Here is a 72,089-nt window from a genome sequence, read left to right as displayed (position 1 = left end):
CTTCCTCCCTCCATGTATATTTAAGCACCCAGTCCTGTGAAAAACTTGGATTTTTTTTTTCTTCCTGCACAGCTCCTACTGAAGTCCTTGAAATGATTTTCGTTGACTTTCATGATCTAACTTGGTTCATGGAGCCATCTGGAATCCAGTTACTGTGGAGAAAGAAACAGAATAAAAATACTCCTTGACTTAGAATGGGGTTATGTCCTGATAAACCCACCATAAGTTGAAAATATTATAAGTCAGAAATGAATTGAATACACCTAAACTACCAAACATCATAGCTTAGCCTAACCTACCTTAAGCATGGTCAAAACACAATAGCCCAGAATGGAGAAAATTATCTAACATAAACCCCATTTTATAATGAAGTGTTGAATATCTTTAATTTATTGAAATTATTTATTTCTCAAATACTGTAATTTATTGAATACTGTACTAAAAGTGAAAAACAAAATGGTCATATGGGTAATCAAATTATTTCTATTGAATGAGAATCACTTTCAGGCCATCATAAAGAGGAAAAATTGTAAGTCAAACCATTGTTAAGTCAGGGACCATCTATATACCAGATTACCTCAGTCTAGGTGACACCCCTGTCCCCAACCCAGTTTTCAGCTGTATAATACACTTTATTTCAAATAAAAGGATAAGTATTGGTTTCCAAATTTGGGTGCTGGTGCTATGGGGTAACCCAAGATGTGAAGTAAAAAGTAACAAAGGTCTGCTGCAGTTTCCCTCCTTGAAGAGGCTCTGTCAGAGGCCATGCGAAGGTGGTTTTCACATGAAATCAACTTCAGGTTGCAGAAGGCTTCCTTGACTGTGGGAATGACATTGAAAAGACTGACTTTCTTTCTGAAGCTCTATAGGGAGGGTGCTTAACTCCAAGAAGTGAGAGATAAAGCAATAGAAATGCCTAACACATTAAGGATATTATTAGAAATTACTATGCAGAAATTGTGGATATTATCAACATGCCTGACACTCCAACAAAGGACTTGACAAAAGCTCCTGGATTTGCTATAAGGAAAAGTTCTGTGTCAGAGCCCATCCTGACACCAGGAAGCCCAACATAGCAAAAACATGCAGAAGCAAGCCCACTGGTCCTGAAGGCCTGGGTGGTGTGAATAGAGGGGGATTCTGCCTGGCTAGGCACCAAGCTCTGATCTCTGTTCATGGGAGACCTGGCGATATGGTCTGCATTTGTATTCCTGCCCAAATCTCATGTTGAATTGTAATCCCCAACATTGGAGGAGGGGCCTGGTGGGAGGTGATTGGATCATGAGGGCAGATTTACCCCTTGCTGTTCTCATGATAGTAAGTGATTTCTCATGAGATCTGGTTGTTAAAAAGTTTGTAGCACCTCCCTCTTCTCCTTCCTCCTGCTCCAGACATGAGGATCTGCCTGCTTCCTCTTTACCTTCCGCCATGATTATAAGCTTCCTGAGGCCTCCCCAGCCATGCTTCCTGTACAGCGTGTGGAACTATGAGCCAATTAAACCTCTTTTCTTTATCAATTGCCCTTCTCAAATAGTTCTTTATAGCGATATGAGAACAGACTAATAAGTGGTTTATAGGACACGAAGATCTAAGAGTTTGTGGACATTTTAGGGTCAAAACAGCAGCCTACAGAGCTACATACCCTTTACAAGTTTGCAACACCCTTGCATTGCTCAGAAAGCTGCATACTTTCTGCAGATGTAAAAGTGTGAGAACTCAGAGGCCCAGGATCAGGGACAGCAAGATCGCCCCATAACTGCGTGCACACTGAGATCTCTATCATCACTACAGAGGTGCAGCTTCTGCTGTAGATTTCTCCAGGTACAGGCAGAGGCCCCAGCAGGCAGAGCAGAAGGGCCCATGAGTTGAGTTTTAGTTTTTATACTAGAATTCTCCATCTGTACTTTAGGTTCAGATTGGGAGTAGACATTTGGGGAGTTGGTAGGTGAGAGTAATGGCCCATGTTTTATCATCATTATCTTTGCCTACTTTTGTGACCAGTTACTATGTGGCAGATACTGTGCTCGTCCCCTGTATCTGTTACCAAAAATAATTGTGAAACCCACCTAGAACATAATACTATTATTCTCTCTGTTTCACAGATGAAATGTCTCTGAGGCTTAGAGACAAGAGTAACTGCTCATTGCTGTGGGGACAGAGGCAAAGCCTCTGGCCCCGGAACCTTATCCTGAGCTCTACTCTGCTTCTTTTCTGTTTCCTCTCAGAAGGCAGGGAGGTGTTTAACCTCCCACTTGCTAACTATCAGGTAAAACTGTCACTTTGGAAGAAAGTAAGAGGCAGCCCCAAGCGCCCATGGGTGGTAAGTGGCCTCGGTTGAAGTGGTGGCATCAGCATTGAGAAGAAATAGAGGAGGAGAGATGCAGAGTGTCTCAGATTGCTTTCCACGTGCTGGGTCTTACACTGAGCTCTTTCCTCTCCATCACTGCAGAACCATATCATCATCTCCAACTTAATGGATAAGGAAATCAAGGCTCAAAGAGGCAAAGTACTAGTCCTGGGGTTTGGATCCAATCCCAATCTAACTTTCCTAAAACCCATCATGGTTTTTGTTTGTTTGTCTTTTGCTATATTCACAGTCCACACCCTTTGGACCGGTGGGCTGTTCGTCTTGAGCCACCGAGTTCCTTATATCTCCCTGTGGTCACGAATGTGATTTTGCAAGACAGAGATCCAGGAATAGGCTGCCCAGCAGGAACAGCCCTTTCTAGGTCAGACACTCCCTAAAGACCTGCCCAAGGAAGGGACTCCTATCCCATGGCCACAAAGAGCTTCAGGTGCAGCCAACTTCACCACAAGGTTTGCACCTAGAGGTGAGCCTTGCTGAACCAGCAGGGCGAGATTTCATCAAACAGCTGCTCAGGTTTCAACAACAGCATGGCTGGGTGTTGCACTAGTGGGCTGCCTTAGCTATGGAGGGCAGCTGGCTCTGTCTTCTAACTGCATGGCCACACCCCTGGGGACTGTTTCCCAGACTAGTGCTAGAGGTGCTGCCACGGTGGGTCAGGACTCTCAGGTACACGAGAGGTGGGCCTCTGATTAGCTTTCCCTCTAACCAGACTGTTGTATGATTACATCTGGGAGCTTGTCCACACTGCTATGCAGGCCAGCTCATTCCAAACAGAGCCAGTTAATCCTTCCAGGAACTGGTTGCAGGAGGCAAGTTCATTTTAGCCAAAGTGTTTGGCCAGGAAGAAAATCTGGGAGTGGAGGACAGGACAGGAAACTGAGTCATGCCCGACACGCAGTAGGTGGGCACTATGACTAACCATTGCTCATTATTCAGGGTGGCCAAACCCTTGTCCAGATCCACTAAGAAGTTTTCGTAATGCTGCCAGCAAGTATGACATGGCCTTGTTAATACAGAGACAAATACCTTTCAGCCTTGTTTGTCAGAGGGTGATCAGGATAGAACCAGAGGCCCACAGAGAGTTTGAGGAAGGACAATCTTGAAATTTTCAAGGATGAAACCTAATGTTTATTGAGCATTTGTTATGTGCCAAGCATTCTTCTGAGGGTTTCATGTGTATTCATGTATTTTGTCCTAGTAGAACTGTGGAGTCAGCACTGTTATTTTTAATCCATTTACAGCTGTGGGTATGGAAGCACAGACGATAAGGTAACTCATGCAAACAAAATGTTTATAAACAGCATAGCCCATAATGGAACCCAGGCATTTTCCTAACTCTATTGAAAAAACCAGAAACAGAAAGTTGCATAAACTGACCATTGTTATGTGGGGAAGGGTAGGGATGGCTGTGTGGTGTTGATAATTGATAAGTGAGAAATTGAGAGTGTGTTCTATCCTTGTGCAATCGGTATCTCTCTAGTCTGACATGGCTCAATTCTCTGATTAAGGTACTTAATAGCCAGTGGGGGAGACTGAGGGGAGGGGGTCACAGAACTGGGTGGTTTGGGGTGGAATCAGGGAGTTGCTGTTGTTACTCACCCCTAGTGCATTGGGGAAGGGCTTGGCACACACTAAACTCTGCGGTTGGCACTGGGCACAAGATGCCACACCAAAGAGCAGACAATGGCTGCTGGAAACAAGGAAAATCACCAGCCCCATTCATTGCTTTCCTAGGCCTGCCATACAAATTACCACATTTGTACAATTCTGGAAGCCAGAAGTCCAAAGTCATTGTATCAGCAAGGCCTTGCTCCCTCCAAAGACTCTAGCGGAGAAAACTTCCTTGCCTCTTTCAGCTTCTGGTGGCCCCAGGAGCTTGGCTTGTGGCCACATTACTCCAGTCCCTGTCTCCATCTTCGCATAGCCATCTTCTGTCTGTCTTTGTGTCTGCTTTTCTTAAAAGGACACGAGTCACTGGAGTAAGGACCCACCCTAACCCAGGATGTCCCCACCTCTGCAAAGACTGTTTTCAAATCAGATCCCATTCTGAAGTTCTAGGTGGACAGGAATTTGCGGCGAGACATGATTCAACCCAGGACACCCACGCATGTGGCAATCTCTGCCCTTTGTGAGATCAGCGCCAGAGAACTCAGGAGAGAAAGGTGGTGATTTGAAGGGCAAATGTGTCCCTAGGAGGCTTCACTCCTCCCTTCAAGGGTTGTCCCAAAGCTGTAATCCTGGAAGACTGTGAGCCAGGAGAACCGTTACTTAAGAAGGGACGGAACTGGGATTTGGAGACTGAGGAACTCGGCTGCCAAGCGTCCTATTTTTCAGCCCCAGGAAGTTTATTCCCGAGCTCCCCAGTCACAGCTGTGGCCTCATAGGCTCTCAGCTAAGGATGTGCACAGATTTCCAGGGCCACTGCTCTGACCTCCGGCACAGAGGCTGTCTCCACCTGGGGGGTGGGAGAGGCAGGGTTGAGTGAGAAACATGCCTAAGGGGGCAAATGTACCAAATATAAAATGTCCCACAAGAATCGAGGACATAGCAACATAAATGTAATTAATGATCCTTTCTAAGGATCATATTCCATGCCTAAATATACAACATTTTAACAACAATTTGTCCGTCGCACCCAAATGCCTCCATGATGGGAATTTTGACAGCGTGTTAGTTTAATTTCCACTACCCAAAGATAAAAGACCCAAGGAAAGGAAATGAAAAAAGCTAAATGGCTAGAAAAAGCATGGAAAACCATAACCACTAAGTTGTAAATCAGTAAAACAACTTGTTAGTCATGGAAACATAGAACTATGTGACTTCTATAATGTGCTCACTTCTTTCATTTAATAAATATTTTCTGGCACAAGTAACAATATTGTAATCTTTCATTAGAGAAATATGTCAATGTTCTACTGAAACTCCAAGTCCTGTAAGAAAAAATCTGTTTTAAATTCCAGTTTTGTGGAAATTATGATTTTTTTTCTATAAGTGAAAAACAATGAGTGAATTCATTTGATTTAATTTTCTTTCCATTCTAAAATGTACCTAAATGTCACAAAAATAAAGTTGGGGCCACTGTTGTCAATGAAAAGAAATGAAAACACTATGGAAATTGGCCATCATTAGAACTTTAAACTCTGTGAATCCTGTGTCCTCGTGCCTGGACCCTGGGGTCCTCTTTCTGGGATCTTCACCTTCCTTTCCCATCCTCATTCCTGGGTGCCTGTCTACTCTGCCATGCTTGGAAATTCCTCTTTCCAAGCACTCCTGCCTTCATTCTCATCCTTCCTTCTCTCTGGACTCCTATTTCCCCACCACTCCCCATCCATCCCTGTCCATTCCTGGAGCCCTCCAGCAACCATCTTTTCTGGTCACCTGTCCCATCTTCGAGGTGGAATCTTCCACGCCCTTCTCTGAAGATCCACAGCCGCTGCTCCTACCACTCTGAATTCCCACCCCCTCCCATGCCTGCCTTTCCTGAGAGTGTAAACTTAGCAAAGATCATCTTTTTCGTGTCTGCTCCCGCTGCAAAGCACAGGGCAGGTGCCCGATCAATGCTTGCTGGGTGGCTACTGAGTGCCCCGCTACAGCTCAGACTACACCCAAAACATTCTTGCACATCTCCAGTCAAACCAATGTCCGCACAGCCTTTCCCCTGCCTGCCTTCACACTCTCTGCCTCCTCCCGTGAACATTCTCACCTTAGCAAAGCCCTGCCTTGTCTTCAAAGCCCAGTTCAGATGTCATGCTGCTTCCGAAGAGACATCTCCCTCCTCACTCTATGATTTTTGCTAGGGCTGCCATAACACAGTACACAAGCCAGGACCTTAAACAACAGAAGTGCAGTGTCTTACAGCTCTGGAGGCCAGAGTCCTGAGATCAAGGTGCCACAGGGTTTCTTCCTTCGAGGCTCTGAGGCAGCGATCTGTCCCCAGCCTCACTCCCTAGCTTGTGCGTGGCCACCTTCTCCCTGTGTCTCCTCAAATCCTCTTCCCTCTGTGCATGTTTGTGTTCAAATCTCTTCTTTTTTTTTTTTTTTTTCTGAGACACAGTCTCGCTCTGCCGCCCATGCTGGAGTGCAGTGGTGCAATCTCTGTTCACAGTAAGCTCCGCCTCCCGGGTTCATGCCATTCTCCTGCCTCAGCCTCCCAAGTAGCTGGGACTACAGGCCCCCGCCACCACGCCTGGCTAATTTTTTTGTATTTTTAGTAGAAACGGGGTTTCATCATGTTAGCCAGGATGGTCTCGATTTCCTGACCTCGTGATCTGCCTGCCTCGGCCTCCCAAAGTCAAATCTCTTCTTAAAAGGACACCAGTCATATGGGATTAGGACCCACCCTAATGACCTCATTTTAACTTAACTGACTTCTCTAAAGACGCTGTCTCCAAACAGAGTCACATTCAGAGATCCTGGGAGTCAGGACTTCAGCATATGGATTTAGGGAAGGGACATGATTCAACCTCTAACAGCTGCCTCATGCCTCTTTCACCATTGAGACCTACAGTCCCCATATCTGGGTCCATCTGTTAGAAGTATCTAAACACCTTGGTAAGACCCTTTGTCCCTGCCCCAGAGGGAGCCACACTCTGGGTTTAGTGAGTATCCCACCCCCAGATTTTCTTCCAGGCTTCTCACTTCTCCTTTTGGTTTCAGAATTGGATCCAAAGTTCCTCTACGTGATATCCAGAATGTTTGTCCTGGCAAGCTCCAGCCTTTACATTTATGAAATATTGTTACCTCAAAAGCAAGGCTACCTGGACCTGGTTTCTGGCCATTTCCCATGAACAGAAGGCCAAAGTCCTGCAGTAAAAAATGCCCAGTAGGTTGAGACTTTCTGGGGAGAGGTCCAAAAGGCAACTATTTAGGAATTCTTTTCATATATTTTTTCTTAACTGAGTAGGATCGTACAGAATCGACTCACTAAAAAAGAATTGTCATAAAATCTCACACCATTGACTTGTAAATGGAATCGAATGTGTAGCGTCTACGTAATGACACCATCAAACAGGAAAGAGCTATCACACTTGCAGAACGGATGAGATGCGGAATGAGCGCGGCAGGCGAGCCTCCCAGGGGCATTGGCGTTATTCCACTCACTGCGTTTCTATCTCCAGTTTCTCTAATTTTTGTTATTTTTTCCCTCAGGTCTCAAGACAGGAGCAGAAAGACTTTTTTTCTCTCCTAAAAAATCCCCTCATACAGAAGTCAATAATATAAATACTTACGTGGCTGGGGTCAGTGCCTGGGCTTTATTAAAACTGATTTTTCAAAATGTATTTCCGTTGTTACTGCAGCTACAGGAAAACCCTCCAATCAGACACTTTGCATCCTAACGTCAACGCCTGCGTGGCACAGGCCCTAAAGATGGAAAAAGGAGTGAGGGAGGCGGAGGGGAGACACTGTGGGCTTCCCGGGATGAGTCCCGCAGGGCCGGTTTCCTCAGGGGCAGCAAATCCCAGGGGAAGTCTCCCTCACTTCCTTTCTAGAAGATTCCCCCAAGCTCCCACACGCACCTCCACGGCTCCTAGATCAAGCTCTGACTCTGCTCGGCCTCATGGTTGGTGGCTACGTAAAATAATCAAAGATGCCCTGGGTGGGAGTCATGCACCCCTACCTTGGCTGAAGGTCGGCCACATACTGGCGTCTCAGCACAGAGGCAGGACGCTGTGGGTTCGGCTGCCAGGAGCCTCTGTTCAGAGAGTGGACATGGTACAGGGCTCATCCCACATCATGGTGTCCTGCCCTGACAGTCACCCCCAGTCTTCTCAGGGCCAGACCCTGGTTTTCTGCAGAAAAAATCAGAGAGGCCACTGGCTGCTTTCTGGGCTAGAGGACCTGGGCCCGTGTCAATCTTAGCCCACTCTCTGCATGCTTCTCCTACCCCTCCTCTTAAATTATTGGGGTTCCTATGATGTGCAAGCTGGGGAACCTGGTTAAGCGATGTGCTCTGGACTTGTTAAATATGACCAGCTTAGGGAAAGACTGAGCCGGTGCTCACTCTGATGGCGTGTGGTCAGCACTCGAATTGCACAGAACACCAGCCTCTGCGAACTAACGAAGATCCATAGAGGAAGTCAACTCTTCCCCATGGAAACCAGTGCCTGGTGTGTTTCCAACGCTCACGTCACCAGCAGATAGAAAGGAGAGGCACCAGTGTGTGCGGGAAGGGCCTTGAAAACAAACTCCAAAGAAACGCAGGCCAGCAGCAAGAATCTCCATCCACATGGATAGCGTAAAACCAGGGAGGGACGCAAGGAAGGAAAGCGTGTAAGGAACAGCAAAGAAGGAAGGCTCAGCCACAAATACACACACACACACACACACACACACACATACACACACACACACACACACACATACACACACACACACACACATTGCAAGGCATAACACAGTACCCCCAGGTATAACCCGCAGACACACTGAGATCAGTCCCTCCTTCCTACCTTCTCATTCCTAAGCATTCTGGTCAGCCTTTCATTCAGCTTAGCTGGCCCCTTCATTATATTCATGCTTTAAACCTTTCTTTATGTGTCAGGGTTTAGGGATATTTCGTTTTCTTTTGTAATTTTCCAACAAGTTGTGGGGAGGGGCGGTGGGAAAGCATACATACCTTAAAAAGAACTTGCAAAATGAATATTTCTCTTGGTACCCACAATAATCTTTTCTTTCTTTTTCTTTTTTTTTTTTTTTGAGACGGAGTCTCGCTCTGTCGTCCAGGCTGGAGTGTGGTGGCGGGATCTCGGCTCACTGCAAGCTCCGCCTTCCAGGTTCACGCCATTCTCCCGCCTCAGCCTCCCGAGTAGCTGGGACTACAGGTGCCCGCCACCACGCCTGGCTAATTTTTATATTTTTAGTAGAGACAGGGTTTCACCGTGTTAGCCAGGATGGTCTCGATCTCCTGATCTCGTGATCCACCCGTCTCGGCCTCTCAACGTGCTGGGATTACAGGCGTGAGCCACCGCTCCCAGCCTATTTTATTTCTATTATAAAGGCAACACGTGTTTTTTCGTGCAAAATTTGGAAAATACAGAAAACTATAAAGAAGGTGAAAACCATCCACAGTTCTTCCTCCCAGAAATAACCATAGTTGTATTCTAGAAAATGTATTTGTATATTTAGTATAGTTGATCCAAAAGAAAAATCGAGGTAAATATGAATACAATTTTATTGTATGAAGGTGGTATCACACTGTATGTACTACTGTATATTGTTTTTATTTAATGTTATGTTGTGAGAATTCTAATACAGTATGAAGTAGTCTTTGAAAGCATAATTTTTAATAGCTACACAACATTTTTAATGAGTATATCACAATTTCTTTTCCCATTTCTCTATTCTTGGGTATTCAGAAGGTTCTTGATTTTCTCTCATAAACTTGCTCCAATGACTCCCTGTGTACATCGATTTCTGAGCACATTTCTGATCATTTCTTTAGGATACTTTCTTAGGCATAAAATTCTTGATCTAAAGAGAGTAAACCTTCCTACGGCTGTTTCCTCCCTTCCACCTGTATTAAAACATCCATTTCACATAATTGCCAAAAATGGAAACAACCCAGTTGTCCACTCAAGTAGAATAAATAAACAAGATGCAGTCTATCTACGGAATGGAGCATCATTCAGCAATCTAAAGGAATGAAGTTTTCACACACGTTACAACACGGATGAACCCTTAAGATCGTATGCTAAGTACAAGAAGCCAAACACAAAGGCCACATGTTGCCTGATTCCATTTATGCAAATCGTTTTGAATAGGGACATCTATAAAGACAGAAAGTAGATGAGTAGTTGCCAGGGCTGGGGTGGTATCAGACAGTGACTGAATATGGGGATGACACTTTTACTTGCTGTGATGGAGACATTCTAAAGCTAGATCATGGTGATGGTTGCACAATTTTGTAAATTTACTAAAAATCATTGTATTGCACGCTTAAAATGAGAGAGTTTTATGGCACGTAAATTAGACCTCAATAAAACCTTCAAAAGGCATTTTCACTATTTATTTTTTCAGATTATTTTAGGATCATTCATTGAATTTTCCAAAATCACTATTCCACTAAAATTTGAGGAAGACTTATATTTACACTAATAATTTAGTATCAAGAAAAATAATATGCATTCTTATTTCTTAAACTGTCTTTATGTTACTAGAGTCACATTCTTCATTTTTATTAGCTAAGTCTTTTCTTCAGGTGAGACCACTCACTTTCTTTTGATTAATGTAATTTTTGCCATAAATATTTCCAGCCTATTATTACAATGTAGAGAAAAATATTTTTATATTTATTTAACTTTCTATCACTTTGCTTAATTTAACTTTTTTAGATTCATTTGGTATTACAAGTATACAGTTGTAGAAACGTCAAAGAATTATTAGGTCTCTTTCTAATAATAATTCTTCCTTCCCCTACACTGGCCAGACTTCCAGCATTAATTAGAAGGATGATGTTGATAACAAATAAAATTGCCTTATTCCTGATTCTAATGAGATTTTTTGCAGCATGTCACCACTAAGTATAATGTTGACTTTTGTTTCTTTTTAACCTTTTTATTTTGAAAAACTATACATTTGCAGGAATTTGCAAAAATAGTACAGAAAGATCCTATGAATCCTCTGCCCATTTCCCCCTGTTGGCTACATCTTATGTAGCTACCCTACAATATCAAAGCCAGGAAACTGGCACAGACACGGTGTGCAAATAGTTTTGTGTCATTGGTGGTATGTGTAGATTTCTGTAACCACCACCGCAGACAAGATTCGTAACTGCTCCATCATCACAAAGACATCCTTTGTGCTTCCCCTTTAAAGTCAAGCCATCCAGCCCCCACCATCTCTCAACCCTGAAAATTACTGATCTCATCTCCACCTCTTTAATTTGATCATTTCGAGAATGCTCTATAAATCTTATAGTATGTGACCTTCTGAGATTGGCTTGTTTTACTCGCCCTAATTCCTTTGCCATCCATGCAAGTTGTTGCACATGTCAGTAGTTTATTTTTCCTTATTGTTGTATTATTCTCTGGTATGGACGTACCATAGTTTGTTTAATCATGCACCTATTGTCGGAAATTTTAGTGTTTTTAGCTCTTGCAAACAAAGTTGCTATAAACAACCATTGCAGATTTTTGTGTAGACATAAGATATCTTTTCTCTGAGATAACCGCCCAGGAGTACGATTGCTAGGAAATATAATAAGCATACGTTTAGTTTCTTAAGAAACTGTCGAACTCCTTTCCAGAGTGGCTGTACCACTTGACATTGCACAGCAATATGTGAGAAATCTAGTTTCTTTGCATCCTTGACCGCATTTGGTGTTGCCATTCTGCTTTATTTCACTTGTTCTAATACGTATGTAGTGATTTCTATTGTGGCCTTAATTTGCATTTCTTTAATAGCTAATAATGCCGGAAATCTTTTCAAGTGCTTTTTTTGCCCCATGTACACTCTATTTAGTAAATGTCTCTTCATGTCTTTTGCACGTTTTCTAATTGGATTGTTTGATTTTTACTGTTGGGTTCTGAGAGTCCTTTACATATTCTAGATGTGAGTCCTTTCTCAGACATGTGATTTGCAAATATTTTTTCCCTGTCTGTAGCTTGTCTTTTGATCCTCCTAACAGGGTCTTTTGCAGACCAAACCTTTTTGATCTTATGAAGTCCAATTTACAGATTTTTTCCCTTTATGGATTGTGCTTTTTGTGTCTTGTTTAAGAATTCTGCATCAAGTCTTAATCTTGAAGATTTTGAATTGTGTCTTTCTAAAAATTTTAGTTTTATTTTTACATTTAAATCTTTGCTCTATTTTGAGTTAATTTTTGTATAAAGTGTGAGGCTCAGGCTGAAGTTTACTTTTTGCCTACGGAAATCCAATTGTTCCAGTAGCATTTGTCCAAAATGATTCCTCCATTGAACTGCTTTTACATCTTAGTCAAAAATTACCTGGGCATATGCTTAGGGGTATTTCCTTTTCTCTGTTCTGTTCCCTTGATCTATGTGTCCATCCTTCCATCAGCACTGCATAGTTTAGGTTACTGTCACTATTTAAGAAGTATTGAATTCAGGTAGAGTGACCCTTTGAAATGTATTCTTTGTATTCAACATTGCTTTTGCTATTCTAGTTACTTTGCCTTTCCAAACAAATTTCAGAATAATTTTGTCTCTACAAAAAAAATCTTCCTTGGTTTTTAATGTAAATTTTATGAAGCCTATACATCAGTTTAGTCAATAGATAAATTGACGTCTTTACTATGTTGTCTTCTAATCCATGAACACACTATCTCTATCTAGATCTTCTTTGGTTTTTTTTTAATCAATGTTGTGTAGTTTTCAGAATAAAAGCTTGTGTTAATTTTTTTTTACATTTATGACTATTTCATTCATATTGAGAAACTGTAAAAGGAATTATATTTTTAATTTTGCTTTTCAAGTATGTATTGCTAGTATACATAAACACAGTTGATCTTTGTCTATTGATCTTGTATCCTGAAACCTTGCTGAACTCACTGCATATGATTGCAATTATTTTAAATTTGCTTTGGATTTTCATGGCCCATGTTGCTGTATGTTCTAAGGGCCTTGGAAAAGAATGTGTGCTCCTCTGGTTTGGGGTGAATTATTTCATAAATATAAATTAGGTCTTGTTGGTTAGTGGTGTTCTTGAGTTCTTTTATAGGCTTGCTGGCTTCCTGTTCTTCTACTTTCTGTCTCTATAACCTGGACTACTCTAGGTACCTCATATAAATGGAATCAGACACTGTGTTTCTGTTTGTGACTGGCTTATTTCACATAGCATGATGTCCTCAGGATTCATTCACATTGAAGCAAGTGTCAGAATTTTCTTCATTTTTAGGGCTGGATAATATTCCACTGACTTGATCAGATTTTGGTGTAGTAGGGTTTTGTCTCTTCTGTTTTTTGTTTGTTTGTTTGTTTGTTTTTTGTAGAACTTCAGCAGCACAATGGAAGACATGGAGTTGGCAGCACAATGGAACATGCAGAGTTGGCAACGAACCCCATTCCAACCTGGTCCCCATTCCAACCCCAGCCACTGTGATATTGCATTATGCTTCTATGAACCCAGGGTTTTTAAATTTTGTTTTGAGATGGAGTTTCACTCTTGTAACCCAGGTTGGGGTACAATGGCACAATCTTGGCTCACTGCAACCTCTGCCTCAAGGTTCAAGCGATTCTTCTGCCTCAGGCTCCAGATTAGCTGGGATTACAGGTGTCCACCACCACGCCCAGCTAATTTTTTATTTTTATTTTTATTTATTTTTATTTTTAGTAGAGACGGGGTTTCCCCATGTTGGTCAGGCTGGTCTCGAACTCCTGAGCTCAGGTGATCTGCCTGCCTCGGCCTCCCAAAATGCTGGGATTACAGGTGTGAACCACCAAGCCCAGCTGAACCCAGGGTTTTAAAAAAATAGTCCTGTTACTGAAATCAATTTCACCAAACAATAGAACAATTAAAGGAACTAGTAAACTCTGTTTTTGTTACAATGATTGTTTACACTATATAAATCAGATGAGCCATTCTGTTTTGCCAGAAGATAACTTAGAGAAAATAGTTTGAGATTCTTTATTATTTACATGGTAGACTAAAATAGACCCATTGATTACCATCTACTGAGTTTTTATGTAAGTATAATATTCTTAAAACAGACATTATTGTTATTGCCATTCAGTCTAAGATTTAATTATTGGCTTATAGAGTGAAAAAATTTAAAAGCCAATCAGCTTAAGGTGTAAAGGAATAAAAAAAAGAAAAACTGTCATTTAACACTTAATCTACAAGTTAATACAGTCACAAAATACATATTTTCTCTTCTTAACAAATTGAACATAAAGAAAATAAAAGACAGATCCAGGAAAGAGGAAGAAGAGCGGCAAGGAAGGAAGTTCAAAGAACTGGAGAAAGGGTGGGGAAGAAAGAGGATCTCCCAGGTCTCGCCTTGCAATATCAAGTTTCCTTCCAGAAGTGAAGTTACCATCAGCTGAGAGAACTCCATCCTGGGACATATCCGTGCACATACTGGTGGTGAAGAATGAAGTCTCAGTTTTGTGTCAATGAATGGCCTGGGACTTAGAGGTTTAAGCCACCTCATTTAAAGTTATGTTAACTTTATTTTTGGCATAAGAGTGAATTTTTTTTCATTTACTTCTGATGTTCACTTAGCAAAGACAGAGTATGAGAAATTTTCCTGAGGTGAGGAGGACATTTGAGACAGTGTAGACAAAAGACTATTTCTGCTCAAAAGACCATCTGAGACACAAAGACAGAAGTTAGAGGCCATCGCTCAAATGGAAGAGAGATTTTAAAAGCCCTGATTATCACAGAAACATACACTTGAGGACCTTCCACTAATATAATTCAATCTGAAAGTCTTTTTCAAGGTTAATGAGTATCAGTGAAAGTTATAAATTAAATGTTTTTAAAATATAAGCTTGACCGTTTTTAATCAAGCTAAAAGAGCTATTTCAATTTTCTATGAAAATGCATGCTAAAATGATCTTAAGTCCAGAATAATTTGAACATCTAAATTTGCACAATATACTCTTCCTATTCGGTAAGTATTTAGCGTGACCATTCTCCATTAATCCTCTGTTAATACTTCATTAATAATCCCAGAACTCATACAATATGACCAAACTCATATAGAGATGACCTTAGAACTCATAGGGAGTTCATGCCAAAACTGACAACCTTAAGTGGTGTTTGCGTTAGGAAATGAAATGGTAATAAAGTATGGAAACTATGTGAAAACAAAAATCTGTATTTTCCTTAACTAATTCACCTCCAGCAAGATGAGTTGGTTTTCTAAAATTTTTTCCAACAGCCAATGAAGAATGGCTTCATTCTTGGATGTGTATTTCATTTTGGCTGAATTCTCTACACTACCCCTTGCTCTAAGCCATGTTCTGAGAAAAGAAAACTTCAGAAATAAGGGAAATATCTTCTTAAGTCAGAAACAAGGATTTTTCATAACAGTAATTTTGTTGCTAGTCCTTGCTTTTTGTAATTGAGATAGCTTCATATAACCTGCAAATAACTTTTGAAATAATAATTCAAAACATTTACAAAACATCTCTGCTCAGCCTGGTGGAAGGTAGTCTCTATAACAGGTAGCAGAGTGCTGTCATCTTACTTATCACACCATGTTGTTGTGAGGATTAAATGAGAAAATACTCATGAAAACACAAAACAGACTCAGACGGCACCTAACAAGTGCTTAACAACTTGTTAGTTTGTTTGCTGTTTTGCAGTATTTACCAGGAAGAGGTTTCAGGTCAGCTGGAAAAATACTACTGCATGTATGGGATAGTAGTGTTTTATGTATATATATTTACATATACATACACATGCACACACATATATATATACATGTACATATATACACACATATATGTACATATATACATAAATATATGTACGTGTATATATACACACATACATATATCATATATATGCAAAATAGAATTATATACGTGATAGAATGATATGTGCTAAGCTGTATACTATAGACAGTACAATCATGAGTGAGTTCACTTGGATCACTGTGCGTTGACTGTCTACTATATTGAAGGCACAAGATTGAAGACCATATTGAGTTATGATGTGTATGCTATTACATCATGTTATGGCAAAGACGATGGAGACTACTGAGCAGGATCATTGTCAACCGAAGTTTAAATAATGTAAAATCTGCTTCTAAGGTGAATCATTAAATGATCACTGCTAATTTTCCTCTCTCCAGCAAACATTAGAAAAATTCAAAGATTAATGGTTAAAAAAAGTTAAGTTGCAAAGGACAGTATTTCATTTACAGAAATACAAAACAGCTTTTGAAATCAATGTTTCCATCTCCTTTTTTCAGCTTGTAAACTCATAACACTAAAACACCCTAACTGGTTTTATTCCTACCCTCTGTTAAAGTGATGTGATCCCAAGCTGGGACCTCATCTGCCCAACATTTAACCCGCAGAAACCTTTACCAGCCTGGTTTTGAACTCACAGAAACAGTAGCTTTTAATGGAAATGCTGACAGACTCTTAAGTATAGCAACGTGAATGGCACCAATGATAATAAATATGAGGAGTGATTCCCAAACCGAAGACGGGCAAATAGTTACCCAGCTGCTACAGAAATAGCAAGATAGAATTTAAAAAAAAAAAGGAGAAAAGAAATTAAATGAAATGGATATTAGCTGGAAACATCTGTGTTCACCACAGAGCAAAATGCATATTCAGCAGCCAGTTTATTGGCTCTTTAGAGGATGTGAATGGTGCATTGTAAATAATGACCCGCCTGTAATAAATTCCCAGTAAAAAAGAGAGGGGCTCGTGTGTTCCTCCCACAATTCACATTTCTGGGTCCCTGCTGTGAGTGATGATTCACAGCAGTCACAAATTCCTGTTTTCAAAATGCTATTGTATACTCCAGGGCTTTCATTAAGTTTTACACTAGCTGGGGAAATTTAAAACTTGAGAGAGAGAGGAAGAGAGGAGGAGAGCAGCTCTCAATGGTGACTGCGCTCAGCACTCAGACTGCAGGACGCTGATAGATGTGATGGGAGGGTGTGTCTTCCAAACGACCGGGTTGCCTCCCATCCTTCTTTTTTCTGGAAGTCCATAAGGAAAGGAAAGAGCGGGGATCAGTGACCTCCTTATATGACTGGAAGGAAAAGAGACAAGAGAAAGGTATTTGGAGCTGAATTTTGAAAGGCAATTGGGAGACAGCAGGTGAATCCAGGGCACTAGAGTTAATGGGTTCCACGAGGAGCCTGCATCTGCCATAACTTTCCGGAGTGCAACGTGCCAACCGCATCTTCAGAGTTCTAAAGCTTGGATGGCCCGTGAAGATTTAGGATTGTGCTATTACATGCTCAAAATATATCTGTTAAATATACATACTATGCCTGGAGCATAATGTTTGGTCTTAAGGTCATAAATACTTAAAGGAGAAATTGACCAGTCAGGATGGAAATCATTTCCTCTCAGCCCAGGCATCAGTAAAAGAAATGAGCATTCTTGCCCAGCCCAGGGGATTTTGGTGACTGCATTTGATGTGCCTGACGCTGGTGCACAGCCTGTTGACGCTGTGCTGCACAGGGCTACTCCCCATGTCAGGCCTTGCCCCTCCAAGAAACAGTTTGATATTCTGTCTGCATCATCTTGGCCAAATAATTGTTCCACAGCTGCAAAGTGCACTAATGAGAAGAGTTGGCAGAGTGTCGGAGTTCCCCATGTTCCAAGGGCCTGGGAAGCACACTGTCTAGGGCTACCTATGCTCACACATTGGGAGGAGAGGTGGATGGTCCCAGAGGCTGTCCAGGTGCCAAAACCCGGGCTGGAACCCACTGCTATCTGCGTCTCACCAATTCCCAGTGAAAGCAAGAGGCCCCCAATAGTACCAAACCCGCGTGTTCATGTGCAGAAGCCAACAAAGGCTCCGGAAAAAGGTGATTCCAATGAAGAGAACTGGAAGTGTGTTTATCAACAGCAACAGATCACACCAAAGTTTTCTTGATGTGTCTACTCCTGGGATTCTTAGACCTCCACTCATTCATGCCCAGTTAGCAAATGTAGTCACATCATTTTCTAACATAAAAAAAAAAACAGTGAATCTAAATTCTTTGCATGTTTTCTCTTCTTCTGTCTTTCCAAATAAACTAATCCTTTTCAAATAAGTGCATGGCTAGGACGAGTGAAAGCTTCCTGTTTTGGAAAATCATCTATTGAACAATCTTCTGCAGAGTTACTAGGAGAATTCCCAATAATTTTGTTGTTTGTCAAGGCTTTTTAGGATTTTGCAAGGCAGGATTAAAGGCAAAGAAACAAGGAACGAAGCATGCTTTGTTTTGCACTATGCCAAGCCCTACCTTTTGTAGTCTGCAGGAGGAGTGAGTTGTCGGGCGCACCCAGGACAACGAAGCTTCCCGGTTCTCTCTGCCTGGGCACAGACAGGGAAGGCCTGAAGTGGGTTCTGGTGGCCTCGCCCACTGCCCTACTGCAACGTGTATAAAGAATGACTGGGGCTGGGCCCAGTGGCTCACTCCTGTAATCCCAGCACTTTGGGAGGCTGAGGTGGGCAGATCACTTGAGGTCAGGAGTTCGAGAGAGACCAGCCTGGACAACATGGTGAAACCCCATCTTTACTCAAAATACAAAAATCAGCCAGGCATGGTGGCATACACCTGTGATCCCAGCTGCTGGGGAGGCTGAGGGGGGGAGAGTCACTTGAACTTGGGAGGCGGAGGTTGCGGTGAGCCGAGGTCACACCACTACATTCCAGCCTGGGTGACAGCAGGACCCCATCTTAGAAAAAAAAAAATGACTGGAATGAAGATGAAGTGAACTCCTCAGGGACAACCAGACAGTGATCTGTGGCAAAATTTAGATACATATGCTTTAAAAAAGAAACATCCCTGTGAAAATGGATTAAAAATTTGAGGAAAGAGGAAGATAGATTTGCAATATTTGTTATTGAATGGATCAACAAGACTTTACTGTGCACCTATTATATGCAGTCAGTGTAAGTTTTACAGAAGATTACAGATTATTGTCATGACCTCTGCCATCTAGGAGCACAGAATCTCAAGATATCTGCATCTTAGCAATTCACTAACACAAAGAAAAGAGTGATGATAAAAGATAGGGATTAAAAGAGGATACTAGGTAATTTTTTAAGCTATAAAAGAAATGGATAAGTAAACTTAGATTACTCTCTAAATTCAAAAAACTGGAGCATCAAACTATTTGTTGAATCTGAAAGAATGGCTGGGAAAATAGAAAGTGATATTACTTTGGATATTAAGTAAACTATGTAGACCAATGACTCCAAGAGGTAATAAAAGCTCAAAACAACTTCAACAATGGTGCAGATCAATTTGAATAACATATCCACATTAGTTTTCTAAGAAAGTCAAAGATTTGGACCTAATCATGCCCTTAAATTAAACAGGTACTGTTGGATTATCTCATGAGTTGGATAAACCATGGGCGCTGTCCCAGAATGGCTTATGCTTGGTGTCTAGAAAGAAAGCTGGGAATACTGAAAAAACAGCTCTGACCCGTGGCTGCAGATTTAGACCCTCCCAGCTGGGACCCTGCTGCATTGGTAGTTACCAGAGCAGACATTATAGCAAGTGGGTATCAAATTGGAAGCAAGATGTCCGATTTTGAATGACAATAAAACTTGCAATATGGTACACGCTGAAACTCCTAAACTGTCCTATGCACATGAATCTATTGCACATATAACACATGTATATACTTGTCAAGGTTGATCCCAAAAGAAAAATAAGAAAGTAAGCCCATCTTCCAGGTGGACACAATCAACAATTCTTTAAAAATCAAAAGAGAAAACAATCTTTGCAGTTCACCTAGGTGAGTATTGGCTTTGTTGTTGGTATCTTTTCTAAGACCACACTTATCTACAGACTTCTTGTCTTGACTGTGTCCTGTTAGATGCTTTTAATTCTATATCCAGGTCCCCCTTTGCTGCCATGACACCTATACCACATTTGTGGTTTACAGTTAAATTTTTTAGCCTGTCAGAATGCTCATAATTATTTTAGCTGATTCCTAAAGCAAACTGCTGTTCAGATGAACTAGACCTGCTTGTGGGTATTTTTTAAATGCTTATTACCCATTATATTGCAAAGTAAAAATAAAACATGTTACATATGCAGAATAAGTTCAATTTTACCAAAAAAAATCTATACTCATTCAAATACAATGGAACCCTGATTTATTATCAGCTTTCCTGTGGATGGTAGGGTTATAAATAATATCGTTTTTACTTTTATGTTTGCTTTGCTTTGTTTTGTTCTACAAGTTTTCTGTTTTTGAGTTTGAGGACATAGTCTGTGGGAAAAGCAATTTTTTGAAAATTGCTATTACAACGATTATAGCAAAATATTGCTATTATAAAGTAAAATATAAAGATATAAAATGAGGACACGTTGAGTATTTTATTTAATTCAAGCAATGAGAGAATCAAAAGGATGTCATAAGTAGTTCTAAAGAGAAGTTAAAAACAAAAGGAACCAATTTTTATAGTGTAATAAAATGTAGGAAGATATATCCAAATGGAGGTAAAACTGGTATTTCCACAGGGAGAAGATATAATTCCATTGAACCTCTATCAACAGAATTGCATGTTGGTAAACAAGAATTATTTCACATTGCTATCAACTATCTACAATTTGCAAGGTTATGAAATAATCCTCGCAGAATAAAGATCTACTAAGTCAGAGTTCCCCTCCATGCACCTCTAAACTTCTCTAGCATCAAGACAATCCATAGTTTTCCACTGAACCACAAATTTTCCCCTACACCATTTAGTTCACCTCTCTTTCCAGAGCTTTAAACTCACTTGGCCAAAAGTAGGCCCGCTTAATAAATATTTACTTAAAGAATGGGTAAATGTATATATTTCATAATTGAAATTTTCTTAATGAAACCTTTTTTTTCAGGGAAGTTTTATTTCTGGACAGTTGATAGAGTTGGGAAATTCCTAAATTTGCCTCCCAGGACTGTCATAGTACAGTTGTGCAGGTTACAGACTGAACAGCAATAGGAAATATCGTAAACATGTAATCCATATAAGTATCACTGAGGTTGTTCAGCACACTGAACAACCTGGAGTCAGGAATAAGAGTGAGGTAACAGAGTGAGGAAAGAAGCCGAGAACACTAGCTCTGAGTCGGGAAACAAGTTCATCCCACCTGCTATATCTAGGTTGGGACATGGCTGTTTATCCACTGTTTTTTCTTCCCACCAGGAACCAACCAGGAGCCAAGGAGGAGCTGGGCAGAAGAAAGTTCCCAAACAGCATAAGCAGATAAGTTTTGAGAAAACCTTTTTAGGACAGAAGTTTTTATTGGAGGGAAAAGGAAAAACAGACCGTTGCTTTTTAAAGATCCCTATCTGAAAATGACATGTTGCTGCTTTCGAGAGATGGGGTCTATTACTAATTTTTATTCCCCTTGAAAGTAAGCCATTTGTAGACAGTACTGTTAAAAAGTGCTCACTTTCTTAAGTATCCTGCTGTTTGCAACATGGCCAACTTCCAATACAATTCTTCCAATTAGGATTATGTTTCATGGCTAGAAAGCCCACATTCCCTGTAAACCACCAAAACCTCATTCCCTTCCCCTAGCACTTTTGGGCCCAATTATTTCACCACTAGGGTGGGAGCTAAGGGAGCTGTACCGTTTAGCAACTTTCATTACCCTGTTTGTAAACCTCAGCTCTGCTGTTAATCTCCAAGGGCACATTGCAGCTTCCAGGGAACAACTTTTGTTGTGTTGATTCATGGGGTTCTTTTATCAACTTAGAGCCTTCAGGCTCATCACCCAAAAGTTCCTCCTTCAGCCTCTCTCACCAGACCTGTCTCCAATATGCATTGTAGAGGGAAATTCTAACCAGACAAAACAAATACCTATCCTCACTCCAAAGCTACTGTTAGTCCTGGTCACTGTCGACTGTTTATGTCAACTCTTCATAGCTACCTTCCACCAGATCAAACAGGGAGAAGTCTTCCCTTCTTCAGAACTTCAACACAATCTTTATGAGTTTCCAATTTCCAGGAGAGATTAAAACACATTTACAAAGGAAGACCTTCTAAACTTTGCCAAAACTTACTACCAAATCAGAAATTTGAGATAAACAAATCTTAAAAGAACAAAATTTGCTGTAGCAGATTTTTTTCCATTCTCTCTAATGACCTTTTACTCTGAGCTTCAGCGCAAACGCTCTCTACCTGCAGACATGCAGAGGTGCTGGGAGTGAGATACTCAAAGGAAAACAGGGAGAAGGACACAGGGGGGCCGGGATAGAGACTGTGCCCTCTCCCCAGGACCCAGGGCTCTGCCTCTTCATTGACCCCATGGATTTTGTTTTCTCCCGAGCAATGACTGTTCCACCACCAAAAAGTAAATGACAGGCAAGGGTCATCCCAAGAGTCAGTGGAAGGTGAACTATTTAAACTCGATCATAAAGATTCCTCCTAAAACATATTTTATAGCTACATTGGTAACTTCTGTATCATAACAATATTCTTTTATATCAAAGATTATGAAAAAGTGTGTGTGTGCATGTTTCTAGCATTATAAAAACAAACAGATACTGACAAACAAATAGGTTTCTCTGGGGGAAAAGACCACCGGGATAGTCACACTATCAGCTGACTTCTCCTCGTCAGAATAGACCAATTATTTGCTTTGTAATCATGAAATACAATTGCAAAAAAAAAAAATCTTTAAGTACAAGACTTCACAAGAGGGTAAGGAAGTTTTCAGCAGCAATATTTTAGCTTGAAATATCTGAAAGAATTTGGAGTCTGAAAATGAATTTTGAGTGTTCAAGAATCTCTCTCAAATGGTGAGCTAAGCTAAGATTTACTGACTTACTAAAGACCATCCCTCTCCTTTACCTATGGGAGTGTTTATTACGCATATCTTATCCCTCTTCCACCTTTTTTTTTTGGAATGGCAAGGGAGGGGCCAGCAAGTACCTAGTCTTTGCGGGTCATATGTCAGCAGATCAAGAGGTTCTGAATCTGGACCACAAGTAGACCTCCAGCCTGTTGCGAGTACAGAATCAGATTTCGGGAGCCTGGGGATGGCAGGGAGAATGTTTCGCATGAGAGAGGCACACTGCTGTCACCACCCTCTGTCCCCCACTAGAGGAACACTTCCATTCCAGGTCAGGATCTCCACCCCAAGAACTCCGTCAGCTGCCTCCGTCAGCTGCGGCTCTGTTGCCGCATTCGGATCACGTCCTCACCCAGACCAACTCCATCCCTGAAAGCCTAAATCCAAATGTCTCACCCACTGACCACAACCTTTTCTCCTTTTAGAGCATTTGCTCTGACTTCACTTTTTCTTAACATCTCTAAAACCTCCACTTCTTTGATTACCATTCTTTCCTCATCCTCTCGCCTATGGAGCCTCCACAAAGCATATATACACACACACACAAACACACACACACACATATATGTCATATATATATACACACACGTCATATATATACACACATACACACATACATACACACACAGATATGTCATACATACACACATATATGTCATGTATACACACATACACACACATATGTGTCATATATACACACATATGTCATATATACACACATACACACATACATACACACATATATGTCACATATATACACACATACACACATGCACACATAATGTCATATATGCACACATATATGTCATATATACACACATACACACATACATACACACATATGTCATATATACACACACATATATGTCATATATACACACATACACACATACATACACACACATATATGTCATATATACACACATCATATATACACACATACACACATACATACACACACATATGTCATATATACACACACATATATGTCATATATATACACACATACACACATACATACACACACATATATGTCATATATATACACACACATACAATAAAATTTACTTTTTTTGAAAAAGCTATTCAGTTTAAGGGATTGTATTCTTTTTTAAAATACTGTATATCCTTTTCTCTTTTTTTATATTTGAAGTTCTGGGATACACATGCAGAACGTGCAGGTTTGTTACATAGGTATACATATGCCATGATGGTTTGCTGCACCCATCAACCCGTCATCTACATTAGGTATTTCTCCTAATGCTATCCCTTCTCTAGCCCCCCACCCCCTGACAGGCCCTTGTGTGTGATGTTCCCCTCCCTGTGTCCATGTGTTCTCATTGTTCAACTCCCACTTATGAGTGAGAACATGCAGTGTTTGGTTTTCTGCTTCTATGTTAGTTTGCTGAGAATGATGGTTTCCAGCTTCATCCATGTCCCTGCAAAGGACATGAACTCATTTTTTATGGCTGCATAGTATTCCATGGTGTATATATGCCACATTTTCTTTATCCAGTCTATCATTGATGGGCATTTGGGTTGGTTCCAAGTTTTTTCTATTGTGAACAGTGCTGCAATAAACATATGTGTGGATGTGTCTTTATGGCAGAATGATTTATAATCCTTTGCGTATATACCTAGTAAAGGGATTGCTGGGTCAAATGGTATTTCTGGTTCTAGATCCTTGAGGAATCACCACACTGTCTTCCACAATGGTTGAACTAATTCACACTCCCACCAACAGTGTAAAAGTGCTCCTATTTCTCCACATCCTCTCCAGCATCTGTTGTTTCCTGACTTTTTAATGATCACCATTCTAACTGGCATGAGATGGTATCCCATTGCGGTTTTGATTTGCATTTGTCTAATGACCCATGATGATGAGATTTTTTTCATGTTTTTTGGCTGCATAAACGTCTTCTTTTGAGAAGTGCCTATTCATATCATTTGCCCACTGTGTGATGGGGTTGTTTTTTATTTTTTCCTTGTAAATTTAAGTTCTTTGCAGATTCTGGATATTAGCCTTTTGTCAGATGGATCGATTGCAAAAATTTTCTCCCATTCTGTAGGTTGCCTGTTCACTCTGATGGTAGTTTCTTTTGCTGTGCAGAAGCTCTTTAATTTAATTAGATCCCATTTGTCAATTTTGGCTTTTGTTGCCATTGCATTTGGTGTTTTAGTCATGAGGTCTTTGCCCATGCCTATGTCCTGAATGGTAATGCTTAGGTTTTCTTCTAGGGCTTTTTTGGCTTTAGGGCCTACGTTTAAGTCTTTAATTCATCTTGAGTTACACAGAACACTGAAACTGGGCCCCTTCCATATATGCAGTTTGTCTTTTTAACCATGTTTTACTTGTAGGCACAAGCCTCTTGTCTCTCTGTCCATTAATCACAACTTTCAAAAGAAAACAGACAGGCAAAAACCCAATTTTATTTATTGATTTATTAAACAGCTTTATTGAGATATAATTCACATATCATACAATTCACCCATTTAAAGCATATATAATCCACTGCTTTTTCGTATGTTCACAGAGTTGTACAACCATCGCCGCAATCAATTTTAGAGCATTTCCATCATCCAAGAGAGAAACAATTAGCACTCATCCCAGTTTCTGCCCCTGACCCTCTCCTTCCGCCACCGCCAACTCCAGGCAATCATTGCAATCACTTATCTACTTTGTGTCTCTCCATATTTACTTACTCTGTACTTTTCTTCTCCTCCTCTCTAATATATCCTTTGACCAATGTCTCCCCATCTCTTTTCCTCCATAGCCACCCAGCCTCCAGGAACCACCATTCTACTTTCCACGTTATGAGTTCAACTTTTTGAACTCACAGGAGAGAAATGAGAACTCATTTCTTTTCACAGATGAGGGAGATCATGTCATATTTATCTTTCTGTGCCTGGCTTATTTCACTTAACATAATGACCTCTAGTTTCATCCATGCTGTCGCAAATGACAGGATTTTATTTTTTATGGCTAACTAGTATCTTTTTGCTCAAGATTGCCTTGGCTATTCAGGGTTTTTTATGGTTCCATACAAATTTTAGAAATTCTTTTTCTATTTCTGTGAAGAATGTCATTAATATTTTGATAAGAATTGCATTGAATTTGTAGATTGCTTTGGGTAGTAGGTACTTTTTGAAAAAAATTCATGTTTTTCAATCCATGAACACAACATGTCTTTCAATTTATTAGTGCCTTCTTCAATTTCTTTCATAAATGTTCTATAGTTTTCACCATAGAGATCTATAACCTCATTCATTAAATTTACTCCTAAGTATTTGAATATTTTTGGTAGATACTATGAGTGGGATTGTTTTCTTGATTTCTTTTTCAGATAGTTTGCTATTGGTGTATAAAAACACTGCAGATTTTTGTATATTTATTTTGTACCCTGCAACATTACTGAATTTGTTTATTAGATCTAAAAGGTTTTTAGCGAAGTCTATAGGCTTTTCTTTACATAAGATTATGTCATCTGCAAACAGGGACAATTTAACTTTTTCCTTTCTAATTTGGATGCTTTCTATTTCTTTCTTTGTGTAATTGCTCTGGCTAGGACTTTCAGTACTGTATTGAATAGAAGTGGTAAAAGTAAATATCTTTGTGTTGTTCCAGATCTTTTGAAAAATGTTTTCAACTTTTCCCCATTCAGTATGTTAGCTGTGGTTTTGTGTTAAAGACCTGTATTATGTTGGGTTACATTCCTTCTATACCTAATTTGTTGAGATTTTTGTCATTAAGAGATGTTAGATTTTGTCAAAAGTTTTTTTCTGCAGCTATTGAAATAATCATATGGTTTTTGTCCTTCATTCTGTTAACATGATGTATCATGCCTATTGACTTGCATATGTTGAATCATTCATGAATTCCTGGGATGAATCCTACTTTATCATGGTGAATGCTCTCATTAATGTGCTATTGAATGTGGTTTGCTAATACCGTATTAACGATTTTTGCATTTATGTTCATGAAGAATATTGGTTTGCAGTTTCCTTTTTGTGTGTTGTCCTTGACTTGTTTTACTATCCATATAACACTGGTCTTATAGTATGGTTTAGGAAAAATTCCTTCCTCTTCAATTTTTCAAAATAGTTTGAGAAAAACTGATAGTAGTTTTTCTTTAAATGTTTGGTAAAATTCAGTAATGAAGCCATCGGGTCCTGGATTTTCCTCTGATGGAAGACTTCTTATTATTGATTCAATTTTCTCACTCATTTTTGGTCTGTTCAGGCTTTCTATTTCTTCATGCTTCAATCTTTGTAGACTATATGTGCCCAGGAATTTATCTATTTCTTCTAACTTATCCAATTTGTTGACCTAAATTGTTCATGATAGTCTCTGATGATCCTTTATATTCCCGTGGTAGCAGTTGTAAAGTCTCCTTCTTCATCTCATTTTACTTATTTGAGTCCTCTTTTTGCTTACTCAGGTGAAAGATTTGTCAACTTTATTTATCTTCCCAAAAAACAAACTATTTGTTTTGTTGACGTTTTGTATTGCTTTTCTAGTCTCTTTCATTCATTTCTGCTGTGATCTTTTTTATTTCCTTCCTTCTAATTTTAGGTTGAGTTTGCTCTTATATTTCTAATGCCTTGAGGTGCAATGTTGGGTCATTTACTGGATCTTTCTCCTTTTTTGATGTAGGCATTTATTGCTATAAATTTTTCTCTTAGAACTGCTTTCATTGTATCCCATCGGTTTTGGTATGTTGTGTTTCCATTTTCATTTGTCTCAATAACATTTTTAATTTTTATTTTAATGTCTTCATGTCCCATTGGTTATTCAGGAACATGGTTTTTGATTTCCATGTATTTGTAAAGTTTCCAAAGTCCCTTCTGTTATTGATTTCTCGTTTTATACCATTATAGTTAGAAAAGATACTTGAAATGATTTCAATCTTCTTAAGTCTTCAAAGGCTTGTTTTGTAGCCTAATATATGATCTATGCTATAGAATGTTCCATGTGCAGTTGAAAAGAATGTGAATTCTGTAACTGATAAATGCAATGTCTTGTAAATGTCTGTTAGGCCCATTTAGTCTGAAAGGTAGTTTAAATCTGATGTTCCTTTGCTGATTTTTAGTCTGGAGATGATTTATTTATTGCTGAAAGGGTGGTGTTGAAGGGTGGTGTTGAAGTTTCCTACTATTATTGTATTGCACTCCAACTCTCCCTTTAGATCTAATAATATTTGCTTTATATATTTGGATGCTCTTGTGTTGGGTGCATATATGTTTACAGTTGTTATATCCTCTTGCTGAATTGATCTCATCACTATATTATGATCTTCTTTGTCTCTTTTTACAGTTTTTGACTTAAAGGCTATTTTAAGTGATTATAACTATAGCTATTTCTGTTCTTTTTTGGTTTTCATTTTCATGGAATATCCTTTTCTATCCCATTCAGTCTATGTGTGCTTTTACAGGTGAAGTATGTCTCTTGTAAGGAGCATATAGTTAAGTCTTTTTTTAGAATAAATCTATTCAGCCATTGTGTATCTTTTAATTGGATAATTTAATCCTTTTACATGCATGGTTATTATTGATAGATAACCACTTACTTCTGCTTTTTATGAATTGTTTTCCATTGTTGTGTATATCTTGTGTTCCTTTCTTCCTCTCTTATTGTTTACTTTTTGGTTTGGTAGTTTTCTATAGTGCTAAGTTTGATTTCTTTCTTTTTCCCATAAAAAAAATTTGGATCAATTCAGACATCCACTTTATCTGTTCTTATAATAGGGCTGTTGACTATTGGAAGAAATCTAACATTTTAATAGGGGTCATTCTAAACACAAATTCTCCAATCTCACCTACAATCTCAATGTGGCCTGACAGTTATATTTGGGTCCAAAAAATGGCAGCAACTCTCAGTGTGAAGACAGAAGTACTGTAGGAGAAGTAACCAGTCCAGTTTATAATTAGGTCTAAGAGAGTCCACTGGCTACAGCATTTCCCAAGAAATTCATCATTGATCAATTAATTTGTCTTGGGCACAGATTTTAATTGATTGGTCACAATCAACTGATTCTAGTTATTTCTGGGATTTTTTTCTCCTGATGATTGGAAACTTCCAGTATCCATTAAGTATAAACACTTGGAGTTTATACACATCTTTCAATTAATGAGTATATATTAAGGCCCTCTGTTTGCCTAGTGCTACACTGAGCATTATGGGCAATTAAAAAAAAATTCATGGTTGCAGACTTTAAAAGTTTATAGTCCAGGTGGGGCAATAAAATCAATGTACTTAAAACAATTGGAAAACAGATTTGGACAAACTCTGTCATATTGACAGTAATTAGGGTAGAAACTTTAAAATTAGAGAGATGGTGTCATAGGGAAGTTTTTGAGGCAGATCAGAATGTGAGCTGGGTTTTGCAGGAAGAATGTAGAAGACAGCAAGATGGGAGTACTTGTCTCCATATTTGCACAGTTTCTTTAATTTTGCACCCCTTTGTGATTTTAAAGCAGAATGCAACAGATGCAACCAGTGAGAATGGGAATTTGGACTGACAATATATTCCTCAATTCTAATTTATCTCCTGAAAAATGCCTTCAGGATCCACATGAAGTTTTACATAAGTCTCTTTTACCCTAGGTTGTCTGATAATCTTAAAGGGGTCAGACATTCATCCACAGGATTCATATTAAAAGAATATGAATCCTCTGACATTCATATCAAATCCACAGGATTCAACTGCACCTTGGGAATTTTCATCATGTCTCCTGTGTGTGCTCAGCTCAGGATCAAAGTCAGAACTGAACAAGGGGATTAGGAGAAGAAGCATGTGAGCTCTCAGCCCCTCACATCCTCACTACATCCCAGATATGAGCATGGCCCCAGTCAGTTTCCAATATCAATAGTGAAAGGAAACGTCCAAGTCTGGTTTCCACAGAGGAGTGAAATATCTCTTCTTTGGTTTGGGAGGTATTCCAACTTTTGTAATAGAGCAGATATCCTTGAGCCCCATAGACACAACTTTATTTTTAAATAAATCTCTTATACCAAAATGTGTCTATGCTTAAAATAGAATCCCTTTGTACGTCTCAATGTTACATTCTGTTAAAAGGGCAGAAAAGTACATGGTGTGGCTCACTTTCAATTCTTAAAACATTTGATAAAAGTGTTCTCTCCCTGACTTTATGTAATTTTATAAGCTTTGGTAAGTTATTTACAATACAACTGTATTGATCATTTTGGGCTTTTTATTTTTGGAATACAATCTACTCTTAAACTAATGAATACAAAATATCATCAAAGTAGGTGATAGTTCTTGCAACGAAGTAAAAGAAAACTATTGATTCATGGTAGCTTGTAACAATTCAGTCATATTTTGTTTTCATTATTTTAGTTTGGTTTGATTATTTTTGTTGTTTGCTTACCATTTTATTCATCTTGTATTATTATGGGTTTTACAGAAACTTAGAAAAGAGAGAAAATGCAATGATCAATTCTGAAGTCTATAGAGGAAGAATGATTGGAAATATTATATTGACAAAAGAGGAACAGATCCATTTTCTGAAGAATATGCTTAGCTCCCACGTGCAACTTGTAGGGATCTAAGATTATTGCAAATGAAGTAGATGTTTTACATAAAATTATGCCATATATGTCCTCAGAATTAATAAAACCCAGAGCCTTGAAAAAAATGAGGTTATTAAAATAGGTTGTAAAACTTTAGTGATTAAAATAGCATAATAATGACATAAGAATAGACAGATCAATACTCTTCATTTAAAAAACCTGTAAATATGTTAATTATGCAACACAGGGAGTTAGGTACTTATTGATATGAAAACCTAAAGTTGTGTCCATGTACTGTGCATGTACAGTGTAACTCCGTTTCAGTAAGTGCGTGTGCATGTGTTTGCAAGTGTAGGCATGCATGTGAGCACATATGTGTGTGATTATAGAGAGAGCTCTGGAAGAATGTCTACCTGGCTGTCCACAGTGGTCATCTCATGGCAGCAGAGTCTCACATGTGATATTTTTTAACCTCACATTTTGCTTTTTGCTTCTCTTTATTGTTTGAATTTTTGAACCATTACATATTTTTAGCAAACAGGCTGAATCTATTTCCAATGGAAGAAAAAAACAAAGGTCAACAAAATATTTCATGCAATGTCTCTCATCAGCTCCCAGGCTTCAGGTTTTGCACACGGCTGTTGCTCTTGCTCTGTGCATTCCTTCTGCTCTTCCTTTGTGTAACCCTCATGAACCCTTGGTGGAGGGTGAAGGATCATGGATATTATTCTTTGTAACTCATACTTTGGCTTCAACAATAATATAAAGATCATAGATGTAATTGTGTGGCCTGCATATAATTTTTACATGATTGACTTAGGATCAATTTAGTGCCTCTTCGCCCTTGAAATAAACGAAAATATAAATCCAGATGTAGGGCTCAGGGTGGAGGGGTTGCACTTTAGATCCACTGTATGCTGGATGATCACAGCTCAGCTTCTCCATGCAATTCTCCATAGGCCCAAGGTTAAAGCTGCTGATAATAACTCACAGGGAAGAGGAGGCATGAAACAAAAAGAGAAAAAAAGGAAATTATCACTAGAATCATACTGGCAAAGTTTACCTTAATTTGGGACATGGCTGGATTTAGGCCCTATTTATAATGAGGCAAAATGGGGCCGTAAAAATAGAAACTCATTAAGAACAAGAAAAAACCATACTTCCCACATATTGTGAAGGTTGTGCTCTGTAGACAAGTGCCCTGGGGAGGAGAAGCGGGGGCTGAAATGGAGCCTCTAGCTGTCCTCAGTGAGCAGAGAACCCTGTTGCTGTTGTGGCAATGCCTGCATTGCAGAGGGAAGGCTGCGCCTGTCCAGTTTCCACCAATGTGAGCAGCTGTCATTTTCTAATGACACCTTATGACTCAGCAGCCCTCATTCTCCCATTTCCAGAATAATGCAAGGACAAGACAGGTGATTTAATCAATTAAGTACTGGAAAAGAGATTTCCAGGATGAGGTGGAAAACTTATTCTCATCCTCCACTGGCGATTACGTGCTATCACATAAGAGGTGATGCCAGTAAAATCCCAAAGGAATTGGAAGAAAAGCACTTCTGGGGTGGAAGGTTTATTTGCTAATAACTTAAAATTTATATTCAGTTGTTTAAACCAGTTCTGCTTTCTTTGCAGAAGCTAGTGGATATCTCTATGTTACCTATGAATCCATTGTAAAATTAGCCAGTATGTAATTAAAATAATTCCTCAAAAAAGGTGTAATGAGGCAATTATGGAGGGAAATAAAAGTAGCAGAAAGGAACTCAAAATTATGGCAAAGAGATTGTCAAAAATGCCAGGGCTCTACCCACAGCAGGCTCCGGCTGTGTGCACTGACATATAGGAACAAGGGAGAACCTGTTGGTGAGTGTGTGTGCCATGATACAGGACTGCATTTGTGGGACCGTAAACAAAGTGCTAACAGAATTGCCATGGCATCTCAACATTCCCCTCTTTAATATGCTACTCTTTCGCTTTCTACAGAAGTCCTGATCATAAAGTAATATTTATGGTTCTCCTCTAAATTCTTCCATTTCACATTTTTATATAGAACACAACTCAGTATTATGATATAAAAATGAGAATCTAGAAATTCCAAAAAGGCGATAATTCTTAGTAATAATAAATGAGTTGTTTAATGCTAAGAGGATGTGTAATACAATACAGACCAAGTTCTGTTTTGATAATCAAAGTAATATGGGTTGAATATTATGTAAATAGCTTGCAGAAACTTTTGGTGGGAAAAAACCCAAAGTGTTAAAATTGCCTTTAAGTTTGTGAGAAACACAAGAAGTTATCATACACAATAATAAAAATCATTTTTAAGCAATAAAGTCAATGGATCATAGGAGACAAAACACATAAAAAGAGTAATGAATACTTTTAAATATATATTTAAGAAAAAGGAGAGTATTCTTATTGGTTCTTTCCCAAATAAGAGTACAAAAGGTTAAGTGTATATTTTTGAATATGCATTTAAAAATAACACTTGCCAATATTTTATTAAGATCTTGCAAAAAATGTATGTAGACTGATCCAATAGCTTACATAAGACTTTATCTTTCTGGTTGAAAATTACACTTACAACAATTTGTCAAACAAATTTCCAGGAACAGTAAAACACATGCAAGAAAGAAATTAATATCATGCATCTCAGCATCAGTTAAGAGCTGCATAGATCAAAGATTCGTTCTGGTGCCATGAAGGTCTGATTTTGACTTTCAAACAAGATGAGAGTGGGAACCATGTGATAAGACAAAAGCATAAATAGCTAATTTCTAAGGATTTTATCAGATTATAAATAAAGCTCATTGTCGTGTGAGGGATCCCCAAACGGGTTGCACTGGAGTTTGCAGGCATACAAGTAAACATATGCGACAGAGAGGCTGTTGTTCCCTGTTACTTCTTTTCCATAAACAATACTGTTCTCCTTTAATTCTTCCTAAAGCATAATGAATAGTCCATATTTTTAAATGGATGGCAAGCAAATTCTCAGTTGTATCAACTGCAGTAATTAATACATCTTACTGCCTTCTGGCATTTAATTATAGAATGTGCCACTGTGCCTTGTTGAGGACATTTTAAACTTTTTAGTGTGCTAAAAATGGCATTGACTCTTTATTCTTATTACACACAATTTCAAACAGAGTACCTTCAAGGGTCCTGTCTATTCTCCAAAACTAGATGGAGCATAAAAGACAGACAGGCCTGTATTTTATCAGAAAATATTCCAAACTTAGAAAAAAAACTGGTGGGGGGGAAAGGAATACCAATAAAAATTTATAAGGGAAAACAACCTGGCTTTTGAAATCATGTGGAGATTAGGGCTTGTGTTTGTTTCTAAATCAGCCTTTATTTCCTTACCCAGTCATGGAGTTTAACATCATAATTGTCAATTCAATTAGTTACTAAAGCCTAGGATCATGATGTAGAATGAACCAGGTGTTCAAATGCCTTGGTGTTGCCTTTACAAGTCTTTAATGCCTAAACCAGGAGGGCTGTGGCCAACTTCAAAAGTAGGTAAGTTGCTTTAATTGGCATAAGGGTGTTGCTTTATTTAGTGACAGGGTCGAGAATATGATCCTGTGACTGAACAGGCTGAATAATTAATTCCACGAAAGTGGTTGACGTGTTCTTAGGCACATAAAGGTAGATGGAGAAGAAGGAGAGGAAGACTAACAAAACTGATGCTGGGGTGGTAGAGGGCAGAAAAGACTTCCGATATTGGTATTTTTGAAAAAGAGAGTCAAATCTGCTATTATTAATGTAGAAATATTTTATCAGTGAGACACCCCAAATTTTCAGAAATGTATATTTCTCAACAGCTATAATAATAATGAACCTGTTGTGAAGGGATGGTCTTTGTTCCCAAGTTCAGATTTTAGCAAAATATTATGTTGTCAATATTTTCCAGCAATAGAAAATTACTGTCTTTGATCTAGGTATTTAGGCATCTGATAGAGAATAACTATTTTTCTTGCATTCAGAGGTCTTACCTTGAACAAGGAAAGCTAAGCTAGAAAATTTAATAACTTTAAAAATATTTAACAACATAGGAAAGTTAAATTCAATTTAAAAATCACGAACATTATAAAGTGACATGTCAATGTGTATCTCACTGTGTATCAAATTTGTGGCATAGGGACTGATACAGTTTGGCTTTGTGTCCCCACTCAAATCTCATCTCAAACTGTAATCCCCATGTTTCAAGGGAGGGAACTGGTGGGAGGTGATTGGATCATGAGGTTGGTTTCCCCCATGCTGTTCTTGTGACAGTGAGTGAGTTCTCACGAGATCTGTTAGTTTTATAAGGGGCCATTTCCCCTGCCCCTCTCTTTCCTGCTGCCTTGCGAAGAAGGCACTGGCTTCTCCTTCACCTTCCACCACAATTGTAAGTGTCCTAAGGCCTCCGCAGCCTTGAGAAACTGTGAGCCAATTAAACCTCGTTCCTTTATAAATTACCCAGTCTCTGGCAGTTCTTTATAGCAGTGTGAAAACGGACTAATACAGCCACGCCTTTTCTGTGTGGCTATTACAGGTGGCTTCCCTTTTATGGCCATGATGGAGTGACAGGGACTGAATTTTCCCTCCCATCTGAAACAACTGAAAAAAACTGGACACAATTTAGAAATTGATTATTCTGAAAACACTGGACATCATCTGGTAGCAAAGGAGACCGACCTCTGTGAAATGGGAAACCAAGTGACGGGCCCTACAGTTGCCCAGCTTGCTGCCTGGGGAGAGTCTTCAGGCAGTCATTCAAGGCAAGGGAGGAAAGGGGGCACCCATAAGTCTTTGTGTACTGAGGTGATAAGCCGGGGAGCTCAAAGAGACTGTATTAGTTTCCTAATGTTGTGGTAACAAATTACCATAAATTTACTGCCTTAAAATAAAACAAATTTATAATCTACAATTCTGGAAGTCAGAAGTCTAAAATGTATCAGCAAGCCTGTGTTCCTCCCAGGGACTTGAAGGAAGCACCTGTTTTCCTGTCCTTTGCAGCTTCTAGAGGGTTCCTGCATTCTTTGTCTTTTGGCCCCTTCCTCCATCTTGTAAACCAGCAGCATAACACCTTCTAGTCCCTTTCTCTGTCTCTGACTCTCCAGCCTCTCTCCCTCTTACAAGGACCCATAGTATTATATTGGGCTCACCCGGAGAATCCAGGATAATCTCCTCATCTTAAGAGCCTTAATTTAGTCACATTTACAGAGTGCTTTTTTTGTCATTTAAGGTAACATATTTACAGGTTCCCGGGTTTAGGATGTGGACATTTTTGCATGGTAGAGGAGAGTGTGGCCATTATTTAGCCTATCACAGAAGCCAAAGCAGCTAGAGTTTGCAGGCAGAGGAGCAGAGCAGAGAGAACAAGGTCGCAGAGTGAGAGCACTACAGATCTGAGGGCGCCCTGCAAGTATGCAGCAGAAAAGTCCTCTTGAGCATTCTGCTAAGTGATGATCAATGCATGTATGTGAGGAAACTTTCCAAAACTGAGGGGGAAATCAACAGAATAAGAGGGAATAAGCCTAAGAGCTCACACAGAGCTGAGAGTAGCTCCTGTTCCTGTCAGCCTAAGAAGAAATCTCTTAATTCATTGACATTGGGGAGAGTAGTTAGAAGGGTTTGCCTCAGTAGTAAGGCAAAACTGGCCCTAGATTAAACACTACACTACTCTAGTCCTCCTAATCAGAGCTTAAAAGCAAGATTCATAAAGATAAAAGTAACTCCAGTAGCTTAACCACTTCCCAGAATAAAGCTCCGATTTTTTTTGGAATAAAGAAATACTCAGTAGCCAAAGATGAAAAAAAAAAATCACAGTGAAAGGCATCCAATAAAAAGTTCCCAGGTGTGCAGAGAATAATAAATACACAGCCCACGATTAGGAGAAAGCCAATCAAGAAAAACTAATCCAGAAATGATTCAGATGATAGAGTCAGTAGATAGGAACATTAAAATAATAATTAAAATTTTATCCCATGTGCTCAGAATATTACAGGAAAAAGTCAAACATCTGAAGTTGAAACATGAATGATGTAAAAAAGATGTAAATTAAACTGCTAGAGATGAAAACATATTACCTGAGATTTAAAAATACACTGAATAGGTTTAACAATATGTCACATGAAGAAGAAAAGATTAGTGAACTTGAAGACATAGTAATAGAAACTATCTAAAATGAAACACAGAGAAAAAATAATTTTAAAACAAGGAAAGAGTTGTGAGCTGTGAGACAACCTCAAGTGGCCTACGATTTGTGTAATTTTAGTTCCCAAAGAGATGGTGAGGAGTGAAGAAAATATATTTGAAAAAATAATGGATGAAAATTTTCCGAATTTGATACACACTATAAACCTATAGACCCAAGAATCTGAGAAAGCCCAAGCTACTACATCAGAGCACATCATCATCAAATTACTTAAAACCAGAGATAAAGTTTTCAAATGAGACAGATAAAAATGTCACATTACATAAATAAGAACAAAAATAAAGATGACAGCAGATTTCTCACTGAAAACAATGCAAGCTGGAAGACAGTAGAATAGCATCTTCAAAATACTGAAGGTTAAAAGTGTCAACCTAGGGTTCTTAGTGAAAATATATTTCAATAACTTTTTTAGTTATTATATTCTTGGTGGTAAGCTTTGCACTGTTATTCTGAAACTTTTGTATGTGTATGTCAGATAAAGCAAGTAAGTAATTGTGTTGTTGTCATTAAGAACTGGAATTGTCAGCATAGCCTAAAAGAGGTATACATGCTGCCTGTGAGGTTGAGTGAGAACACTGTAGTCCTGAACTTAAATTGGAAGTATTAATAAGAGCTCATGATATATTTTGTTAAGAAAATACATGTTTATATCTATGTTCACCCCAAAAGGATTAGATCAATGGAATAGAATTAAGAATCCAGAAAAAAAAATACACCTATAGTCAATTGATTTTTAACAATGGTGACAAGACTGTGCAAAGGGGAAAGAATAGCCTTTTCAACACATTGTGCTGGAAGAGCTAGATATCCACATGCAAAAGAATTAGTTTGGATCCCTGCTTCATAATATATAACAAAAATTGACACAAAAATGGATCAAAGACCTTATTGTAAGAGCTAAAACTATACAACTTTTAGAAAAAAACAGGCATAAATCTTCCTGACCTTGTATTAAGCAATGGTTTCTTAGACATTGCACCAAAAACACCAGTATTTTAAGAAATGATAAATAAATTGGACTTAATCAAAATTAAAAGCACATACCTTCTTCTGTGCTTTAAAAGACACACCAAGAGAGTGAAAGCACAACTGATAGAATGGGAGAAAACATTTGCAAATCCTGATATCAATTTATAACTGAAATATCAATGCTGATCAAGGGTATCCAGAATATACAAAAAAGCTCTAATAATTCAATAATAAAAAGACAAGTCTCTAAAGAAAATATAGAAATGATCAATAATGACATAAGAGATTTAATATCATCAGCCATCAGAAAATGTAAACCAAAACTACAATGAGATACCACTTTACACACACTGGGATAGCTAAAATAAGAGAAAATAATGCAAAATGAATGTTGGTGAGGATGTGGAGAAGCTGAAACGTTTGTCCATTGCTGATGGAAATGTAAAATGGTGCAGCCACTGTTGAAAAAGGTGTGGCAGTTCCTCAGTAAGTTAAACATAGAATTACCATACGACTCAATAGTTTCACTCTTATGTATATACCCTAATAATTGAAAACAGGTGTTCAAACTAAAGTCTCTACACAAATGTCACAGCAGCACTCACCACAAGAGTCAAAAACTCAAAGCATCCCAAATGTCCATCAGCTGATGAATAAACAAAATATGAAACACAGTACAGTGAACTATTCTTAAGCTATGAAAAGGATGGAAATTCTGATACATGCTGCAGTACAGATGAACCTTCAAAACATTATGCTAAGTGAAAGAAGCCAGACACAAAAGGCTGTATGTGGTATGATTCCATCCACATGAAATATCCAGAGGCGGCCAATTCACAGAGATAAAGCATATCTGTGATTCCTAGGGCCTGAGGGAGGCAGGAATGGGAAGCGATTGCTTAATGCTTGCAGAGCTTCCTTTTAGAGAAATGAGAAGTATTGGAACTAGATAGCCGAGATTGTTGCAAAACGTCGTGTATGTCACTAATAGAAATTTTTGTTATAGATGTTTTAGCACAAAAACTTTGTAGATGATAGTAAACAGTGAATGTTATAATTCCTCTACAAGTTTAAAAAAATCTGGAGTGGGGAAGTAGGTAGAAGATAGGGATGAAATGAGTTGGATCACAACTTGATAATTGTTGAAGATAAATGATAGATAAACATGGAGTTTTTTACACAATTCTTTCTATTTTGATTAGCTTTAAATATATTAATAATCAGAAATATAATCAAATATACAGACACTTTAAAGATTGTATCAAGGAATCAGTAGATTTTGTTGATTCTTGTTAACAGAAGAATCAATGAAGACTAGGTCCTTGGGAAACAAGTTGCACAGGCTGTGACTTTACTATAATTTTATGTGTAGTTGGATAGGCTACTTTTTCCAATTATATGGTTTTATTTGACAATGCCACAGAATTAAGTTTAGAAGGACAAGATCAGTAGCATAGTTGCCAAGTGAATATTAGTTTAAAAATGATAGTATAAGCATAGATGCCTGAAAATTATCCAGGGCTTATATTTATCTCAGTGCCTCATATGACGAACTCTCAATATGTGGTTGCTTATTAAATTAATGAATGCTCCAGTATCTGTGCTTGGCCATATACCTCATAGGACTGTTGTGAGTAATTCAATGTTGCTAATTTGAGGGAATGCAAATTTCCTTATGAGAGGGAAGATAACAACCGCTTTAAGTGTTTTGAATCAATTAATTGATTTCCAAAACAAAAACGGTGCTTTTCAAAACAGCTGACAAACTGGTTAGGTCACAATAAATTCTTAGACTAATTGTTTGTAATATCATATCAATGTGAATGTGTTGAACTAACCAGTTGCTGGGTGTCATGTAGCTATGACCTGAGATTTTAATTTATAACTTAAAATATCAATGCTGATCAATTCATCTGATTTGGAGGCAAAAAACTGTTGTCCATTATAAATTAAGTATTATTTGACAATGCCATAATTAAAAGTATTTTAAAATTAAGTATTATTTGACAATTATTGTCAAATAAAAACAATTATTTGACAATAATAATTGGGTTATTGACAATAACCCTAACGCTATTATTATTGTTAAATAATTGTCAAATAATACTTCTACCTACTTACCCTAAATTAAATCAACTCATCTCCCTATTTTGATATATATTTCTTTTCTTTTTCTTTCTTTCTTTTTTTTTTTTGAGATGGAGTCTCGCTCTGTGGCCCAGGCTGGAGTGCAGTGGGGTGATCTCAGCTCACTGCAATCTTTGCCTCCGGAATTCAAGCAATTCGCTTTCCTTAGCCTCCCTAGTAGCTGGGACTGCAGGCACCCACCATCATGTCCGGCTAATTTTTGTATTTTTACTAGAGATGGGGTTTCGCCATGTTGCCCAGGCTGGTCTCAAACTCCTGACCTCAGGTGATCCACCCGCCTCGGCCTCCCAAAGTGCTGAGATTACAGGCCTATTGTGATATACATTTCTATAGCCCAGCAAATCATTCAAAGCTTGAGGGTCTTTGTTACGGCTACAGCTCCACCTGCTTGTTGCCTCTCCAGCCGGCCGCTTTGACTGAATGGCTGCGCTTCGTTCCTGAGGATGCCATGTGAGAGTTCACAGGATACTCGGTAAGCGGCCAGGAGCCAGCTTGCTTCAACACCGGGGACAAATCTCCCCCGGAACCTCGGCCCAGCCTGCTGGCTGCAGCCCGTTTGTTCCCCCGCCTGCCTCCCTCAAAGCGTCTGCCCCCTTTCCGGTTCTAGTCACTCTCCAGGACTTCCCAGTTACATCCTGCGGTTTCCGGAGCAGTGTGTCTGCGGCTGCCTCTCGCTTCCAGGCGGCCGGGATCATTTTCCCTCTCTCCTTTCGTTCGCTGTGTACGTGGCCTTCAGAATTACTGGGGGTTTCTTTTGATCACTCAGGATCCAAATCATTTGTTTATCTTAAGAAAATAGAAACTAATGCTTACACACTGTGATGGCCAACTTAGATGACGTAGATAACTCACATGATTATAATGATATAGAACATTTGGAAGTTAGACGAGGAAAGCCGCGTGTTCCCCCCCTCCCCTATTTCACCTGAGATGTGACTCTCTGGGGAAACGGCCACAGCTGGAGGGCGCGTGAGACACGTACAGAGGATGAGGCCCCGTGGAATTGTCTAGCACGCCCCCACCTGGTCCTGTGATCCAAGGCAGAGCTCCACACGCCTACAGGCGTCATTAGCCACTCATCAGCCACCATCAGGCCCAAGGGTGGCAGCAGATAGGGTCGCCAGCCAGTGTCTGCTCCAGAAACAACATTAGACCCACGGCATAATTTACTGGAAGGTTCTTTTCCATTTTCACCAAAGAAAATGCGGCTAATGCCTTCCAAAGGAGGAAAAGGAAAATGAAACTAATGACAAAAGTTCCTGCTGGCTACAATTATATTAGGTAAATAAATAGTGAGTATGTGTTTGTTTTTACCCGCTATTTAGTAGAGCTATTTTCATATACACATATAAAGACATTGTTGAATTTTAGTACAGTACTTTAACATGATTTGGTTATACTAAAAATAAAATCTTTTCTTTTCCATATTTCATTGTGGTACAATTTCCTGTCTCAAAGAAAGATGGAAACTTTTACTTGGAAGATATATAGTGAGAATTTCCTGTAATACTGAATTAGCTCCAGTCAAAATGAACTATTTTACACTGCCATTATTACTCACTTACCAAAAATACTTTGTTCTGGGTTTAATATTTTCTTAATACTTTTAACTTTCCCAAGCACTTTCTCATCAAATATCATTTTTGGCCTCACAATAAGCCTCAGTTAGGCTCACCCAATATCTAACTAGATTTTTTTAGGCAACAGAAGCTAATGTCATTTGTTTATGATGCCTATGTGTGCCTTGACACTTTAAAAAATAATTCAGTAGAAAAATCACATTAAAAATCACATAAAAGACTTTTAATACCATACCTTGACAAAAGATACGTCCATGCAAAGCTATGAGACTCCACTACAGTTTCATTATGATCTGATTATGATGTCAATGCAAATTTCTAAAAAGCTCTATCCAACTGTAATTTCAAGACAGTTTCATTGCATTAAGAAACAAAACAGTCAACATAGCGTTGCATTAATTTGGGGGGTTTTGACAGAAAGCTATAAAACAAAGGAATGTGACAAATCAAGTCAACCTAGAATTTGGCTTCCCCGAGGGTGGGGAGTATTATCGAAGTTCATGATTCCAAATATAGAGACCAGTGGGCGATGCCAAATGGAGCCTGGTGAACTTGGGCACAACTGGCTGGAATTAATTAACGTGCCATCTAGGATCCTCAGTTGCTGACTTTCTGTATTGTCGGATCCGGTTCACACAGTGATACGTAGGCCTTTCCTGCTACCCTATTATTGAAGCCAAGGGGGAGTGCTGCTGGCAGGCATTCCTTTCTCTACTTTGGTTTTTTTTTTTTTCAACCCTGTGTATTTATGGGATTTTTAAATACTATCTTTTCCTGTTTACCATATGTCAAATTCTACATGAACTGATAAAAACATGCAAAGGCCTTATCACTCTAATCTCCTAAAATAGACTTGCTTCCCTCCTACCTCCTACACTTCATCAAGCCCTAACTACTAATTACTAAAATCTAAAATGCTCATCTGACCGAACTGCACTACGTGTCCGTTTTTAAAGACCTCAGTTCCATTATCCCCACTGATGTGGGCACCCAGGAAAAACAAAAACAAAAACAAAAAAAAGCAATCCCTGTTTGTATTTTTCCATGATGCAGCTACTCAGCTCTGGGAAAGTTCAGTATAATGATTATTTCCCCCCACCCCCACCCCCCTCAAATATAATATGCTTTCTTTAAAACAAGCTAGCACCCTCCTTGCTACTGGAGCTCTGCTGCCTGGATTGACACCACAGCAGCCGCCTTCATCAGAGCCTGCTGTGATGCTCCCAACTCCTCACTCCAGGGAGTGCTTCCCTGCTTGATGCTGGTAGCAGATTAAAGCTGTTCTAATTTTCCATCCAAGCCAAATAGATGCATAAGCAAGCTGTTAGATTGTCTCAGGATCAGCACAGTAAACCAGCCTTACGCTTTTTCAGGGCTCCACTGCAGTTAGCATATCGGTGAACATTTGCAAGTGAAATCATATGGAGAGGAGAGAGGAGGGAGGAAGTGGAAGACAGAGGTAGGAGAACACCACTCCCAAAGCCAAATGCAGATCCCTGCTGAAGTGGCAGTGAAAAGTCAAAAGGCACTCTACCAGAATTTAGTGAAAAACACATGCAATAAACACTGAAAAATACCGCTTATTGAGAAAAAGGAAGAGAGAAGCATGGAGGATCATCTCCTTGCATTTATAGTAAAAAAACAATTTGTCATGCTCTGTTCTGCACAAGACACTCTGTCCAAACAGACAAAGGAGAAAACAGAATTGTAAGGCAGCTCGGTCATTACAAGCTGAAAGCAACTAAGGCCTATGTTCTGTGACCCAGTCGCAGGTCAGTACAGATGCCCACTTGGGATTCGGGGCTGGGAGTCCAATTTGAACTTATCTCCCAACCCCTTACTCAAATAAAGCTCATGATGGAATTGCTGGTAAAGATAGCAGTCAGTTATGTAAATGAGATAAAGTGTCCATCGCACAATATGAATTTGGATGTGACACATTGCCAGACTTGGAGAAAATAGTAAGAACCAACATGGTAAAATGCAGAAAGGCAAAGAAAGTTTAAATCAACAGAAACATAAGAAACATGCCTGCAGCTCAAAGTGCTGAATAAATGGGGTGAAGATGAGGGAGAGATAATTACATGCCTTGTTAGAACTAGTTTTTATCATCATTGTGTTAAACATTTATAAGAAAAGCCCAGGTGCACGAAGCATTCTGCTGAGTGTGGTACAGAGCAAGACACACAGAGATACTCTTTATCCCTTGCAAGACTTTCTACAGAGAGAGTTGGGAATAGAACGCACACAAATGCTATTCATGACAAAAAAAAGCTCACCAAATCATTGACTGTGGGGCTTCCCATGATGAGATTTCTCGTGCACATGCAGTATGCGCTCCTAAACAAAATGCAAGCATAACATTTTAAAAGGAGACTCTGCCTACAAAGACTTCACACTAACACAAACAAATGTGAAAGTACTCTATAAATGAAAGAAATGAATATATATTAGCCTTAGTGGGTCGAAATATGTTCCTCTCCCCCAAAATATGCTGAAACGCTAACCTGGGGAACTTGTGAATGTGATCTTATTTGGAAATAGGGTCGCTGCAGTGAAATCAAGGTAAGAGGAAGTTGTGCTGGAGTAGGGTGGGCCTTATTGAAAGAGAAAGACACACAGACACAGAGAGAAGACAGTCAGGTGATGGCAGAGCCAGAGGTTGGGAGGATGCAGCCACAGGCCAAGAGTGCGGAGGATTGCTGGGAGCCACCAGGAGCTGAGTGAGAGGCAAAAGTGTTCCCTAGAGCCATAGGAGGAGCACACCCCTGATGGCGCCTTGGTTTCAGACTCTCAGCCTCCAAAACTGTAAGGATACATTTCTGTTGTTTTAAGGCACCCAGGTTGTGACACATTGTTATGGCAGCCCTGGGAAGCAATTATATGTAGTAAAGTCAGATCTGCCTTAATTTGATGTTCGGCTTTGGAAATTTTACTCTATATGTACAAAGTATTTCAACTGCAGTAAGTGTCTGACCTTATAATTTAAAAATTGCATTCCAGTGTGAATGATGGCCTGAGTGCATGTTTTCCGTGACAGGTTAGCTTTTTACCTCCTCCTCTCTCAACTGCCCGTGCCACCAAGGTGTCCATCCCAAAATAGGCCAGTGCCACCCAGTGAGCCATCGCCACGCCCATCTCCTGAACGAGGTTTGTCCTGGCTTTGCCACGAACCACTCCACAGAACTTCAGCTCAAGTTTGTTCTTCTCATCCTCCTATCTGATAGCTTCATCCTTAGAAGCTCCTTTTCATTTTTGTCCCTTCTGTCTAGCTGCCAATGCTAGCAAGGATGTAGTGAAATTTAAATCTCTCAAAATTCTGAAAAGATGTGAGTTGGTTTCTTTCTGCAAATCAGTAAGATGGTGCAAGAGCTTTAAATGTGTTCATGATCTTAGGACCTAATAATCTTCCTCCTAAGAATCTCCATGCAAGAATCAAATGTCATGCAAAGCTGCTCATTTCAGAGTTCTATCTCTCCTGTGTCCTCGTTCTCTAGTGCAGAATCCAGTGCCTAAGAGGGCCTGTTACTGGGGGCATCCATGAGGAGCATCTGCCATTGGCTTGTGAACACACCAATCAATTATTGGTGCATATCCTCATTTATTCCTCTTCTCTTTGTCCTTCCTCAACATATTTCCAGGAATGAGGGTTGTCCCAGCATGACTGCCTTGAGCACTGAGGTTCCTCCAGACATCATCATCACCTTGACCAGGGACTGTGCCCTAGTGGGGAGCAGCTGCTAGATGGGGGGCCTCATCCACAGTGTGGTGCTGAGCCCACTGCTGCCATTTCCACTGTGCATAACCACTTTTGTGCAAAAACCCTCAAGGGTGATGGAAGGGAGCCAGAGAGAGGTAGGGAAAATAATAATCCGGACTGACTTATATTCTACTCTACTGTCTGAGTCTCATAGAGCTATAGGAGGAAGCACCGCTACCTGGGCTCTATCCCATTGGTATTGCTCAAATATTGGTCTATGGAAGGCCAAGAGGAACAGTCAGGAGAGGGAACTCCGGCAGCTCCTTCCTCCTCTTCAACAACGATGGCCTTGACATCCAGTAATGTGCTCGGTCCCTGGTGGAACTGGACTCTGTCTGGCCCATCCCACCACAGGATGGACACAGCTTATTGGAGGTCATCCCACATAGCTGCAATATCAGCCAAAGAAAGTGTGACAGAAAGTAGATTAAACCCATATGATGGAATAGCATTTATCCATTAATGGTACCCCTTTTTAATAATGACTTTAAAAGTTCCTGTTACATATTATGTGAGAAGATGATTCAGAACTATGTACCAAGTAAAATCTTACTTATTAAGAAATATATAGATATATTCATATATTTATACATAGAAAAATAAGCTAGGAAGATATACACCTTAACGTTAACAATCACTAAGTAGTGAAGTTAGGGGTGATTTTAATCATTCATTAACTTTCAAGAGCTTTTCAAGAGTTTTGTTTTTTCACTTCTTTAATAATATGCATACTTTTCTATTAAATAATAGGATGCTTAAGAAATGTCCAAACCTTTGTTCTCCTAATGCCAAATTACACAAGACTCTGAGAGGAGCCAACAGCGCATTTACCCATCTTCAGCCATCCCAGGGTGTCCCCCCCTCACCTACCCAGGACTGGAGCAGTGCAGGGACCCTCAAGCAGGGCGTGCCACCTGGGAAGCTCTCACCTCACCCACCCAGGACTGGAGCAGTGCAGGGGTCCCTGAGCAGGGCGTGCCACCTGGGAAGCTCTGGTCTTTGGTCTGTGCTCCTTGTGTGGTCTCCTAAGAGGCTCTCTGTGGCTCTCATGTTGAACCTGGGGTCCAGGAGCTGTTTGCAGGGCTGGGCCCAGCCTCCCTAAGCAAGTGGAGCCTCTGTGTCTTCAGGTCTTGCCACGTGCCCGGCACTGTCCTGGTGGGCCTGGCTGCCACGCAAGTTCATTCCCTCTGGATCTGAAGTGGCTTCCTGTCTATCACTTCCATCTCACGATCCCTGTACTCAGTTCCAAGTTCAGACTTTTTACAAAGGACAGAAAGCATCATGTCTTCCAGAACTCTCTGCTTTTGCCCTTGAGAAGGCCCTGGTTTAAGAAATTTAAAAGCAGTTTGTCAGGAACAGGAAAAGGACAAACACTGAGGAAAACAAACACAAATAAAAACCTCCTTAAACATTCCTGCCTCCTTTTTGTGATTATATTTTTTTAAATGTGTTTCTTGAGTCATATGAAGAGAAAATAAACTGCAAGAATTAGGAATTCAGAGTAAGATAGTTGGAAAGGAGTATGGTTGTGTCTATCCAGAGACACTGAAAGTTGTGGCTTACCCTAAACACGAGCTGGCAAAACCACATTTGTGTTTGAGTCAAAGTTTATTTTTCTGACTCAACATGGCAGCTGTACTTGCCATCAATCTTAGAAGATTAAGCTGACCAGCAATTTACATTTTTTAACCAAAGAAACCATTTTTCCTGGAGTGAATAATATGAAAATTATTTTGATCATTCTGTATCTTACATTCCTTTGGCATTTTCTGTTTGCGGTTGCGAGGTGGAGTATGATTTCAAATGTGCAAACTCTTCTACAGTGTGTATCATGAGCATTTGAACCACTAAAGTTTATCCACCATAATGAACCTTGAAGGACATTAGCTTTGGAAATAGTGCATTTTTATGTTTGAAGTTGCTGCGATGTACAGGGTCTGAGAGAACAAACACTCATTTGGGGATTCTTGTGGGCAACAGAAAAATCCCGAATTGCCAAACTTTATTTCCATTAAAATTGGGAGTTTGAAAGACTCTCCAAATGCAGGGGAATGAAAGAAAAATCAGAATTAAAAAAATAACTTAAAGAACTTACCTATGAATTCTCATCCATCAGTCCTTTCAGAAACATTTTATGCAGAAGGGAAAAAAATATATATTTAAAGAAAGCTTAGATTCATTAGGAATGAAAAAGGAAAATATTATTCAAAGCTGCTGCAAAATATGCTAAGAATCCATTTGGCATTTCTGTAGGCTCTTGTCTTCCAAGCATCGGGAATTTGGGGGACATGTGGCCTATATTTTGCCTTCTCTCATGAGGATGGGCGCTAAGCCGTGGTTTCTCAATTTGTCCTCATCAGTCATACATTGTTGGAGTGATGCTCCTCAGTCCCCATCCAGTCCTAAGCAAGAAGCCATGACTGAGAAACCCTCTGCTTTTCTTACTAGTCGCCAAATGACAAGCTTTCCCCCACTATCATCAATGTCACTACAACTAAGGGGCCTGTGTTCCCACCACAGGCTCCCTCCCAGTTTAAAGAGATTTGATCAGTGCCACTCGTTTGCATTCTGCTGAAAACACAGTAGAAGGTTTTGGCTCCAGTGCAAATGTATTAGGATTACTCTGAAAAACAAAAAAGTTTTAGATTAGTTAAGCCTGTATTGAATTAAGTCATAATAAAAGAACAGTCTCTTACGGGTTTAAACTGTGGCTTGGCCAACATTCTAGACAAACACACTCACGGTGGGTGTGGGGAGAGAAAGGGGGGATGGGGGAAATGAAAAGCCTTTCTTCTAAAAGGAAAGTCATTTTAGAATGTGGTAATCCTCGGTAATGAGGACAATACACTCTTTTGTTGCTTTTTAAAATAAATTTCATCGGCATTTTAATTTTTAAAAAATCTTTAGAAATGCACAGTAGTTCCATTTCATTTTTGGGTACACCTTTCCAACATCCATGGGCCCTCAACTCAATAGATAAGGGCATTCATATATCTAAAAGTCTAAACCCCTAGGAAAATGTTTTCCATGCAAATTGTGAAACTGTGTCAATGAATTATTTTAAAAGGGAGTGATTAAAGTAATACATTTTAAAGACACTAACTCAAGTTCTCACTTGAACCAACCAAAATGAAATTATTAGCCTTAAGATTCTCATGCTCTTAATCCCACTCAGCCAATCCACTTGTTTACTCTGTACATGACACAGACCTCCCTCAAGATAATAAGCGTGATAACAGTTGCCTCATTTGTATAGTATTCCACATATATATGTCATTTGATATCTAGGAAGAAGCTATAACATTAAGAAGACAGCTATTACTCCCATTTTTAATATGTAAAGAAATTAAACTCACTTTCATAAAACTGAACTATTCAAGGTCACATGACCGGTAAGGAAGCGTAAACCTGGATTTTTCTGACTCACAATCCCATTTTCAAAATTTTGAAAACCTCCACCATATATTATCATGGTTAAAATCTTAATCCAAAAGATAAGTTAAACTCACTTTGGAAGTCAGACCTGATTCTACTATATCCATCGATATATATATATAGTATAGGTTAGTGCAAAACTAATTGCAGTTTTTGCCATTTAAAAGTAATATCTTTAAAAAGTGTTTATTTAATTTAATCACTCTCTTTTAGAATAATTCATGGACATAGTTTCACAATATGCATGGAAAACATTTTCCTAGGGGGTTAGACTTTTAGATATATGAACTGCCCTCACTTAGTGAGTTGAGGGCCCATGGGATGTTGGAAAGATGTACCAAAGAGATGAAGTGGAACTACTGTGCATTTTTGAGGAATTTTTAAAACCTGAAATATCTATGAAATTTATTTTAAAAAGCAACAAATGATCATATTGTCCTCATTACCAAAGATTACCATGTATACTTTCTGATCGTCTGAGAACTGCCAGCCCTTCACTCCTCCCTGTTGGATCTTCTCACTTATTGGACTCCATGACCTCATTCTGGTCAGTGCTGGCCACTTTGGCCATATACACTAGTATATATACTATATATGCTATATATATACACACACTATATATACTAGCATGTATACTACATATAATATTTATTCCACTATAATATATATTAGAATAGTGTGTATATATATATATATATACACACTATATATATGTATATATTATGTATACATATATATGAGATTGTTCCTACAAAATACCAGCCCATCTTGCCTGATATGGAAGGCAATGTTTATCTTTCATTTTCCTTCCTACTCTCCTTTTAATACCTTTCTTCCCCATATTATGTACAAAATATTTGTGTGTATATGTATGTATGTGTGTGTATATATATATATATATATCTGTGTGTATATATGTATGTATGTGTGTATATGTATGTATATGTATATTTAGAGTGAAATTAAAACCTTCTTCCCTCTGTCTTGGATTCTTCTGTAAATTCATTATCTGGCTAGCGGATGGTATAAAACTGAGCAACGCTGTAATGAACTGTCTTGTGACCCAGGGAAACTGCATGATCCACTTGATTGTTGGAAAATGCCAAGGAATATATGGGCTAAGCCTTTAGCCTTCTATGGAGAAAAAAAGAATTAAAATATATCTATAAGACATATAGGCTATGGATTTTTTAAAAATGAGACTGATTTTCCTCATTTAGACAGGAGAGGAATAGCTCTGAGAAATTAAAGATCTGACAGCACTCAGTACACATGGCAACTAACCATGAAAAGTAAGGGGAATTTCCAAAGTGATCATGAATAAAAATATCAATGATAATACCCTTTACGTTTTTGATCATACAATGGAGTGAAAGAGAATGTTAGGTAATATGGAGAGCGATAATAAAAAGATTTATTTATAACTATTAGACACTCAGCAAAGAACATATACATTACTTCCACTAAATCTTCATATAAACCCCAAGTCATATGCATTTGTCCATTTCACAGATGTGGAACTAAGGCTTACGTATTAATATGACTTTGCTAATGTCACAAAACTAATGACAGTAAGAGCATTTCTACCCAGTTCTGCCTAGTACCAGAGTCTATGTTTGAATCCTAATGCTCTGCTAATGCTTACAGCAGACCAGTGATGGAAGACTTGTGCAGATAATTTCACAATGCCAGAGCTTCTTTTCCCTACAATGTGTTTGTCTGTCTTCTATCTCTATTACCCATTATGTATTTATTTGTCTTAAATTTTGTCCTTACTTACAAAAACACCACAGAAAGATACAATAAATTAAGCTTCATTATGCCCTAGTATAAATTAATTTCTCAATAAGTTTTGTTTGGAGGAATGAGAGACAGAACTCCTGGGAGCCTGGGGGACTGACTGGAAGAACTGTAGAAGGGGAGGGAGTTAGGGAAGAATGGTAGGAAATCAAGGGGAAGGTAAACATACCTTCCAGATCAGGCAAGATGGGCTGGTATTCCGTGAAAAAAAAATCTGATTATCTCAGTAGCTTAACATTACAAATATTTTTTCTTTTTTTAAAAATGTAAGTTTTCAATTGACACAGATTAATTGTACATATTTATGCAGTACAATGTTATGTTTGGAAATATGTCTACGTTGTTGAAAGATTAAATCAAGCTAATTATACCTATCACCTCACCCACTTTTAATTTTCTTCCTGATGAGAATATTTTAAATCTACTATTTTAGCAATTTTAAAATAGATAATAAACTACTATAAACTATGGTCACCATGCTGTGCAATAGACCACTAAAACTTATTCCTCCCTTCTAACTGAAACTTGGTACCTTTGACCCACATCTCAACACTTTTTTTCTTATTCCCACTGTATCCTCACTTTAGCCAAAGGTGGCGCTGTGCTCAGCATAGTCCCTGCTTTGGGTTCCAGGTTGACAATGTTGCCACAATTTCCCACATTTCCAGCTGCCATGGCAGAGGGAAAGAGAGCTCTAGGGGATCTCCCACAGGCCACCAAATGCTCCAACCCAAAAGTGACACACAGCATTCTGCTCCCAATTCACTGACCAGAACTTAGGGGTGAGGATGAACCTCAGGTAGGGACAGAAGGTGCAAATCTATGGCATGAACACAAGGCAAGAGGCCAGAACAATGTCATGGCGATGCCAGTGAAGATTCGCTCACTGCGTATTTCTCAGTATTTGCCTACCTTCCACAGGGCGTGGATTTGGCTCTGCTCACGCTTAGGAGAGCATCTTTCCTCCCAATGTATTTCAGTTCATTGCCCCATTTGCTGTTCACATTACTTTCTGAAACTGTTATTTTTCAGAAGATCAGCTTCTCTTCCATCACACACATATATCATATTACCAAAGTAAGTCAAGAATATATCTTTTAAAAACGTTTGGAATGAGAATGGGTAATGAAGGTTCCCATATTTTTGATGGGAGGGTTTTGTCATCTTTATCAAAGGGAGAGCCTTGTCTGCTACTTCAATTATGTTCTTTCCTTACACATTATCTTATCAGAGGCATTGTATGAGATCTTAAAATCATGAATTTCTGACTGATGTGAATGATTCATCTTATTGTAATTTTCTGTGAATATTGTGATAGCCAAGTGGAAAGGGAAATTCATTTGTATGCGGTGAGATCTTAGAAAATCAAACTTTACTTTAAAAATAAATTTTTATTGCCATGAGGCATTTCTTTTGTGTCATTCCTCACCTTGATGAGAAAGTGATGGACCCTTTGTAATGAGTAGTATCTGAATCATGCTGGAAGATGTCAAAATAAAATGAAGATTTCAAAAATGAATAGCTTCCCATCATTCTGCAAAAAAAAAAAAAGGCAAATCACATCTCAATTTAGTAAGCAAATATTTCATTTCCTGTAAATTATATATAAATATATAATTGTTTAAAGTTTGTTACCGTGATTCAAGGATTTTGTTGAGACTCAAATGGTTGTCTATGACATCCATGCCTTGTACTGCACACAATGATTGAAAACTCAAGAATTTGTAAGAAACCATCTCAGCCCTCTAGAATCTTAAATCCTGGTTAAGAAGAAGAGACAAACAGTGTCATAGCTCAGTTTTACCGAAAGCAGAACTTGAGTTAAGACTTCATGTGCAATGACTTATTTATTAAGAAAGTGTTCCCTGCAGAAAATAATGAAAAAAAGAAGGAATCAGGGTGGGGAAGGGGGAAGGCCAAACAGGGATGTGATTTCAGGCAAAATCCTACAGCAAGTGTTCCAGCCTGGTCCTTCAGGATAATTCAGAAGTGTAAAGTATACCTAGGAGTTGTCTTGATCTGAAACATTGGAGCTGAGTTTCTGTACTCTTGAACTTCTCAGTCATTGGCTAAGGTCTGCATCAAGGGAACAGAAACTCCTAGGTAATTCCAGCTCTCTGCACATGTAATAAAAGTGACTCCAGTAGCCCAAAGGCCATCTTTCAAAGAAGCATTGAAGGTAGCAGTCATCAAAGGCAAACCATCCAGATGTTGGGGTGGGAGCAAGGGGAAAGTCACCAGGTGGGGATTCTAGGGAATATGGGAGAAGCACTGACAATATTCATTTCACTTCACCCCTTGCTTTGCTCAAATACACTCACATTACATTTGCTTTATACTGTCATAACATCTTCAAGGTGGTTGTTAGTCACAATGTCTGGGGGAAATTCACAAGGAGAAGGTTAGTGGGATGACCTATAGCTCCCACTGCAGCCATTGGTCTAAGACTATAACTTACATTCATCATCTCCATGCATTGGGGCATATCTTTTTGCTCCCATGAAAATTGTTGCCATGCTTGTCCAATCTTATGATTTGGTGAGTCTAAAAACAGCCAGCTCTTGATGAACAACTCTGCCTGAGTGGTCACGTGATGCCTATGGCCAGACGCTCAGTCTCCACCAAGGCCCAGGACCAAGCCAAGAGATGCTTTCCACATGTCCCTCTGCTGCAGGGGGCCTGGCTTCGATCCAGAACTCTAGAGATGTGCACTGCAACCCTCATATTGGGCCCAGCTAGTGACTCCACATGATATTTACATCTATGGCAGGTACATCCAGCAGCATGGAATAGGATGACTTATACGGCCCAAGAGGCAGTGTTGTGTGCACTGCAGTTCAGACCTTCTACAGAGCCTCTGTTGCTCTAAGCCCACTTGAAATGGTCATTTTGCAAGTCGTTTGATAAATGGGCCGATAGAGTATTTCCAAATATGACATGTGCTGTCTTCAAAACCTTAATATGCCTACAAGTCCATCTTCTTTCTTAATGGAAGAAGGTCCAAGATGTCATAACATGTCTTTTACCTAAGAGTGAACAGCCTGGCCCATCCCAGATCTCTGGATCCCTGAAAAATCACTAGTATACCAGGCCCCTCAAACCTTGTAGAGTTTATCTCCTACCCTATGAAGCACAACCAGGGTGGTCACCACTTTCTGCTAATCATGTCCTATAAACATGTCATCAATGTAATGGACCAACAGGATACTTTGGAATGCCCAGAGGGTCCAGCCCCTTCAGGCTGTATTGTGATGGAGATAACACAACCATGGAGCAGGGCTGTGGGTGCAAACTGCCCAACTTTCCCAGTGAATACAAGCAGATTCTGGCCCTCCTTTATGATGGGTATAGAAAAGAATGCATTCACTAACTCCATAGCCATACCACAAACCGGAGTCCAGCAAGGAGACCACATCTACCACAGAGTCTGAGACTGGAGTTGCCATTTGGTTAAGTTTGTGGTAGTCCACGTCGATCCCATAGGATCCATCAGGTTTTTTTACTGGCCAGATTGATGAACTCAGTACTGTAGATATAACAGAGAACACCACATTGCATCAGTTAAGTCTTTGAGAGGGGCAATACTTAGCCATTCCACCCAGGCTGAGGTCAGTTTTCTCCCACGCTATCTTGGCTGGGGCCAAGGAGAGTGAAGGGGTTTCTGTTTAGCCTTTCCAATCATGGTACCCCTCACTCATCAGATCAAGAAACTAGTGAGGGTACTGCAGCCTGCTAACAATGTCCATCTTACTTATGCATTTGGGAACCAGAAAAATGACCATTCGTGGATCCATTCGTATGACAGTCCTGAGTCAGGACTTCATATATCACCTGACCCCCTCCAAAAGGTGGCTGTGATGTTACTTTGGGTTCCCTGGAGCCAGCATCCCATAAGACCTCTTGTTGATTAGGCCTTGAAAAACGTAGCAGTGTTTTTTTTTCTAAGTGGTGTGTTACTCAGACCAGTCTCTGAAAGTCCCCTTGGAGAAGAACGTCAGGAATTGCTACTGCATACCTGACAGAGATCAGGGTTCTTTTTCGAGGCTACCCTGCTTCTCCTTCCATCCAAAAGCTCTGGGTCTGAGAACTGGCTCAGACTTGGAAACTGGATGAGGGATCCTGTCTTACAATGGAGTCACTAGCATTAGCTTACCGCTCATCCACTCTTTATTTCTTGATTGTGTAAAGTGATACTCTTGTCAGCTGCACACATGTCTTGCCTGTAGGAACCCTATGGTCTCTTATCTATCCTCATAGATAACTGAGGGTGGTCTATTATCCATCCTCATAGATAACTGAGGGTGATCTATTATCTATCCTCGTAGATAACTGAGGGTGGTCTATTATCCATTTTCATAGATAACTGAAGGTAGGTTCTATGGTGGCTTCTGCTCCTGCTGTCTGTTATGGTAATCATGGCCACCTTGACTCTGATGGGCACATGCTGCCTCCTGGCCACTGTATTCTGCAATCCTATGAACTCTATAATACTAGGAGGCCTGATTATTTTATAGCAACCCCTCTCCTCAGCCCTGCTAGAGTTTCTCAGTGGTTCCGACACTCTCTACTGGTGCATTCCTTACCTCCTCAGTGGAAGGAATGTCCTCTGTGCCTTCCCAAGAAGCAGCGGTGGCTGGAGGGTTCTCAGGTTTTACAATGATTCATTGCAGCATGCTCATTTCTAAGACTCTTTTGATCCTTTCCTCAACATCCTGCCAAGGCAGTTCTGGCAGCCCACTTATTATAGGCTGTCATTTTTTCCTAAACTTTCTAGAGTCAACCCACAAGCACAATAGGACTGGCCTAGGAGTCCTTTCCAGGGTGTTGCTGAGTTAAGGATTCCTATCAACAAAGGCTGCCTTATACAATATACAGTTTGATATCCGTCCCCTCCATGCACACACCCACTCATGCACGCAGATCCGTCGAGGTCCATTTCAATCACGTACTACCACTTTCTCACAGTATATTTTAGCCAGTCCTGCAACTCTTCATGTGAATAATCTCTTCTCCCCCTTAACCGGATGCTACTTCCCCAGTCATGTCATTAGACAATTCAACACTAGATGTTGCTCTCATTGTCATGGGGGAAGGTTAAGGCAGATCTTGGGTTGGGCAAGCATATTTCTGCAAGCCATATGCCTCAACTGAGACCTAGATAGTCTTCAGGCAAAGAGGGTTGCAAGAAAGAAAGAAGCGAGTGTTCTGCAGGCACAGAAAGTTCCGGGGATACAGGGGCCCAGTGTTCTAGAATGCATGTATCTTCACCCCAAGTTTTAGGGTTCCCTTCCTTCTCTAACTTTGGTGTAGACTGAAGGGTGAAAATTCAGACAATTTTGAGGTTCTGGTTCTCTTTAGGGTCCTGGTCTTAAAGATTAGGACAGTCTTCTCTTTGGCAGCCAAAGATGAGGGTCTTTTATATGCTCTGTGGAGACCTTGTAGCTTTCTCTCACTGCCTTAACTTTGTATTTGGCTGACCTCTCTGCAATCTGTTAGTATTACTCAGCCACAACTAATTCCCCATCCTTAAAGTGACCATTTCCCCCATCTCTCTCAAATAACAGAGCTATCACAAAAGTCAATGCAGCCTCTTAATCTATATCTCGTCTAAACCCATCACTCATGAAACTCCTAAGAATTGCAACGGCACACTACCACATGCCAGAGATGATCAATACTCCACTTACCACCAGTGAAAAGGACCTGCTACCATCTGGCCTGTAAGTGATCTAACTCTAGAATCCCATCCTCAAAGTTGGTTTCCAAGCACTATTCCCAGTACCAACTATCTTTGTCTGAGTTCCCCTAAACTGAACCTGAGACGAAAATTTGCATGTAAGGGATTTATTAAGAAAATCCTCCCAGGAGAAAGTGGCAAGGGAATGAGAGTGAGCAGAACAAGAAAGAGAAGGAGCCAGGCAAGGATATAAGTTTAGACTAAGACAGGAGGGCAGCCCAAGCCCAATGCTGCAGGGGAGTTCTGGAGTGCAAATTATGTCTTCGAATTTCTTCAACCCGGGGTGAGGAAGCTGAGTGTTCAAACTCCTACATGCCTCAGCCATTGGCTGCAAGCTCCCCCAGGTGAATATAAAATCCTGGGGTCTCCAGGTCTCTGCATGTGTGGAGACAGCTCCAGCAACCTGAGGACAATCTTTCAAATAGAAGTTAAGTATCGGCCACTGGGCACTTTCAAAGCAGAGTGGAAGTTCTTCTACTCACAGGGAAGCCAGGGAATGGGAGCCCAGCACAGGGATCCAGGGATCCAGGAGGACCATTAACAGTGTCCTTTACGAATAGGAGATGGTTCAGTAAAAATACAAGCCACTTCATGACAACTGTTACTATGGGGGTTCAGAGTAGATCAAGCGCAATAGAGCTGAAATTTGAGGAAGAGATGGGATTTGAGTTGGGTCACAGAAAATGAGTACAATTCGGATGGATGAAGAAGACAAACATTATTGTTTGCAGAAAGTACACCACAAATAAACTATTGGAGACAAAAATAAGATGTTTTTTCTGGATGGCAGATAAACATGTGAAAAGATGTTCAACATCACTAGCCATTAAGGAACGCACACTGAAACCACAATAAGGTATTACTACACACCTATTAGAACAACTAAAATAATAAATAGTAACAGCACGAAAGACTGGTGAGGAGGAAGAGAAATAGGATCTCTTAGACATTGCTAGTGGGAATGCAAAATGGTACAGCCACTCCGGAAAACAGTTTGGTGGTTTATTATACAACTAAATGCAGCATTTCCTACTATCCTATAGTTGAATTTCCGGGCATTTTTCCAGTTTATGTTCCCACAAAACTTGTACATAGAAGCATCAGTCATAAGAGTCCAAAGCTGGAAACAGAGCAGATGTCCTTCAACTGGTGAATGATTAAGCAAACTGTGGCACATCCATGCCGTGGAATACTACTCGCCAGTAAAAAAGAGGGGGCTCGTGACACAGGCAATGGTTTGGGTGGATCTCAAGGCCATTATGCTGAGTAAACAATGCCAATCTCAAAGTCACATATGATGACCCCACTTACCTCACATTCTCAAAATGACCAAAGTTGGAATGGGGGCGCAATCTACAGTTGTCAGATGTGTGAAAAGAAAAACTTTAGCTGAATTAAATTTAAAAGAGTTTGAGCAAAGAACAATTTGCAAATCGGACAGCCTCTGAGCGAGAGTAGGCTCTGAAACTCCAACACGGCCACATGGTGGAAGAAGATTTATGGACAGAAAAAGGAAAGTGACCTACAGAAAATGGAAGTAGGGTACAGAAGCAGCCAAACTGGTTACAGCTCAACGTTCACCTTATTTGAACACAGTTTGAATTGTTGGCCACTTTTGGTTAGCTAAAACTCAGTGATCGGTGCAAGAGTAGACTGTAGTCTGTTAACAACTCCAGTTAGGTTATAGTTCACATTGTACAGAGAAACCTTTAGACTGAACTTAAAATATGTAAGGAGGCAGCTTTAGGCTGAACTTGATTTAACAGAAGCCAGTGATGTTTGGGGATGATGGTGGATTTGATTATTTGATTATATGATTATATAAGGGTTGTACATCATACTGGTGATGATGCAAAAGTTCTGTATCTTCATCCCTGTGATGGTTACATGAATTTGTACATGTGACAAAATGGCATAAAACTATGCATATACATTGTACCAATGTCAGTTTACTGGTTTTGATAATGTGCCATAGTTATTTAAGTGTAACCATTGGAGAAAAATGAGTGAAAAATACATAGACCTTCTCTGTATTATGTTTGCAACTTCCTGTGAATCTAAAATTATTTTAGATTTTTACTAATTAAAAAATAGGATGTCCTTGAAGAACATAGGTCATCACTCTGACCGAACTAAAAGGCTCTTGAGAAGAAATAATGGCTTATTCGTTTTTTTTTTTTTTTTTTTTTTGGAGACAGAGTCTGGCTTTGTCGCCCAGGCTGGAGTGGGCAATCTCTGCTCACGGCAAACTCTGCCTCCTGGGTTCATGCCCTTCTCCTGCCTCAGCCTCCCGAGTAGCTGGGACTACAGGCGCCCACCACCACGCCTGGCTAATTTTTTGTATTTTTAGTAGAGACGGGCTTTCACCATGTTATCGAGGATGGTCTTGATCTCCTGACCTTGTGATCCGCCCGCCTCGGCCTCCCAAAGTGCTGGGATTACAGGTGTGAGCCACCGCGCCCAGCCAGCTTATTCATTTTTATGGGTAAGATGGGATCAGATAACAGAAGGCATTAAATGTCAGATTAAGGAGGTGACTTTTATCTTGAAGGGAGTAAGAGGCTGCTGATAACTTGTGTAAAGAGCAAGAAGTTAATGAGATTATATCAGAATCCTAGAATTTTTTTTTTTTTTTGATATGGAGTCTAGCTCTGTTGCCCAGGCTGGAGTGCAGTGGCAAGATATCGGCTCACTACAACCTCTGCTTCCCAGGTTCAAGCAATTCTCCTGCCTCAGCCTCCCAAGTTGCTAGGATCACAGGTGCACACCACCGTGCCTGGCTAATGTTTGTATTTTAGTAGAGATGGGGTTACACCATGTTGCCCAGGATGGTCTCGAACTCCTGAACTCAGGCAATCTGCCTGCCTCAGCCTCCCAAAGGGCTAGGATTATAGGCATGAGCCACCACCCCCGGCCCAGAATCTTAGGAATATTAAATGGGAAATGGCATGAAATAGGAGGCGGGCAAAGGCGAAACTAAGGAATCTAGTTTAAGAGATACAGGCCTCAAAAGGGGAAGATCTGGAGGAAGCTAATGCCAGGGCAATGGAAAGGAAGTCACACACTGGAGAAATACTTCAAGGAAGAAGAGAGAAGATCTGAGTGTTGACTAACTGAATACTGTGTAAAGACAAGCACTTGAGTCACATTCTGATGTGGTCTAGATGAGAAGCATCCCTTCACTATATTAACCATGTGATTGAAGTTACAAACTCATCCCCACAGCCTCAGTAGTTTAATAGATTGTTCTTCTGTTTATTCCTTTGTAAGCCATGAGATTTAGGGACAACTGCTGAAATAATTTCTATGTGTAGAAACAATTTCTGGATGATGGAATAGTTATGAAATAGCTGCTTCCATTCAGTGTAAGCTGCTATGAGACCAGGGCAGTTATGTACATCGTTCCCTATTCCACGTTCAGCGACATCACGTTGGTAGCTGGAAATGAGCTATGGTATAATTGACAAACAACATAGATGGGAGCGCTTCATTTTGGTTTTGAGAGCTGGCTGTTAAACGTTTAACAGCACATCACTGGGATGAACCCAGAACAGGATGGACCTGGGCTAGTGAAGCAGCTCTTGCAGATTGCACATGGTGGAACCTCAGATCGCATTGGACACATGAATACATTCCAAAATGTCATTTGCATACAGGACCACATTTCATCAATATTATGCTTTTGTTTTGATCTAATCGGTTTAAGTTAAAAATAAATGGAATCTGAATTTATCCTTAGAGGGGAGCTAAACTAGGAAGTGCTCTGTGAATTCACACTTACAATATTTTGTTTAAATGAACACTGGCCCAGTAATCTTCCATACTTGGTCTAATTTAAACTTTTTCTGCAACTTGTTATATAAAATGCAAGCTTAAGGACAGGATGCCCATCTTCACTGCTCACCACTGTGTCCACAGTGCACCAACAGTGGCTGGCACTGAGCAGGTACCAATATATCTTTTGAGTATTTGATATTTAAATTCAAAACTGTACAAAGTGGAAAATAAAAACTTGGCCATGTAACTGTACTCAAATAACAAACAAATAAGTGCCTAATTCCTTACCACCATCCATATCCATCCATCTATCCAAAGGATGTCTCTTATAACACCACAAGTCACCATTACGAATGTTAGGCAAAAACCATTTCAGACAGCTCTCAGGACATGTGTACAAACCAGACTGAGAGATGGTGATGGTGATAGTGGTGGTGGTGATGATGATGTAGATAGACAGGTAGATAGATAGATACATGGATGGATAGATAGATAGATGATAGATAGATAGATAGATGGATAGAGAGATAGATGACATACATGTATTGTTTATAAATATTAAGTTATATATATTGGTTGATACTTAGAGTCTATTTCCTTTCACTAGTTTTACATTTCAAGTTTGAATAACACCAAGTAGATTCGAACTCTCAGTTTACACTTTCAGTTGTCCCCCAATTTTTGCTTCCTAAGAAAGACTCCATCGGTGCCAAAATAGCTAACATGGCACAATCGGGAAGAAAGCTGGTGGACACTATGGCTACAACTGACTTCATGAATGCATATAAAATGATCCCCAAATCTTCAAAATTAGAATATTCCAAAAGAAAAAAAAATACCTGATTTTGCTCGCCATTCGTTCATTCAACGATAGTTACTGAAACTTACTAAATTCTAGGCCCTCTGCCAGGGCTTGAAAAGCAATAAACAAGGCAGATGGGTCCCATCACGGAGCCAGCACCATGCTTCCCTGCCACTCACACAACTCCACTCACCCCTCCTCACCCCCTTGGCCTGTTGAATCACACCACTGGCCTGAGCTTTCTAGGCACAGCTCCATCTGTGAAGCTCCCTGGGCGTTCCTGTCCATTCAGATATCCCTGTCTTCTGATGACCATGGCACTTCTTGCTCACTCCACTTAGCAAACAGATGTCTATGGCAAGAGGCCTGTGGGTCCTAGGTGCACAGCTGTGGCAATTCAGCACAGAGGAGCTTCAAAATTCGGGGGTCCAGGAGAGGACATGGGTGTGCACAGAGCCCCGTCTTCTCACTTACACTGAGAAATGAGTTTTCTGTGGAAGCGTGAGCTACTCTCTGGGATTAACCATGATATAAATAAAGAATAATACAATGTAGCATACAACATCAAAATAACATAATTATGTATTATGTATAAGATAGATAGCTAGATAGATAGGGAGATAGATAGAGTTAGATGGATCTTATTATCTGGTTAGCATTAATAGATCTGTCTCATCAGTTTGCAGGTTAGATGAGCATATGGGCCAGCTAAGGAAACTAGCACCATGTTTATTTTGGTTTCTATAAAAAAAACAAATTTAGGTTTCAAACAATTCAATCACAAATACATCCTGGTAACCAAAACGGTTGTAAATCAGGGGTCGCTTGCACTATCCTGTGGTATGAGTTATGGGGCTAGAGGCCAAGCTCCGGAGGTGCTGAGGTCACTCATACCTCATTCCCTCTATCTCTACCTTTAAAGACATGAACTAGAATTCAGTCTTCAAACCCACCCGAGACAGATACTGGCAGTGTTAAATGGCCACCCACCTGGGGGGCGGGGGCTGTGGAGCACGTTCCTTGTCCTGGTGCTCAACAGCCTGCATCATGATCCCCACCTTCCCCATGCAGAAGCAGAAACTCACAGCTCGGGGTCTGTGCAGCCAGGTGCAGCCATGTGGCCTGAGTCCCATGAATTGGAAGAGCAAGTGAGCCGGGTGGGAGGCAGCTGCAAGCACATGTGTGGAGGTCCTGTTTTTAAGAGATAATAGGTATTCCTGGGGTGTTTACCTTCACTCCCAAGATCGCTGAAGCCAAGGGACAGTGACATGGTTGTCACTAGCTGTCCCCATGGTGAGCTTGGATGCTGCCCCTGGCTCCATACCTCACAGGCTGGTTTTATGGCCCTCCCAGTGTGTCTGACAGCCAATATGTCTAATCACCTTTAAAAAGAACCCTAACACTCCAAAGCCTAGAATGTGTTCCCAACATGGTGATACCAGAATTACAGACTGTACCCAACAGATAGCTCCTTTCATCCCAATCTTCTTACTCTTCTTCACTAGAGATGATGGGGCTCCACTGAGCCCATGGCAGTCCCATAAGTAAAACTCTGCTCTTTAATCCCAACCTGGTGCAGAGCTACTGATCAGTGACATTGGCCTTTCTGATCATCTGAGGGCCGCTGGCCCTGCACTCCTCCTTACTGGGTCTTCTCACTTATTGGCCCTCATGACCTCACTGTGGTCCGTGCTGGTCACGTTGGCTGTACTCTGATGAGGTCATGATGCCTTGGTCAGCCTATCTCACCTCTGCAGAGTGTGACAGTGGTCAGCACTGTCCCTCCTGCGCTCTTTTACAGCAAGCAAACTCCAGACCCACCACTCCTGTGACTGCAGCAGCTCATCTCTGTGTCTCAGCATGGCATGCCAGGATTGGGGTCCTCAATGTAGCAGGTGGAGCTCACTCCCCAAGGACAAGAAGTCCTGTAAGGACCTAGCCCCTGTCATACAGAGCTACAAGATCCACTCCAGGCATCCTATTGACCTTACAAGGCAGGTGCAATGGAGCCAATTTAAGGTGAATAAACAAGAGAAACAATCGTGTTTATATTTCTCCAAAAGTTGTTTTGTTTTGTGTTTTGACCAGTTTTATCGGTGAGCACTGCGGAAAACTAACCTAGGTGAACAGAACACTGAGGTCCCAGTATGGAGAGATGAATAACGTTGGAGGAATAGAGGAGCTGAGAACACGGCCCTGTTCAGCAGATGGATGGTTTTGACATTGCTTATAGTACAAAAGCACAGATCTGTGAGAGGCAGAGAGCATCACAAGGGAAGGAGAAAGAAGCGGTTGGGATGGGAAGGCTGCTCTTCACCAGAGGGGAAGAATTCCTCTGGGGCCTGTTCCAGCCAGCAGCACATGGAGACAGGAGAGGACGTGAGGCTGGTAGTCAGTGCAGCAGAGAACCAGGCAGAGGGAACAGGGTCAGGGAACCTGGGCAGGCTCCCACTGGGAAAACACAGCACTTGTGTAAAGAGAAGGAAAACGAAGAAACAGTGAACCAAACAGGACTCCCCCATGCAAGGGGAATGAGCAATTCATTGTCCATACATCTACTCTAACTGTCCTGTAAAATCATGTACTGTGTGCTTATTGGTTTTCAATAAATGCTTCTGAACTCAATGATTATAGTTGTTTGGGGAATAGAAGATCTTGGCACTGGTGGGCCATGGAATCCATCAAGAACTGTAGAAGAAGAGGACCCTGCCAGGGGCAATTGCAGAGCCAGCTCTACCAAAGCAGGTGGTATCAGGCCCCCATGGGTTCACTGGTGATGGTCCTCATTGCTGGGATTGATAAGCTGAGCTCCCAGTGCCATGGGCTGAAATGTGTTCCCCAAAAAAGCTATGTTAAAGTCCCACCCCCAGGGCCTCAGAACAGCTCCTTATTTGGAAGCAGCATCTCTGCAGAGGGAATTCGGTAAGAGGAGGTCTCACTGGAGGAGAACGGTCCCCATGCCAGCATAACTAGTGCCCTCATCAGAAGACCTCCTTTGAAGATGGAGACACACAGAGAGGATGCCAAGTGACAACGAAAGCAAAGACAGGAATGGCCCAGCCACAAGCCCCCAAAATGCCAAGGATTGACGGCAAACACTGTCACGGAAGCCGGAAGAGGCAAAGACGTCTCCGCTACAGCTTCACAGGAAGCCTGGCTCCATAATACCGCGATTTCAGACCTCTGGTCCCCAGATCTGTGAGGGAACGCCTTTCTGACACTTGAAGCCACCCAGTTTGTGGTAATGTGGTACAGCACCCAAAGACACTAACACACGCATGATAAGACATTTAAGAATGTCTGATAATGCAGTCCATGAATTCAGATACATGACAGTGAAAACACAGAATTAGACAAGATGATTCCTCCAAGCATGATTTTTGTGTTGAGTACAAAGTTCCTCTTCTTATAATCAATTGAATTATATATTGCCTCTGCCTGATTCCTCCCATGCCCCCACCAAAAAGCAATAGTATTCATCTTGTCATATGGGGTACAGATAAAAGGGGCTGTGAATAGGAAGTAGATGGTAAGCAAACAAACAAAATGTAAGGAGACAACATGATTTTGAACTAACTCCACCCAAATTACTGCCACCGATAATTGTAGAAATTTTAAAGGGAACCAAAACATTGGCAGGGAACCACAGAGCCCCTGGCACGTGCACCAGGTCCATGAAGTTCTGGAGATTGGTGACCACTTGGTTTCTGCCCCTCTTCATTCCAAAAAATCTCCAAGAAAAGAGGAAAATAGAGATTGTTGCTTACAACAAAACTTGTACGATAAATCCTCCCCTGGCACACACAGTCAATTAAGAAAAATCCAAGATATTTGGACATCATGTTCTCTGAAGAGAACACAGAAGAAACAAGGTAGAGTGATGCATCCCTGAACCAGGAGCAGGAGATGTGGGTCTTGTCATGAGGTGTTGCTCAGTGGCATCCAGGGGTTGGCAGAAGCAGTAAGACAGCATGAACAACCTAGTTCTCTAAATCTGGCATCCAGAAATCCAGGCAGCCAGTTGTTTAAATGCTGACCAAAACATATTGTGATGAATATAAAGACAGTATCAGAATGAGGCACATGCATTTAAAAAGTAGAAAATTACAGTATGCCTACATTTTAAATGAAGAGCTCCATGTATTTCTCCATTTTTAAAAACAGAACCTGAAAATTAAGAGGCTGACTTCCATTCAGAAAGTAATGCTCTATTCTTTTCCCTCACTTCCCCATCTCCAGTTAGCCACATGTCATCCTGTTCACACAGAATGTCTTAGAACGGGAGTGGATGAATTCAGGGGCAATGGGGCAATTCTTCCTGGGGGAGCCCCCAGGAGAGAAGGGGGAGGAGCTAGAGACCTCTGTGGCTGAGCTGAAGCCCTCTTTTTCGTGGAGAGGAGATTCCAGAAGGCTCCTTCCTTTAGGTCTTAGCCCTTCAACTTCTGTGATTGGGTGGCCTTATCATAGGTCTCAACGCTTTGTGAGTTTTGTTCACTGGATGCTAGAGATTGCAGCCCATAAATTATAGAAAGCCTGTGTTTTGTCTGCCAGTGATTTCATCTGAAGTCCACACTTGCCTGTGAACTAGTTCTCTGTCAGTCTGGCCAGCACCTGCTCCTACGCACCCACCACCTCTCTCTAGACCCACCCCGCCGAAGCTGAATGACACACGAGCAGATGTGCACAGATGTAGTGTTATAACTGAACAGTTTGGACAATTGAAGACTTAAGGCTTGGCGCAGTGGCTCAGGCCTGTAATCCCAGCACTTTGGGAGGCTGAGGTGGGTGGATCACCTGAGGTCAGGAGTTCAAGACCAGCCTGGCCAACATGGTGAAACCCTGTCTCTACTAAAAATACAAAAATTAGCTGGGCATAGTAGAGGGCACCTGTAATCCCAGTTACTCGGGAGGCTGAGGTGGGAGGATGGCTTGAACCAGGAGGCAGAGGTTGCAGTGAGCCCAGATCGTGCCATTGCACTCCAGCCTGGGCAACAAGAGTGAGACCCCATTTCAAAAATAAATAAATAAATAAAATGGAGACTTAAGAGGCAATGAACACTTCAGCAGAAATCCTCCCCTTCCTTTCCTTTCACCTACAAATGCAGTGGGCGGGCTGATATCTGCATCACTAGTTACCTACAGAATCTTGCCAGTAAAAATTCACTCCTGATCCAGACAGAGCACAGTTCTTTCATGAGTAAGAAAAAAAAGAAAGAAAAGAGAGAAAGAAAAAAAAGAAAAGACCTTACTGGAAATAAGAAAGATCTTTTTGTTTGCCTGTTTTATTTTTAACCTGATATGTCGCATAGTACTGAATGTCACCAGATTGTCATTAATGTCACTTTTCCTCATGTTCCATATGTGATGTGACATAGCATCTGACTAATGAAACCCGATGAACAATATGTCAACATAAAGAAGCACGCTGGGTCACAAATATGCTCCGAGAACATTAAATTGCAAGGAAATGTATATTGAACGTGTTTTCCATAGGAATAAAATTGAGTTGCATAGTTAACATATTACATTTAGGTATTCTACCTTAGAGACCAAAAGAACCAAAATACATTGTTGAGTGACCTATAAAATGCACATTATCAACACATATTGATAGCAGAGACAGTCAGATGAATACAAACCAGCACCAAGAAGAATTGCAAAGGGAAATCATGCTTCCTCTGAAAAGGCAAACAACCGTAGAAATGAGCCAAGCCACAGAAATACAAATAGAAGCGCACCCCGTTATTTTGGCTGAAACAATGTTATATTGTTTTCAAATATTCTTTGATCCTCATCCCGCTAAGCTCATTTGGGCCCCCGGCCTGGTCTCACCGAGCTGGCTCTGGCCCAGTTGGCCACACCATGGGCTGCATTCTCTCAGCCCCGGCCCTGTGACCTGCTGAAGAGAACCAAGCAGTTGGTTCCAACATAAATGATGCACCCAGCCTCTGTGGGATCTGCTGCAAGTCATGGTGAGAACATGCTCCAACCCCTCCCTGTCAGCCTTTCTAGTAACTTCTCAGCATCTTGGACAGTTTATTCAGCCTAGAATCCTAGCCCTGCACTTTTTCAAATAGTTCTGCTGCCTGCTTTCCAGAGCAGAAAAGCTGTGCTGATACTGACTTGCCTTCTTTTCTCTGCCTCTCAATGCTTCCGCATTTCTGCCTCCCACTCTTCCAGGCTGGCCTTCCCCTGTGCCTGCACTTGTTTCATTTTGCCTGCTCTTGCTGCGTCCAGAGGCCCCTTATCACTGCAGCCTTTGTGTCTCGCAGGACCAAGAGTCAAAGTGTACCCTCTCTCCCCTTCTTGTCTTTCTTCCTCTGTGTTGGCACCACTCCACCAACGCAGCTGTTTCCAAGTGATTCCTGAGCTCCCAGTGCTCCGATCTGATGCCCCAGCCTCCACCGCTCACTCCATGTAGTTTGGCACCCCCTACCCCATGACCATTCCTCTTCCCTGGGCTTCAGTGACATGCACTCATCTCCCCTTGCTCCTAACTGATCATTTCTTATCCTCTTTTGTGCACCCTCTCCCCTCTTGCCTGATGAATTTGGGTATTCTCCACAGCCCTTGAGCCACTTCCCCTCTCCTAATGGCCTCCGTTTACCTCTGTGGCATCAGGCATCCCCTTCGTCTGGAGTGAATGCCAATATCACAGGTCTAGAGCTCTTGCCAACATCTGCCCCCACTTTCCTGATGATACTGAACTTATCCTTCCTAACCTAGCCCTCCTTCTACCCAGACCTCTGAATCTGCACATCCTGCTAGCCACTAATGCACAGCTTGTCCACTCCCCCCAGAGCCCCCCCTGAACCCCCAACAGGACATAGTCTTTCTTCGGCTGAATTTGCACCCCACTTCATCCAAATTGCTCCCAGGGCATGGCCAATTCTTCACTTGCTCATTAAGTCATTCAGCTACCTTCAACTTTTGGCAAGGCCTGTGCCAGGTGGTAGGAAACAGGGAGTCAAGACCACAGCGCTGGACTCCAGGAGCATCCAGTCTAGCTGAAGAGAGCATCTGTGTAAACAAATGAGTGCACCAGAGACTGCTGGGGCAGAGATAGGCTGAACAAGAAATACCACGGGGCTACACGTAGGAGGAGCCCAACCAAATGGAGGGGTCCAGGAACATCCCAGAAAAGGCAACTTGTAAGAGGAGAACTAAAATATGATTGGAATTATCCGGAAGGTAAATTGTCCAGGAGAATCCCAGAAAAGGCAACTCGTAAGAGGAGAACTAAAAAATTGATTGGAATTATCTGGGAGGTAACTGCTTGTATCAAGACCGAGAGGAAGTCGTGGGGGGGTGGGGGGCGGAGAGAGAGAGAGGGAGAGAAAGAGTGAGAGAAAGAGAAATAGAGGCTGGTATGGAATGGCAGGTTCACTTGTCAGGAGCCTGGACAGCAAAGGCTTCAATGGCAAGCTCAGAGGTCAGATACCTAAGCTAAGGTGAGCCTGGATCAGTAGTTGGAGTTGGCTGAGACAGAAGGCAGGAAGACCGTGAGAGTCACCCAGATGTGTGATTGTATTTCTTCCTGAACTGAGAATGTAGCAATGAAAATGCAGAGAGATGTGCAAGAGATTAGCAAGGCCAAAACAACCAGACTTGGTGTTTACTTAATTACGAGGGAAGACGCGTCAAGCCCAGTCCGATGGGGACACCCACAGTCCAGCCTGGAACAATTACGAGGCTGATGGTGGCACTGACCAGGGTTCCATGCTGAGAGGAGAATTGTGGGAGGAGAAGATGACAAATCCTTGTCAGTATCTTAGAGACTGATGCGCATGCATCTCCCTGTGAGACTCTCAGCTGCATGGGGGCAGAGCTCCAGTTTTCTGCCATGTGGAGCCCACAGTGGCTAACACACTGTCCTCACTGCACAGAGCACACTCTGATGGCCACCGTCCCAGTGAAGGCAGAGGCTGCCCAGGAGCTGCTATTTTAGTTCTCCCACCTGGGAGGGCTTTCTTAACTTTTTCCTTCCAAAATAGCAAAAGGATTTATTAAGAATAACTGAAGACCCTTTGTAGAATTAGAATCGTATGTATTCTTCATGCATCACTATATATATATATATACACATATATATGTGTATATATATATGTGTATATATATATCACATATACACTATAATTATATCTCACAAGCCATGAAACCATCCAGTGGAATTGCAGTATGACTCTCCCCACGAAATAACCGTGAGAATCCTAAACCAGGGCAGCTAAGACCATGATAACTTTTCTCATCCCAGCCAGAATCCTTCAGTTCTCCCACTTTAGCCTGCGCCTTTAGGGCCCCGCCAGTCCCAGTTCCAGCCTTGGGTCTCTGCTTCATCTGGCCACCTGGAGAGCACGTGGCCTTTGCATGTGCAGACTTTGCTGCACTCCCTGTGAGGGCGTCTCAGCAGACCCTCCTTCCCGAGCCTCCATTCGCTTGGCCCAGCATCTTTCCCTCTCCATGTTTGATTCTGCCTTCTGTTTCCTGACTTTTGTTCTCCCAGAATCAGTGTATTGTGGTAATGGGAGTCACATTTTAAACCCCTTTTTGTGGGAAGAATTAATTCCTGCTTAATGTCTGATTGGGAAAAACCATAACGATTCTTATGAAACACCCTTGGACAATTCCCTGGCAGTAAGAATTAAAGATACTACTGTTTAATATTAACTAGTTGCCTGCAAAACATAGGATACATTTGCAGGTACTAGAATACAGTGAATATTTGTTGAATGAATGAATGAACAAATGAATGAATAAATCTAAGTAATTTCATGTGGCTCAAAACTAAGCAAAACTGCTTCTACATTCGTCCAGAATTTGACTAGGAAATTGCAGAAACCTTGATGTTAGTTGTGGGATTCACCCTTTAAGTCAGACAAAACTAGGAAGCAAAATTAATTTTTATTAATTATTATGAAATAATCATCCTGTGGCAGGTACTTCACATTTGTTACTCTGTCGATCTTAATAGCAGCCCTAGGTGTTATTAACCCCATTTGCCAAGGCTCTGCAGGGCAATGGCACTCGCAGAGCTGGTGAGTAGAGTGGGATCTGAGTCTGGTTGTATATGATTCCACACTCATGAGCTCTCCACTCTGACATGTTGAATAAGGGTCTCTTAAATACAGTCTCCTGGGAACCTATTTTTCCCATGCAACATTATTTGTCTATATTTCTCCAAAATGAAAGACAAAAAAATATTTGTTCATGAGCACCATCAAGCACGTGTATGAGGCTGCTTTGGGTTTGAGTGTAGCCCTTCATTTCCTCTTGCTTGTTCTTCTGTCGCTAACACACTTGAGGGGGCATTCCTTTTGTGGCAAGACTTTGCTGCAGAGGCTCAAGCGACTTATCATGTTGTCCAATGTGCAACTGACCCCACAGTTACCACTGTGCTTAACGGAATTGCCAGGCAGTTACTATGTGATTATTAGGAAATAATGCTGGGTGTTTTGCAGTGAGTCCTTCATAACCCGTGTCTCCAGTACACCTACTACTTGCCCCTGTAATTAAGATATTTTTGACTTTTATATGCTTGTTTAAAAAAAAATATGTTAAAAACTATATTTTTAAGTGGTGTTTTATTTAACTGGAGCCTAGCAAATTTGTAACATCAGATACCTGAGTATTTGTAAATGATCTGCCATCCCCAGAAGGAGATGCTAGAATTTATGTCAAATCATCATAATGGATACTTTGTTGTTCCAACCAGCACAAAAACAGATGTATTTACAGTTCCGGCAGCTGCAGACCCACTATTAGAAAGCCAGATTTGTACTTCCTATTATATTTGTACTTCCTTGGTTAAATCTCAGCTCTCTCTCCTGAAACAGAAGTGATAAAATAAGGGAAGGAAAGCTGGAACCAAATGGCTGTGAAACTGGAGAACACATTTTTATCTGGGAATAAAATTATAAAACACTGAAAACAATGGGTCTGGCGATTCACGAACAGGAAGGGCTCCAGTTTTCTGGTGTAGAACCCTTTTATGCCATCTTGGAAAGAGTGGCAATTAATGAATTAATACCCTTGTGCCCTCACCGAGAAAAAGCTCCACGCCCCACTAAGTTATATTAAAAATACAATATGTGTAGCTCCAGCCACCCTACCACTGAGGCTCCAGAGAACATAAACAACAAAACAGTGTCTCCAGAGCCCTGTGGAAGGTGTCATTTTCAACTGGTTTTTATAAGACACATACTTCTCTCCAACATTTAAAGATGGTGGAAAATATTTTCTACCTTGTAAATGTCCCTTTAGTTTATAGTAATTAAATATCTAGCTGGGCACATGGTTATCCAGAATAAAAGTTATTCTACCAGCCTGCCTTTGACCAGGTGCGGCCATATGCAAAACTTCTGAGCAATGGAAATGAACAGAAGCCACACATCTAACCTTCTAGTTGTTCCTGTTTCCAGCTGCCAGAATGCAGATGTGCTGGTTGGAAATGGGGGATCATGTTACTAGGGCCTCTCTCGGTCCAGTGGAGCAGCAAGACAGAGCCCGCTCCTGATAATTTGACAAAGATGTGACATGAACAAGGAAGCTTACTTGAGAGAAATACGCTTGTCTTGATTAAGAGAGAGGTATTACCTTGCCTCCTGCCCCATGTGTGCAAACTCACATGCTAGCCAATGAAAACACATATCGGGAGCAGAATTCTGATGGCTTTCTGCTGGATTAAGAACTGTTGTGGAATGAAAGAGGTAGTTGATGGACTTTCTCCCTCTTTCTGTGTGTCTAACACTTCCAGGAATCCTAAGACACAAAAAAAGTGAACACTTTACAGAAGCAATTTTCCAGTACTTAGGAGTTTGTTGATATGGGCATATTTTGCCTTGCTAGGTAAACATTTGTTAAAACTTTGGAAGGCTTCGAATATTTTTCCATGGTCCCCAACTCCTGAATAATGCAAATTCATTTTTATTTATTTGTGCTGATAAATTATTTTGCCTTTTGGGAACCCAGTAAATTTCATTGGTTTCCTGGTAGACTAGACTACCTCAAATTATCTAGGAGCTTTTGTAATACAAAGACTCTGAAAATATTTTCCACCACGTTCAAATGCTGAAGAAAGAGTATGTGTCACTTCATTAGAAATGATCATCTGGATGATAATTTATGACAATATTTTGAACCAAAAATGTGGGTGCGTGGTCCGCATCAATTTTAAAGAGATGAAGGGAGAAGTCTTCATGATGCTCGCAGACATCAGCTGAGGGCTCAGACCACGCCTTCAGAGGGGAACTGCTTCTGGTGGGCTGTCACAACCCAGGTTCCGATCTCTGCATCCAAGACCTCTGCACCCCAGGTTGGTTAACTTGTGAATTGACCTTCAGATGCCATTTGAAGTGGTGCACTCTGGAAAAGTGGAGTCATGCAGCCCACATGGTTGAGACATTCTGAAACACCTGCTGAAATTACCTAAATTTAGGTGGTGGGACTTCATGAGATACAACAACAAAAATAGTATTTCAGAAAATGAGGGCAAAATACTTCCCAAGTTTGCTGGATCTCCCTTAAGTCAATTATTTGATGTCGCT

This window comes from Pan paniscus, chromosome 17 (genome assembly GCF_029289425.2).
Source record: "Pan paniscus chromosome 17, NHGRI_mPanPan1-v2.0_pri, whole genome shotgun sequence".
In the NCBI taxonomy this organism is placed as follows: Eukaryota; Metazoa; Chordata; class Mammalia; order Primates; family Hominidae; genus Pan; species Pan paniscus.
The sequence above is the reverse complement of the archived record's forward strand: the minus strand, read 5'-3'. Positions refer to the sequence as shown.